Source organism: Brachyhypopomus gauderio, unplaced genomic scaffold (genome assembly GCF_052324685.1).
Source record: "Brachyhypopomus gauderio isolate BG-103 unplaced genomic scaffold, BGAUD_0.2 sc204, whole genome shotgun sequence".
Classification (NCBI taxonomy): domain Eukaryota; kingdom Metazoa; phylum Chordata; class Actinopteri; order Gymnotiformes; family Hypopomidae; genus Brachyhypopomus; species Brachyhypopomus gauderio.
The window spans coordinates 173,218-238,142 of NW_027507025.1; the positions used below are offsets into that span (position 1 = coordinate 173,218).

The 64,925-nt window shown below is 40.7% G+C and overlaps 2 protein-coding genes and 8 long non-coding RNA genes across 13 annotated transcripts; 9 read left to right on the forward strand and 1 right to left on the reverse strand.

The window, feature by feature from the left end:
- Nucleotides 1–3,768: 3,768 nt before the first annotated feature.
- On the forward strand, nt 3,769–5,262 carry LOC143502756 (uncharacterized). Its single transcript, XR_013127155.1, has 3 exons — nt 3,769–3,830; nt 3,922–4,171; nt 4,277–5,262. It is a non-coding gene; the product is annotated as an uncharacterized LOC143502756 (long non-coding RNA).
- A 6,187-nt stretch (nt 5,263–11,449) lies between these two features.
- LOC143502732 (uncharacterized) lies at nt 11,450–12,943 on the forward strand. Its single transcript, XR_013127135.1, has 3 exons — nt 11,450–11,511; nt 11,603–11,852; nt 11,958–12,943. It is a non-coding gene; the product is annotated as an uncharacterized LOC143502732 (long non-coding RNA).
- Nucleotides 12,944–19,304: 6,361 nt separating this feature from the next.
- LOC143502755 (uncharacterized) lies at nt 19,305–20,798 on the forward strand. The gene is made up of 3 exons (XR_013127154.1): nt 19,305–19,366; nt 19,458–19,707; nt 19,813–20,798. It is a non-coding gene; the product is annotated as an uncharacterized LOC143502755 (long non-coding RNA).
- A 7,158-nt stretch (nt 20,799–27,956) lies between these two features.
- Nucleotides 27,957–35,861, forward strand: LOC143502754 (uncharacterized). Its single transcript, XR_013127153.1, has 5 exons — nt 27,957–29,271; nt 29,939–30,325; nt 32,332–32,417; nt 32,628–33,188; nt 35,721–35,861. It is a non-coding gene; the product is annotated as an uncharacterized LOC143502754 (long non-coding RNA).
- Nucleotides 35,862–37,267: 1,406 nt separating this feature from the next.
- On the forward strand, nt 37,268–41,094 carry LOC143502753 (uncharacterized). Its single transcript, XM_076995440.1, has 9 exons — nt 37,268–37,647; nt 37,830–37,897; nt 38,146–38,235; nt 38,348–38,446; nt 38,538–38,585; nt 38,672–38,752; nt 38,849–39,276; nt 39,407–40,214; nt 40,663–41,094. The coding sequence occupies exons 1-7, from the start codon at nt 37,497–37,499 to the stop codon at nt 39,017–39,019; spliced, it is 708 nt and encodes a 235-aa protein (XP_076851555.1). The 5' UTR covers nt 37,268–37,496; the 3' UTR covers nt 39,020–39,276; nt 39,407–40,214; nt 40,663–41,094.
- Nucleotides 41,095–44,894: 3,800 nt separating this feature from the next.
- Nucleotides 44,895–45,990, forward strand: LOC143502750 (uncharacterized). Of its 3 annotated transcripts, none has more exons than XR_013127149.1 (3): nt 44,895–45,347; nt 45,651–45,817; nt 45,936–45,990. It is a non-coding gene; the product is annotated as an uncharacterized LOC143502750 (long non-coding RNA). The 3 variants fall into 3 exon arrangements; XR_013127148.1 differs by having other exon boundaries at nt 44,895–45,030; XR_013127147.1 differs by lacking the exon at nt 44,895–45,347 and adding an exon at nt 45,358–45,469.
- Nucleotides 45,991–47,211, forward strand: LOC143502744 (ubiquitin carboxyl-terminal hydrolase 37-like). The gene is made up of 5 exons (XM_076995432.1): nt 45,991–46,114; nt 46,304–46,468; nt 46,710–46,841; nt 46,963–47,089; nt 47,206–47,211. Exons 1-5 carry the CDS (start codon nt 46,107–46,109, stop codon nt 47,209–47,211), a joined length of 438 nt encoding a protein of 145 aa, XP_076851547.1. The 5' UTR covers nt 45,991–46,106.
- Nucleotides 47,212–47,940: 729 nt separating this feature from the next.
- LOC143502746 (uncharacterized) lies at nt 47,941–50,556 on the forward strand. Of its 2 annotated transcripts, none has more exons than XR_013127142.1 (5): nt 47,941–48,067; nt 48,171–48,639; nt 48,716–48,854; nt 48,947–49,050; nt 49,766–50,556. It is a non-coding gene; the product is annotated as an uncharacterized LOC143502746 (long non-coding RNA). The 2 variants fall into 2 exon arrangements; XR_013127143.1 differs by having other exon boundaries at nt 48,171–48,636.
- Nucleotides 50,557–51,874: 1,318 nt separating this feature from the next.
- LOC143502727 (uncharacterized) lies at nt 51,875–52,473 on the forward strand. Its single transcript, XR_013127130.1, has 3 exons — nt 51,875–51,944; nt 52,085–52,322; nt 52,408–52,473. It is a non-coding gene; the product is annotated as an uncharacterized LOC143502727 (long non-coding RNA).
- Nucleotides 52,474–58,381: 5,908 nt separating this feature from the next.
- On the reverse strand, nt 58,382–60,501 carry LOC143502748 (uncharacterized). The gene is made up of 3 exons (XR_013127146.1): nt 59,680–60,501; nt 59,521–59,597; nt 58,382–59,363 (listed from the first exon to the last, which is right to left on the reverse strand). It is a non-coding gene; the product is annotated as an uncharacterized LOC143502748 (long non-coding RNA).
- Nucleotides 60,502–64,925: the final 4,424 nt, after the last annotated feature.

Below are 64,925 nucleotides of genomic sequence, written 5' to 3' on the forward strand. Positions count from 1 at the left end.
ATCACTTTGCAGACTTTCTTTAAATCTTTATAACAACTCATATCAGATCATATTTTTTCAACAAAGGATGAGAAATTTAAAACATCATGGCAATCTTTTTCATAGCAATCTTTTGTAAATATTGACTTCCTTACCAACTGTGCCCTATTATTCTGTGACCGCGGTCTTCATCCATGTGAAATTTCAAACCCTCTAAAATATTCAAGGACCGTCAAGGACGGCTGTCTTTTATGCCTGTTTTCAAAAACTTTCCAGGGCCTTGAACTTATTTTTTCAGATTCACAAACTTTCAAGGATTTCAAGGACCCGTGGGAACCCTGTAATAAGGAAGCTATAATAGATTTTAATCCATACTTCCCTTGTCCATACAGTGCGCACAGAGTTAGTAGTGATGTAAAAAAAATATGGGTCTGTACTGAAAGCATGATTTGATAAGGAAAGCATTATTTGATGTATGATATCAGCCTATCGAGATATGCTCACCATGTAAAATATTAATAAGGAAGCTATAATAGATTTTAATCCACGCTTCCCTTGTCCATACAGTGCGCACAGAGTTAGTAGTGATGTAAAAAAAATATGGGTCTGTACTGAAAGCATGATTTGATAAGGAAAGCATTATTTGATGTATGATATCAGCCTATCGAGATATGCTCACCATGTAAAATATAAATAAGGAAGCTATAATTGATTTTAATCCATACTTCCCTTGTCCATACAGTGCGCACAGAGTTAGTAGTGATGTAAAAAAAATATGGGTCTGTACTGAAAGCATGATTTGATAAGGAAAGCATTATTTGATGTATGATATCAGCCTATCGAGATATGCTCACCATGTAAAATATTAATAAGGAAGCTATAATAGATTTTAATCCACGCTTCCCTTGTCCATACAGTGCGCACAGAGTTAGTAGTGATGTAACAAAAATATGGGTCTGTACTGAAAGCATGATTTGATAAGGAAAACATTATTTGATGTATGATATCAGCCTATCGAGATGTGCTCACTATGTAAAATATTAATAAGGAAGCTATAATAGATTTTAATCCACGCTTCCCTTGTCCATACAGTGCGCACAGAGTTAGTATTGATGTAAAAAATATATGGGTCTGTACTGAAAGCATGATTTGATAAGGAAAGCATTATTTGATGTATGATATCAGCCTATCGAGATATGCTCACCATGTAAAATATTAATAAGGAAGCTATAATAGATTTTAATCCACACTTCCCTTGTCCATACAGTGCGCACAGAAAAAAAAATATGGGTCTGTACTGAAAGCATGATTTGATAAGGAAAGCATTATTTGATGTATGATATCAGCCTATCGAGATATGCTCACCATGTAAAATATTAATAAGCAGCACAACTCGACAGAACACCGGTCCCTATTCGACACTGAATAAAAAATAACATTTAAAACAACTGCACAGATAGCACATTAGACAGCTACATATCTAACCCTAGATAGTAGACTGTAGACACATTAGCAATATTTTCATGCTGTTGAGCTGTGTTAGCAATTCTGACCATTATAACAGGGTGAAGATATCAAGCGTTATTTTAATGCAATGCATGCCTAGAAGTTAAGATCATTGAACAACAGCCAAGTTGCAGCTTCAACATACGAATCCACTTGTCAACAGGACAAACTAGCACAGCTAACACTAATGTAGTTATCCTTGCTAGCATTAACTAACTAGATTATTTCATGGGCCAACCTAAAATATGAGATAAAATTTCCTTACCTTCGTATTTGTGTATGTATGACGAGGCATACATTTTTTGCTTTAGATCCAGGTTCTGAACCGATCGCAAATACAGGCCATCTAATGTGTATTTTTCCTATACTGAAACAAACTGCGTGCGCTACATAAGCAATGTCTTTGGTTTCATTCATGCTTTTCTCCCCCCCAGAGTTGTAAGGAAAATGCTTTATTGAGTTTGGTTTGGTTTAAAATGTTGTCATTGAGTCCAAGTGCGAATATGGGAGCGGGATAGTATCACCCCGCTTTGTGCAGTATGGTGGGGAAAAAGCCAAGTTGACAAACTGCAAACGTTTGTGACGGACGAGCAGAGTAAACGTGGCGAACTCGCACAGACTCGATGAACGAGAAGTAACGGAGGCGCGTAACGGCAGAGTGCATCGCTTTAAAAAGTAGGTGAGTTGAAGGAGGCAGCACGGTGGTGTAGTGGTTAGCACTTTCGCCTCACAACAAGGCGGTCTGGGTTCGATTCTCGGTCTGGGCTGCTCTGTGTGGATTTTGCATAAATGTAAATTTGTGAAAGATTTAGTGTCCTGTGTTCAAGGGATGTGAGTGTGTAAGCGCGTAAGCATGAAGTTGAAAGGAAAGCAATTAGTATAAAATAAAAGGATGGTTTTGCAGTAGGTCTGGACCACGGCTTTTTTCAACTGCCGACGTTGGCACTGGAGTAACTTATTACGCTTATACTTTACCTGGCGGTCCGGCGTGTACACGGCAGCGTCAAGGTCAGATTACGAACCCCCCACTGAGTGGGCAATCGGTTCGTAGCGCAACATGCAATCCACTGACCTACGGGAAAACCTCTTCTTACTTAAAAAAAAAAAAAAAAAAAAAAATTTATCTTTGAAAAAAAATATATTGATAATAAAATGAAATAATAAATACCACAATAAGATTACTTTTTAATTTATACCATTAGTTTAATAAAGAATCAAATTTCGCCGTTTTGAAAGAAAAGATCATATATCAAACATTTGAAGATACAAGACGGAAGTTAGCATCGCTTACTAAGCAACAAACGTTGACCGCGTAGTGAGCATGCGCACAGTGCTGTTTAGCTAATGTAAATTGGTTGTTAAAAATGTTTGTCATTTAAAAACTCATACGATTTTTTATTATTTTATTCTTCTGTGAAAACACAAATTTCTGGGTTTTTCCCCCCTGTAAAATTATTTATCAACTTTATTAACATAACTCTCCAAGATGACTAGTAGTATTGTTGGAGAATTTTATTTGTAAAAGAATGCTAAGGTATATTTTAACCACAATGCTCAAGAATGAAAGCTCATATATTCTAATCAAACAGCTTTTTATAATCCTTATAGAATTTGACTAGCCTTAAAGTATTAACCAAATTTCTTATGTTAATCACGTTATATTTTGCTCACATTGTAGTATTTGTCACAGTACGGCGGGCCCACTGCTGGTCGCCCCCGTCTACAGCGGCAGCTGTCCTGTATCGTTGCGTTGTGTGTGTCCCTCGGGTGGGCGGAGCCCGTGATCCGTCTCACCTGAGGGTCGTTTGTTTGCCTATATATGTCTCGTCTTTTGTACCAGTTGACCGCTGGTTATTATATCCTTAATTCGGATCAAAGTCACGGGTTTTTGGTTTGCGCACTTTTCTATTAAACCTTCCATTTTCCCTGAGACTTGGCGTGATCGCTTCCATTTTATTTCGCTCACCCTGCCCGTCACAGTATTAATCAAATTGCTTATTATCAAGAGTGTCGGAGAAAATGATTGTCTGCTCTTTCCCATATTCTAAGTGCCTGCAGGATACAGGATGTTTAAAATAAGCTTCTGTAGGTCAGTTTGACAAGACCAGGAAGCGAAGACCTCGCTTCCACTCTTAGTAAGGAAACATCTGTATGTTTAACGTATGTAATCTCCTATGTATGGCTTTTGTGACACAGCAGAGGGTAGACGGCATCCTTGCACTCTGGGACAAACTGCCAGAGAGCGACAAAGGCAGTGCTGTCTGCCCGCCACGTCACAGAAATCGACTGTCCAAAAGCAGTCTTTCCTAGACGTCTGTTGTCGCTGGGACAGAGAGTCTGAAGCGGTAGGCGAACATTCAGTAATCCAGTATCCTTCGGGCTTTTCTAGTTTGGCTTGTATCCGTGTCACTGATTTCGGTATGTGTCTGTCTGCAGCTGCTTCCTCGGACAAGGCAGCGGGCCTGCTCAGTGGCCCAGGGTGAGCCGCCTCGTCGAGGCCATTTGCCCCGGCGCTTTGTCGCCTTCACCCTGGTGGGCAGACCATCGCCGGCGTCAGGGTGAACAGGTGGGCTGCCATCATGAGGGACTACGGCGTCAACAGGGGCGTAGTCCTGGGCAGCCCTGGCCTCGTGGCCCGGACCAGAATACAGCTCTTTGAGCTGAATCAGAGGACACTGACCCAGTGGTGAGTTTACCCACCTTTAAGTCTTTTTGGTTTGAAATTGATCTCATTGACACTGTGAGCTATACAGGCTGATTACTCATAGGCTGTGTTGCATTTCTGTTACAGGTACAACGCCAGGAAGAAGAAGCAGGAACAGGACGTTCTGTGCCTGAGCGTTGGCCAGTCCAGCACTCCCACGGTGGCCTCGGAACCCCTCCCTCCCGCGATGAGCTAGCTCCCGGAGCGTCCCACGCACGCCCACCAAGCCTATGACCAACATCAAGGCAGACGCTTCCGGACAGGCTTCCCAGCGCGTCTGAGGCCACCTTCCTCCGACGAGGCTCCAGCCATCCCTGTAACTCGGGTTATCTTGGACTGCACTGAGCTCAGGTGTCAGACACCATCATCACCACTCCTACAAAGTGAGATGTACTCCGCATACAAGTCTCACTGCACCATGAAGGGCCTAGTTGGCATCGCCCCACACGGTGCAGTGACATTTGTCTCCTCACTTTACGCTGGGTCAGTCAGTGACAAAGAGTTATTCAAACAATCAGGATTGGCCAAGTTGCTCACAGAAGAAATGGCAGTGATGATTGGCAAGGGCTTCCTAATTACTGATTGTGTTAAGTGCAAAGTCCACTGCCCACCATTTTTGTCAAAGCAAAGTCAGATGCCTGCATACCAGGTATCTGAAACGGAATCCATAGCCCGACTTGGTGTACGCGTAGAACGTGTAATAAGGAGAATCAAACAAAAGTTGTTTGATGGCATAATTTCCTTTTCCCCCACACAGTAAACAATAACCAGTTATTTACAGTGGCATGCCTGTTGTCAAACTATCAAAACAAAGCACTAGTTAAGTCATGGGTTAAAATAAAGCTCTTTTTATTAATCAAACAATAATTAATTACATATGAATAATTTGTAACATTTACATTTGTAACTGTAAATATTTTTTTCATAAACTTTTTTCATATTTCCAGGTTCTTTACATCAAAAACACATTGTGCTGTTTAAGAAAAGCTCAAATACTGTTAAATAAGGGAACATTTGATTTAAAAAAGATTCTGTATAGAACATGTTAACATTTCAATGACAGATATTTTGTCATATATGTGTAGAAGTAAAATAAATCTGTCTTCTCACGAATTTGTCTCTGTACATCTGCATTCATATAAACACGCTCCACAAAAAAAAATCCTCCTTAGCCCACACCACAATCACACCAGTGAAGCCCGCTGATTAGTAACTGACATTTGAATCTGCCAGTAATACGCATGTCTTTTTTTAGTTTTGAACATCCGTACTCCATATACAGATACTTACAGTCAATGTAATTCTTCACATTAGGGCATTTAATCTCGACCAAGCCAAACTGGGGGTATTCAGTGGGGTCAAATACGACACCATCAGGGGCTGCACCAAGCCAGGGAGCATCTGGGTGGATGATGAGGCCACATGGTGTGTGATTTACATTGAGTATCCTGCAATACTCAGATGCTGCTCCGGACTCCATCTCTAGACCTCTCTTCATTTCAGCCGTCCGTCTGGTACCTCTGATGATGCGTTCAGCAAGGGACTCTGCAGAGCTATGCCCTCTGACATGGCACACCTCACGAAAACGTGACGCTGTTACTCTAGGCTTGAGCCAGAGTTGACATCTCAATTCTGTGAGCCATATCAAGTGACACCTCCAAAGACTTCAGGTGAAAGAGTTCCTGTTCAGTGCACACAAAAGCACAGGTGGGTGCATCAAGGTGGTGGTCTTTTAGAGGAAGAAGTGGGGTTGATGGCACATCAGGGTGGAGAGTGATGTGTCGTGATGGTAAAACAGGCTGCTGATATGACAGACCAATGCCTTCCTGCACCATACCAAATGCACACTGCACAGCTGGCTTGTGGGATGCCATGCCTACAGTGGTCACCATGCCCCTGTAGAGTCCACTCCTACAAATTCAAGTACAGACAATATCCCAAACTATAAGCATTTAGTTTAATATTAAATTAGAATATTTAAATTAAAGTTAATTGTAACTATACATTTGTGGTAGAGCAGCTAAACTGCACAATTGCATGTCTAATTAGAAGTAATTAAGCACCATACCTAACTCCACCTTGAGATGTTCCATTCGGCACAGGTTTTGTGATCACCATGGGTCTGTACTGAAAGCATGATTTGATAAGGAAAACATTATTTGATGTATGATATCAGCCTATCGAGATGTGCTCACCATGTAAAATATTAATAAGGAAGCTATAATAGATTTTAATCCACACTTCCCTTGTCCATACAGTGAGCACAGAGTTAGTAGTGATGTAAAAAAAAATATGGGTCTGTACTGAAAGCATGATTTGATAAGGAAAGCATTATTTGATGTAAGATATCAGCCTATCGAGATATGCTCACCATGTAAAATATTAATAACAGGGTTCCCACACCTTGGTTAACATAAAATTCAAGGACCTTTCAATGACTTTCCAGGACCAACTTCCTCAAATTCAAGGACTGCACCTGCCAGCATTTACCTACTCTTACCCCTGAATATGTTATCAAAAAACGATGTTAATACAACGCAAATTCAAAAGACTGAATGTCATTTCAAGCCATGCATCCTGAAATTTTCTGTGCATGACTGGCAATTTAGCAATGCACATCTGAGATGACGACATTCACATAAAATGGCTATAGTTGTTGAAGGATCAACAACTACCTACAGGAAACACTTGCTTTCGGTGCTGAACAAACAAACAAATTTCTCTACAGGAGAATGACCAAACTTTGCCAAGTAAAAGTCAGCATAGGCCCTGTAGAATCAATGTAATTTTAAATGAACTTGTGCTGGCAAAATAATGACACGTTGACAGTAGACAAATAATAATAATAATAACAATAATACACATATGCATATACACATACAGTACATACATAAAACAGAGGAGCAAAGCCATATAATGAGATTAGAACTATAGATTTCTAGAGAAATCTGGCGTGAGATGATTCTAGCATAGTTTTTAAATCTACTTAATAAAGAATAATATTCATTCATAAAGAGAACAGCCTTTTAACCACTCCACTTATGGTAGTGAATTTATGGAATCAGAGAAATTCGAACTGAAGTATAATGGTATCAAAAGAAAGAAGTTTGAGATTAATCCAGTTTCTAGTGTCCATGCAAAAACTTTGTAAAGATTGAGATGGAAAAACAAATGCTCCTGGGATTCATCTTCTGACTTAAAAAAGGTCCATTAATCCACATCAAGTTTAACTCTTCTTTCAAGAAACATGGCTACAGGATATATCTTATTTATTATTTTGAAATGAGTCTCTTTTACTTTAGAAGACATGAGCCATTTGACAAGCCTTTGTGGTTTTATAATTTGTATTAGGATGTTTCTTGAAAGAATATCTATTATATCTTTTGTCTCATACCATCAGTGATAATCTTGTTATTACAATTGAACTCAACAGTCATTCACTTTTAACATGGGCATCGAAACAGTCAACTCTGAATATAAAATGTTAAAGGAATCACTTTGCAGACTTTCTTTAAATCTTTATAACAACTCATATCAGATCATATTTTTTCAACAAAGGATGAGAAATTTAAAACATCATGGCAATCTTTTTCATAGCAATCTTTTGTAAATATTGACTTCCTTACCAACTGTGCCCTATTATTCTGTGACCGCGGTCTTCATCCATGTGAAATTTCAAACCCTCTAAAATATTCAAGGACCGTCAAGGACGGCTGTCTTTTATGCCTGTTTTCAAAAACTTTCCAGGGCCTTGAACTTATTTTTTCAGATTCACAAACTTTCAAGGATTTCAAGGACCCGTGGGAACCCTGTAATAAGGAAGCTATAATAGATTTTAATCCATACTTCCCTTGTCCATACAGTGCGCACAGAGTTAGTAGTGATGTAAAAAAAATATGGGTCTGTACTGAAAGCATGATTTGATAAGGAAAGCATTATTTGATGTATGATATCAGCCTATCGAGATATGCTCACCATGTAAAATATTAATAAGGAAGCTATAATAGATTTTAATCCACGCTTCCCTTGTCCATACAGTGCGCACAGAGTTAGTAGTGATGTAAAAAAAATATGGGTCTGTACTGAAAGCATGATTTGATAAGGAAAGCATTATTTGATGTATGATATCAGCCTATCGAGATATGCTCACCATGTAAAATATAAATAAGGAAGCTATAATTGATTTTAATCCATACTTCCCTTGTCCATACAGTGCGCACAGAGTTAGTAGTGATGTAAAAAAAATATGGGTCTGTACTGAAAGCATGATTTGATAAGGAAAGCATTATTTGATGTATGATATCAGCCTATCGAGATATGCTCACCATGTAAAATATTAATAAGGAAGCTATAATAGATTTTAATCCACGCTTCCCTTGTCCATACAGTGCGCACAGAGTTAGTAGTGATGTAACAAAAATATGGGTCTGTACTGAAAGCATGATTTGATAAGGAAAACATTATTTGATGTATGATATCAGCCTATCGAGATGTGCTCACTATGTAAAATATTAATAAGGAAGCTATAATAGATTTTAATCCACGCTTCCCTTGTCCATACAGTGCGCACAGAGTTAGTATTGATGTAAAAAATATATGGGTCTGTACTGAAAGCATGATTTGATAAGGAAAGCATTATTTGATGTATGATATCAGCCTATCGAGATATGCTCACCATGTAAAATATTAATAAGGAAGCTATAATAGATTTTAATCCACACTTCCCTTGTCCATACAGTGCGCACAGAAAAAAAAATATGGGTCTGTACTGAAAGCATGATTTGATAAGGAAAGCATTATTTGATGTATGATATCAGCCTATCGAGATATGCTCACCATGTAAAATATTAATAAGCAGCACAACTCGACAGAACACCGGTCCCTATTCGACACTGAATAAAAAATAACATTTAAAACAACTGCACAGATAGCACATTAGACAGCTACATATCTAACCCTAGATAGTAGACTGTAGACACATTAGCAATATTTTCATGCTGTTGAGCTGTGTTAGCAATTCTGACCATTATAACAGGGTGAAGATATCAAGCGTTATTTTAATGCAATGCATGCCTAGAAGTTAAGATCATTGAACAACAGCCAAGTTGCAGCTTCAACATACGAATCCACTTGTCAACAGGACAAACTAGCACAGCTAACACTAATGTAGTTATCCTTGCTAGCATTAACTAACTAGATTATTTCATGGGCCAACCTAAAATATGAGATAAAATTTCCTTACCTTCGTATTTGTGTATGTATGACGAGGCATACATTTTTTGCTTTAGATCCAGGTTCTGAACCGATCGCAAATACAGGCCATCTAATGTGTATTTTTCCTATACTGAAACAAACTGCGTGCGCTACATAAGCAATGTCTTTGGTTTCATTCATGCTTTTCTCCCCCCCAGAGTTGTAAGGAAAATGCTTTATTGAGTTTGGTTTGGTTTAAAATGTTGTCATTGAGTCCAAGTGCGAATATGGGAGCGGGATAGTATCACCCCGCTTTGTGCAGTATGGTGGGGAAAAAGCCAAGTTGACAAACTGCAAACGTTTGTGACGGACGAGCAGAGTAAACGTGGCGAACTCGCACAGACTCGATGAACGAGAAGTAACGGAGGCGCGTAACGGCAGAGTGCATCGCTTTAAAAAGTAGGTGAGTTGAAGGAGGCAGCACGGTGGTGTAGTGGTTAGCACTTTCGCCTCACAACAAGGCGGTCTGGGTTCGATTCTCGGTCTGGGCTGCTCTGTGTGGATTTTGCATAAATGTAAATTTGTGAAAGATTTAGTGTCCTGTGTTCAAGGGATGTGAGTGTGTAAGCGCGTAAGCATGAAGTTGAAAGGAAAGCAATTAGTATAAAATAAAAGGATGGTTTTGCAGTAGGTCTGGACCACGGCTTTTTTCAACTGCCGACGTTGGCACTGGAGTAACTTATTACGCTTATACTTTACCTGGCGGTCCGGCGTGTACACGGCAGCGTCAAGGTCAGATTACGAACCCCCCACTGAGTGGGCAATCGGTTCGTAGCGCAACATGCAATCCACTGACCTACGGGAAAACCTCTTCTTACTTAAAAAAAAAAAAAAAAAAAAAAATTTATCTTTGAAAAAAAATATATTGATAATAAAATGAAATAATAAATACCACAATAAGATTACTTTTTAATTTATACCATTAGTTTAATAAAGAATCAAATTTCGCCGTTTTGAAAGAAAAGATCATATATCAAACATTTGAAGATACAAGACGGAAGTTAGCATCGCTTACTAAGCAACAAACGTTGACCGCGTAGTGAGCATGCGCACAGTGCTGTTTAGCTAATGTAAATTGGTTGTTAAAAATGTTTGTCATTTAAAAACTCATACGATTTTTTATTATTTTATTCTTCTGTGAAAACACAAATTTCTGGGTTTTTCCCCCCTGTAAAATTATTTATCAACTTTATTAACATAACTCTCCAAGATGACTAGTAGTATTGTTGGAGAATTTTATTTGTAAAAGAATGCTAAGGTATATTTTAACCACAATGCTCAAGAATGAAAGCTCATATATTCTAATCAAACAGCTTTTTATAATCCTTATAGAATTTGACTAGCCTTAAAGTATTAACCAAATTTCTTATGTTAATCACGTTATATTTTGCTCACATTGTAGTATTTGTCACAGTACGGCGGGCCCACTGCTGGTCGCCCCCGTCTACAGCGGCAGCTGTCCTGTATCGTTGCGTTGTGTGTGTCCCTCGGGTGGGCGGAGCCCGTGATCCGTCTCACCTGAGGGTCGTTTGTTTGCCTATATATGTCTCGTCTTTTGTACCAGTTGACCGCTGGTTATTATATCCTTAATTCGGATCAAAGTCACGGGTTTTTGGTTTGCGCACTTTTCTATTAAACCTTCCATTTTCCCTGAGACTTGGCGTGATCGCTTCCATTTTATTTCGCTCACCCTGCCCGTCACAGTATTAATCAAATTGCTTATTATCAAGAGTGTCGGAGAAAATGATTGTCTGCTCTTTCCCATATTCTAAGTGCCTGCAGGATACAGGATGTTTAAAATAAGCTTCTGTAGGTCAGTTTGACAAGACCAGGAAGCGAAGACCTCGCTTCCACTCTTAGTAAGGAAACATCTGTATGTTTAACGTATGTAATCTCCTATGTATGGCTTTTGTGACACAGCAGAGGGTAGACGGCATCCTTGCACTCTGGGACAAACTGCCAGAGAGCGACAAAGGCAGTGCTGTCTGCCCGCCACGTCACAGAAATCGACTGTCCAAAAGCAGTCTTTCCTAGACGTCTGTTGTCGCTGGGACAGAGAGTCTGAAGCGGTAGGCGAACATTCAGTAATCCAGTATCCTTCGGGCTTTTCTAGTTTGGCTTGTATCCGTGTCACTGATTTCGGTATGTGTCTGTCTGCAGCTGCTTCCTCGGACAAGGCAGCGGGCCTGCTCAGTGGCCCAGGGTGAGCCGCCTCGTCGAGGCCATTTGCCCCGGCGCTTTGTCGCCTTCACCCTGGTGGGCAGACCATCGCCGGCGTCAGGGTGAACAGGTGGGCTGCCATCATGAGGGACTACGGCGTCAACAGGGGCGTAGTCCTGGGCAGCCCTGGCCTCGTGGCCCGGACCAGAATACAGCTCTTTGAGCTGAATCAGAGGACACTGACCCAGTGGTGAGTTTACCCACCTTTAAGTCTTTTTGGTTTGAAATTGATCTCATTGACACTGTGAGCTATACAGGCTGATTACTCATAGGCTGTGTTGCATTTCTGTTACAGGTACAACGCCAGGAAGAAGAAGCAGGAACAGGACGTTCTGTGCCTGAGCGTTGGCCAGTCCAGCACTCCCACGGTGGCCTCGGAACCCCTCCCTCCCGCGATGAGCTAGCTCCCGGAGCGTCCCACGCACGCCCACCAAGCCTATGACCAACATCAAGGCAGACGCTTCCGGACAGGCTTCCCAGCGCGTCTGAGGCCACCTTCCTCCGACGAGGCTCCAGCCATCCCTGTAACTCGGGTTATCTTGGACTGCACTGAGCTCAGGTGTCAGACACCATCATCACCACTCCTACAAAGTGAGATGTACTCCGCATACAAGTCTCACTGCACCATGAAGGGCCTAGTTGGCATCGCCCCACACGGTGCAGTGACATTTGTCTCCTCACTTTACGCTGGGTCAGTCAGTGACAAAGAGTTATTCAAACAATCAGGATTGGCCAAGTTGCTCACAGAAGAAATGGCAGTGATGATTGGCAAGGGCTTCCTAATTACTGATTGTGTTAAGTGCAAAGTCCACTGCCCACCATTTTTGTCAAAGCAAAGTCAGATGCCTGCATACCAGGTATCTGAAACGGAATCCATAGCCCGACTTGGTGTACGCGTAGAACGTGTAATAAGGAGAATCAAACAAAAGTTGTTTGATGGCATAATTTCCTTTTCCCCCACACAGTAAACAATAACCAGTTATTTACAGTGGCATGCCTGTTGTCAAACTATCAAAACAAAGCACTAGTTAAGTCATGGGTTAAAATAAAGCTCTTTTTATTAATCAAACAATAATTAATTACATATGAATAATTTGTAACATTTACATTTGTAACTGTAAATATTTTTTTCATAAACTTTTTTCATATTTCCAGGTTCTTTACATCAAAAACACATTGTGCTGTTTAAGAAAAGCTCAAATACTGTTAAATAAGGGAACATTTGATTTAAAAAAGATTCTGTATAGAACATGTTAACATTTCAATGACAGATATTTTGTCATATATGTGTAGAAGTAAAATAAATCTGTCTTCTCACGAATTTGTCTCTGTACATCTGCATTCATATAAACACGCTCCACAAAAAAAAATCCTCCTTAGCCCACACCACAATCACACCAGTGAAGCCCGCTGATTAGTAACTGACATTTGAATCTGCCAGTAATACGCATGTCTTTTTTTAGTTTTGAACATCCGTACTCCATATACAGATACTTACAGTCAATGTAATTCTTCACATTAGGGCATTTAATCTCGACCAAGCCAAACTGGGGGTATTCAGTGGGGTCAAATACGACACCATCAGGGGCTGCACCAAGCCAGGGAGCATCTGGGTGGATGATGAGGCCACATGGTGTGTGATTTACATTGAGTATCCTGCAATACTCAGATGCTGCTCCGGACTCCATCTCTAGACCTCTCTTCATTTCAGCCGTCCGTCTGGTACCTCTGATGATGCGTTCAGCAAGGGACTCTGCAGAGCTATGCCCTCTGACATGGCACACCTCACGAAAACGTGACGCTGTTACTCTAGGCTTGAGCCAGAGTTGACATCTCAATTCTGTGAGCCATATCAAGTGACACCTCCAAAGACTTCAGGTGAAAGAGTTCCTGTTCAGTGCACACAAAAGCACAGGTGGGTGCATCAAGGTGGTGGTCTTTTAGAGGAAGAAGTGGGGTTGATGGCACATCAGGGTGGAGAGTGATGTGTCGTGATGGTAAAACAGGCTGCTGATATGACAGACCAATGCCTTCCTGCACCATACCAAATGCACACTGCACAGCTGGCTTGTGGGATGCCATGCCTACAGTGGTCACCATGCCCCTGTAGAGTCCACTCCTACAAATTCAAGTACAGACAATATCCCAAACTATAAGCATTTAGTTTAATATTAAATTAGAATATTTAAATTAAAGTTAATTGTAACTATACATTTGTGGTAGAGCAGCTAAACTGCACAATTGCATGTCTAATTAGAAGTAATTAAGCACCATACCTAACTCCACCTTGAGATGTTCCATTCGGCACAGGTTTTGTGATCACCATGGGTCTGTACTGAAAGCATGATTTGATAAGGAAAACATTATTTGATGTATGATATCAGCCTATCGAGATGTGCTCACCATGTAAAATATTAATAAGGAAGCTATAATAGATTTTAATCCACACTTCCCTTGTCCATACAGTGAGCACAGAGTTAGTAGTGATGTAAAAAAAAATATGGGTCTGTACTGAAAGCATGATTTGATAAGGAAAGCATTATTTGATGTAAGATATCAGCCTATCGAGATATGCTCACCATGTAAAATATTAATAACAGGGTTCCCACACCTTGGTTAACATAAAATTCAAGGACCTTTCAATGACTTTCCAGGACCAACTTCCTCAAATTCAAGGACTGCACCTGCCAGCATTTACCTACTCTTACCCCTGAATATGTTATCAAAAAACGATGTTAATACAACGCAAATTCAAAAGACTGAATGTCATTTCAAGCCATGCATCCTGAAATTTTCTGTGCATGACTGGCAATTTAGCAATGCACATCTGAGATGACGACATTCACATAAAATGGCTATAGTTGTTGAAGGATCAACAACTACCTACAGGAAACACTTGCTTTCGGTGCTGAACAAACAAACAAATTTCTCTACAGGAGAATGACCAAACTTTGCCAAGTAAAAGTCAGCATAGGCCCTGTAGAATCAATGTAATTTTAAATGAACTTGTGCTGGCAAAATAATGACACGTTGACAGTAGACAAATAATAATAATAATAACAATAATACACATATGCATATACACATACAGTACATACATAAAACAGAGGAGCAAAGCCATATAATGAGATTAGAACTATAGATTTCTAGAGAAATCTGGCGTGAGATGATTCTAGCATAGTTTTTAAATCTACTTAATAAAGAATAATATTCATTCATAAAGAGAACAGCCTTTTAACCACTCCACTTATGGTAGTGAATTTATGGAATCAGAGAAATTCGAACTGAAGTATAATGGTATCAAAAGAAAGAAGTTTGAGATTAATCCAGTTTCTAGTGTCCATGCAAAAACTTTGTAAAGATTGAGATGGAAAAACAAATGCTCCTGGGATTCATCTTCTGACTTAAAAAAGGTCCATTAATCCACATCAAGTTTAACTCTTCTTTCAAGAAACATGGCTACAGGATATATCTTATTTATTATTTTGAAATGAGTCTCTTTTACTTTAGAAGACATGAGCCATTTGACAAGCCTTTGTGGTTTTATAATTTGTATTAGGATGTTTCTTGAAAGAATATCTATTATATCTTTTGTCTCATACCATCAGTGATAATCTTGTTATTACAATTGAACTCAACAGTCATTCACTTTTAACATGGGCATCGAAACAGTCAACTCTGAATATAAAATGTTAAAGGAATCACTTTGCAGACTTTCTTTAAATCTTTATAACAACTCATATCAGATCATATTTTTTCAACAAAGGATGAGAAATTTAAAACATCATGGCAATCTTTTTCATAGCAATCTTTTGTAAATATTGACTTCCTTACCAACTGTGCCCTATTATTCTGTGACCGCGGTCTTCATCCATGTGAAATTTCAAACCCTCTAAAATATTCAAGGACCGTCAAGGACGGCTGTCTTTTATGCCTGTTTTCAAAAACTTTCCAGGGCCTTGAACTTATTTTTTCAGATTCACAAACTTTCAAGGATTTCAAGGACCCGTGGGAACCCTGTAATAAGGAAGCTATAATAGATTTTAATCCATACTTCCCTTGTCCATACAGTGCGCACAGAGTTAGTAGTGATGTAAAAAAAATATGGGTCTGTACTGAAAGCATGATTTGATAAGGAAAGCATTATTTGATGTATGATATCAGCCTATCGAGATATGCTCACCATGTAAAATATTAATAAGGAAGCTATAATAGATTTTAATCCACGCTTCCCTTGTCCATACAGTGCGCACAGAGTTAGTAGTGATGTAAAAAAAATATGGGTCTGTACTGAAAGCATGATTTGATAAGGAAAGCATTATTTGATGTATGATATCAGCCTATCGAGATATGCTCACCATGTAAAATATAAATAAGGAAGCTATAATTGATTTTAATCCATACTTCCCTTGTCCATACAGTGCGCACAGAGTTAGTAGTGATGTAAAAAAAATATGGGTCTGTACTGAAAGCATGATTTGATAAGGAAAGCATTATTTGATGTATGATATCAGCCTATCGAGATATGCTCACCATGTAAAATATTAATAAGGAAGCTATAATAGATTTTAATCCACGCTTCCCTTGTCCATACAGTGCGCACAGAGTTAGTAGTGATGTAACAAAAATATGGGTCTGTACTGAAAGCATGATTTGATAAGGAAAACATTATTTGATGTATGATATCAGCCTATCGAGATGTGCTCACTATGTAAAATATTAATAAGGAAGCTATAATAGATTTTAATCCACGCTTCCCTTGTCCATACAGTGCGCACAGAGTTAGTAGTGATGTAACAAAAATATGGGTCTGTACTGAAAGCATGATTTGATAAGGAAAGCATTATTTGATGTAAGATATCAGCCTATCGAGATATGCTCACCATGTAAAATATTAATAAGGAAGCTATAATAGATTTTAATCCACGCTTCCCTTGTCCATACAGTGCGCACAGAGTTAGTATTGATGTAAAAAATATATGGGTCTGTACTGAAAGCATGATTTGATAAGGAAAGCATTATTTGATGTATGATATCAGCCTATCGAGATATGCTCACCATGTAAAATATTAATAAGGAAGCTATAATAGATTTTAATCCACACTTCCCTTGTCCATACAGTGCGCACAGAAAAAAAAATATGGGTCTGTACTGAAAGCATGATTTGATAAGGAAAGCATTATTTGATGTATGATATCAGCCTATCGAGATATGCTCACCATGTAAAATATTAATAAGCAGCACAACTCGACAGAACACCGGTCCCTATTCGACACTGAATAAAAAATAACATTTAAAACAACTGCACAGATAGCACATTAGACAGCTACATATCTAACCCTAGATAGTAGACTGTAGACACATTAGCAATATTTTCATGCTGTTGAGCTGTGTTAGCAATTCTGACCATTATAACAGGGTGAAGATATCAAGCGTTATTTTAATGCAATGCATGCCTAGAAGTTAAGATCATTGAACAACAGCCAAGTTGCAGCTTCAACATACGAATCCACTTGTCAACAGGACAAACTAGCACAGCTAACACTAATGTAGTTATCCTTGCTAGCATTAACTAACTAGATTATTTCATGGGCCAACCTAAAATATGAGATAAAATTTCCTTACCTTCGTATTTGTGTATGTATGACGAGGCATACATTTTTTGCTTTAGATCCAGGTTCTGAACCGATCGCAAATACAGGCCATCTAATGTGTATTTTTCCTATACTGAAACAAACTGCGTGCGCTACATAAGCAATGTCTTTGGTTTCATTCATGCTTTTCTCCCCCCCAGAGTTGTAAGGAAAATGCTTTATTGAGTTTGGTTTGGTTTAAAATGTTGTCATTGAGTCCAAGTGCGAATATGGGAGCGGGATAGTATCACCCCGCTTTGTGCAGTATGGTGGGGAAAAAGCCAAGTTGACAAACTGCAAACGTTTGTGACGGACGAGCAGAGTAAACGTGGCGAACTCGCACAGACTCGATGAACGAGAAGTAACGGAGGCGCGTAACGGCAGAGTGCATCGCTTTAAAAAGTAGGTGAGTTGAAGGAGGCAGCACGGTGGTGTAGTGGTTAGCACTTTCGCCTCACAACAAGGCGGTCTGGGTTCGATTCTCGGTCTGGGCTGCTCTGTGTGGATTTTGCATAAATGTAAATTTGTGAAAGATTTAGTGTCCTGTGTTCAAGGGATGTGAGTGTGTAAGCGCGTAAGCATGAAGTTGAAAGGAAAGCAATTAGTATAAAATAAAAGGATGGTTTTGCAGTAGGTCTGGACCACGGCTTTTTTCAACTGCCGACGTTGGCACTGGAGTAACTTATTACGCTTATACTTTACCTGGCGGTCCGGCGTGTACACGGCAGCGTCAAGGTCAGATTACGAACCCCCCACTGAGTGGGCAATCGGTTCGTAGCGCAACATGCAATCCACTGACCTACGGGAAAACCTCTTCTTACTTAAAAAAAAAAAAAAAAAAAAAATTTATCTTTGAAAAAAAATATATTGATAATAAAATGAAATAATAAATACCACAATAAGATTACTTTTTAATTTATACCATTAGTTTAATAAAGAATCAAATTTCGCCGTTTTGAAAGAAAAGATCATATATCAAACATTTGAAGATACAAGACGGAAGTTAGCATCGCTTACTAAGCAACAAACGTTGACCGCGTAGTGAGCATGCGCACAGTGCTGTTTAGCTAATGTAAATTGGTTGTTAAAAATGTTTGTCATTTAAAAACTCATACGATTTTTTATTATTTTATTCTTCTGTGAAAACACAAATTTCTGGGTTTTTCCCCCCTGTAAAATTATTTATCAACTTTATTAACATAACTCTCCAAGATGACTAGTAGTATTGTTGGAGAATTTTATTTGTAAAAGAATGCTAAGGTATATTTTAACCACAATGCTCAAGAATGAAAGCTCATATATTCTAATCAAACAGCTTTTTATAATCCTTATAGAATTTGACTAGCCTTAAAGTATTAACCAAATTTCTTATGTTAATCACGTTATATTTTGCTCACATTGTAGTATTTGTCACAGTACGGCGGGCCCACTGCTGGTCGCCCCCGTCTACAGCGGCAGCTGTCCTGTATCGTTGCGTTGTGTGTGTCCCTCGGGTGGGCGGAGCCCGTGATCCGTCTCACCTGAGGGTCGTTTGTTTGCCTATATATGTCTCGTCTTTTGTACCAGTTGACCGCTGGTTATTATATCCTTAATTCGGATCAAAGTCACGGGTTTTTGGTTTGCGCACTTTTCTATTAAACCTTCCATTTTCCCTGAGACTTGGCGTGATCGCTTCCATTTTATTTCGCTCACCCTGCCCGTCACAGTATTAATCAAATTGCTTATTATCAAGAGTGTCGGAGAAAATGATTGTCTGCTCTTTCCCATATTCTAAGTGCCTGCAGGATACAGGATGTTTAAAATAAGCTTCTGTAGGTCAGTTTGACAAGACCAGGAAGCGAAGACCTCGCTTCCACTCTTAGTAAGGAAACATCTGTATGTTTAACGTATGTAATCTCCTATGTATGGCTTTTGTGACACAGCAGAGGGTAGACGGCATCCTTGCACTCTGGGACAAACTGCCAGAGAGCGACAAAGGCAGTGCTGTCTGCCCGCCACGTCACAGAAATCGACTGTCCAAAAGCAGTCTTTCCTAGACGTCTGTTGTCGCTGGGACAGAGAGTCTGAAGCGGTAGGCGAACATTCAGTAATCCAGTATCCTTCGGGCTTTTCTAGTTTGGCTTGTATCCGTGTCACTGATTTCGGTATGTGTCTGTCTGCAGCTGCTTCCTCGGACAAGGCAGCGGGCCTGCTCAGTGGCCCAGGGTGAGCCGCCTCGTCGAGGCCATTTGCCCCGGCGCTTTGTCGCCTTCACCCTGGTGGGCAGACCATCGCCGGCGTCAGGGTGAACAGGTGGGCTGCCATCATGAGGGACTACGGCGTCAACAGGGGCGTAGTCCTGGGCAGCCCTGGCCTCGTGGCCCGGACCAGAATACAGCTCTTTGAGCTGAATCAGAGGACACTGACCCAGTGGTGAGTTTACCCACCTTTAAGTCTTTTTGGTTTGAAATTGATCTCATTGACACTGTGAGCTATACAGGCTGATTACTCATAGGCTGTGTTGCATTTCTGTTACAGGTACAACGCCAGGAAGAAGAAGCAGGAACAGGACGTTCTGTGCCTGAGCGTTGGCCAGTCCAGCACTCCCACGGTGGCCTCGGAACCCCTCCCTCCCGCGATGAGCTAGCTCCCGGAGCGTCCCACGCACGCCCACCAAGCCTATGACCAACATCAAGGCAGACGCTTCCGGACAGGCTTCCCAGCGCGTCTGAGGCCACCTTCCTCCGACGAGGCTCCAGCCATCCCTGTAACTCGGGTTATCTTGGACTGCACTGAGCTCAGGTGTCAGACACCATCATCACCACTCCTACAAAGTGAGATGTACTCCGCATACAAGTCTCACTGCACCATGAAGGGCCTAGTTGGCATCGCCCCACACGGTGCAGTGACATTTGTCTCCTCACTTTACGCTGGGTCAGTCAGTGACAAAGAGTTATTCAAACAATCAGGATTGGCCAAGTTGCTCACAGAAGAAATGGCAGTGATGATTGGCAAGGGCTTCCTAATTACTGATTGTGTTAAGTGCAAAGTCCACTGCCCACCATTTTTGTCAAAGCAAAGTCAGATGCCTGCATACCAGGTATCTGAAACGGAATCCATAGCCCGACTTGGTGTACGCGTAGAACGTGTAATAAGGAGAATCAAACAAAAGTTGTTTGATGGCATAATTTCCTTTTCCCCCACACAGTAAACAATAACCAGTTATTTACAGTGGCATGCCTGTTGTCAAACTATCAAAACAAAGCACTAGTTAAGTCATGGGTTAAAATAAAGCTCTTTTTATTAATCAAACAATAATTAATTACATATGAATAATTTGTAACATTTACATTTGTAACTGTAAATATTTTTTTCATAAACTTTTTTCATATTTCCAGGTTCTTTACATCAAAAACACATTGTGCTGTTTAAGAAAAGCTCAAATACTGTTAAATAAGGGAACATTTGATTTAAAAAAGATTCTGTATAGAACATGTTAACATTTCAATGACAGATATTTTGTCATATATGTGTAGAAGTAAAATAAATCTGTCTTCTCACGAATTTGTCTCTGTACATCTGCATTCATATAAACACGCTCCACAAAAAAAAATCCTCCTTAGCCCACACCACAATCACACCAGTGAAGCCCGCTGATTAGTAACTGACATTTGAATCTGCCAGTAATACGCATGTCTTTTTTTAGTTTTGAACATCCGTACTCCATATACAGATACTTACAGTCAATGTAATTCTTCACATTAGGGCATTTAATCTCGACCAAGCCAAACTGGGGGTATTCAGTGGGGTCAAATACGACACCATCAGGGGCTGCACCAAGCCAGGGAGCATCTGGGTGGATGATGAGGCCACATGGTGTGTGATTTACATTGAGTATCCTGCAATACTCAGATGCTGCTCCGGACTCCATCTCTAGACCTCTCTTCATTTCAGCCGTCCGTCTGGTACCTCTGATGATGCGTTCAGCAAGGGACTCTGCAGAGCTATGCCCTCTGACATGGCACACCTCACGAAAACGTGACGCTGTTACTCTAGGCTTGAGCCAGAGTTGACATCTCAATTCTGTGAGCCATATCAAGTGACACCTCCAAAGACTTCAGGTGAAAGAGTTCCTGTTCAGTGCACACAAAAGCACAGGTGGGTGCATCAAGGTGGTGGTCTTTTAGAGGAAGAAGTGGGGTTGATGGCACATCAGGGTGGAGAGTGATGTGTCGTGATGGTAAAACAGGCTGCTGATATGACAGACCAATGCCTTCCTGCACCATACCAAATGCACACTGCACAGCTGGCTTGTGGGATGCCATGCCTACAGTGGTCACCATGCCCCTGTAGAGTCCACTCCTACAAATTCAAGTACAGACAATATCCCAAACTATAAGCATTTAGTTTAATATTAAATTAGAATATTTAAATTAAAGTTAATTGTAACTATACATTTGTGGTAGAGCAGCTAAACTGCACAATTGCATGTCTAATTAGAAGTAATTAAGCACCATACCTAACTCCACCTTGAGATGTTCCATTCGGCACAGGTTTTGTGATCACCATGTTGTTGATTGCTCCTGGCTTTACACCCTAATAATATGGACAAAAGTTGCTGTAATTTAATTCAGGCAGTGCATTAAATTAGATAACCTAGCCACTAGGGTGCACACACCAGTGTATTTTAGTGCCGGTCCTAAGCCTGGATAAATAGGGAGGGTTGCGTCAGGAAGGGCATCCGGTGTAAAAACTGCGCCAAATCAAATGATGCGGATCAAAAACAGAAATTCCATACCGGGTCGGTCGAGGCAGGGCATTAGCGGAAATTGGACTACTGTTGGGACGAGGAGGAGAGGGGGGAAGAGGGTTCTGAAGCTGAAGGAGAGGAGGCAGAGCAGGAAAGTGGAGGTTAGAGTTGGTACGTTGAATGTGGGCTCTATGACAGGTAAAGGGAGAGAGCTAGCTGATGCGATGGACAGAAGGAAGATAGATATACTGTGTGTACAGGAGACCAAGTGGAAGGGGAGCAAGGCCAGGAGCATTGGTGGTGGCTTCAAACTCTTCTATCATGGTGTAGACAGGAAGAGAAATGGAGTAGGGGTAATCCTGAAGGATGAATTTAGTAAGACTGTAGTGGAGGTAAAGCGAGTAAGTGACAGGGTGATCTGTGTAAAGTTGGAGATTGATGGGGTGATGATGAATGTCATCAGTACTTATGCTCCTCAGGTAGGTTGTGATGTGGAGGAGAAAGAAGAATTCTGGAGAGAGTTAGATGAAGTTGTTTTGCAGGTTCCTAATGAAGAGAGTGGTTATTGGAGCAGATTCAAATGGACATGTTGGTGGAGGGAACAGTGATGATGAGGAGGTGTTGGGTAGATATGGTGTTAATGTAAGGAATATGGAAGGACAAATGGTGGTAGATTTTGCTAAAAGGATGGCTGTAGTTAACACTTACTTTAAGATAAAGGAAGAGCACAGGGTAACATAAGAGTGGTGGAAGATGCACACAGGTCGACTATATCCTCTGTAGGAGACGAAACCTGAAAGAGGTTAGTGATTGCAAGGTGTTACCCGGGGAGAGCGTAGCTAAACAGCATAGGATGGTGATATGTAGGAGGATGTTGGAGGTGAAGAAGAGGAAGAGAGTGAGAGCGGAACCTAAGATCAGGTGGTGGAAGTTAAAGGATGAGGACTGTGGTGTAAAATTCAGGGATGAGGTGAGGCAGGTACTGGGTAATGGTGGTGGTGTTCTGGATACCTGGGATGAAACTTCAAATGCAGTGAGGGATGTGGCTAGGAAGGTACTTGACCTCAGGACAGAGGAAGATAGACAAGGAGTCGTGGTGGTGGAATGAGGAAGTTCAGGAAAGTTTGAGAGGAAAGCGGTTGGCTAAAAAGAATTGGGATTTTCAGCGAGATGAAGAAAGTAGACAGAGGTACAAGGAGATGTGTCGCAAGGCAAAGAGAGCAGTGGCAGAAGCTAAAGAGAAGGCATATAGCAAGCTGTATGAGAAGTTGGACACTAAGGAAGGGGAAAAGGATCTGTACAGATTGGCCAGACAGAGAAACTGTGATGGGCAGGATGTGCAGCAGGTTAGGATGATAAAGGATAAAGATGGAAATGTGTTGTCTGGTGAGGAGAGTGTCTTGGGAAGGTGAAAGGAGTATTTTGAGGAGCTGATGAATCAAGAGAATGAAAGGGAAAGAAGGTTAGAAGAGGTAGAGGTTGTGAATCAGGAAGTGCCTCAGGTGAGCAAGGAGGAAGTAAGGGCTGCAATTCAGAGAATGAAGTGTGGTAAGGCAGTTGGACCTGATGATATTCCAGTGGAGGCATGGAAATGTTTGGGAGAGACAGCAGTGGAGTTCTTGACCTAAGAGGAGGTTTATGGATGCAGTGGTAGAGGATATCAGAGTGGCTGGGGTGTCAGTGGAGGACACTCAGGACAGGGCCAGATGGAGGAGTTTGATCCGCTGTGGTGACCCCTGAAAGAGAATAGCCGAAAGAAGAAGTGCATTAAATTAGATCATTCATCTAGTGTGATTATTATAAACTTACGATTGTCCAAGGTTTGTGCCAGCACTGTTCAGTTTCAGTACAGCTGTGCACAGGGGGAACAACTGGCACACTGAGCTGAGAAAAATGTGCAGTTTGAAAAAGCAAAGCCACTATACGTTTGCATAGGGCAGTGTCTGCGACATGTGAACAGCATGCGTGTCTCAGCACAACAGGAGTTGAATCAGAAAGTCCAATCTGTAAGAGGGTAAGCAAAATTAGTAATGACTTTGTTTAATTCAGGGGTTCCGTATACCAGTCCTGGGGATCCTATATCACACGTTGTGTTTTACCTTTTCTAAAACCTGATTGACCTATTTAGCAAATTAAGATCAATGTGGGTGGGGCCGAGTAAAAAAAGTGTTTTAAAATGGAGAAAAAAAATGTGCATGGCATAAGAACCCCAAGAATGGAACCTGGACCCGTTTGCTTATTTTATGACAATAGATTTTGCATACAGAACATGGATAGGCTATCACTGACATTAAAATAATGCTCAAGTTATACATAATCCTGAGACATGTATATCTGTCTAACCCAGGGATGTCAAAGTCAAATACACAGAGGGCCAAAAAACCAAATTTGCTACAAGCAGAGGGCCGGACTGGTTCAATGTTTATTAAAACATATTGAAATGATTGCACATAGCCTATTGAACCAAGACCTAACACAGTGTATATTATTTAATGCTTAAATGAATAAAGCAATATTTTCTTATGGATCTGTCAGTAATTTCAAGTGAAAACATTTTTCAGCAAGCAAACAGATAAAAACAAACTTCCTTCAAAGAAAACATGTCCTGTACATTAAATGAATAAAGTCAGGGGTGCAATTACTTACTTTCTGAGGTGTATGCAAACATACTATCGGAACGAACGAAAGTTGTTGACGGGGGGGAGGGGGGGGGGGGGTGGCGAACGTAAGATGGACACAAATTAAGTATTATATCTCATCGATTTGGCGCCCCCTCTAGTGCAGCGCCCCTATGCGTCGCATACGCTGCATGCCCCCTTTTTGCGCCACTGAATAAAGTAATAAAGGTTTGAAAAGTGCTGGAATTTAGGCTAAGTACTTGAAAATGCTTGAAATTGTAACTACTTCGTTTCACAACAAATATCTGTCTGACTGAACAGGAGTGAGTTTCCCAAAACGTTCTTAGCACTAAGTACTTCTTAACCTCGTACATAAGAACGAGGTTACGAAGTACTTAGTGCTAAGAACGTTTTGGGAAACTCACCCCAGTTCTCTTGTATTGCGTTAACAAATACGAGCCTCTTGTAATTCCAGGACGAAACATGAGAGAACGTGAAGACGTTAAGATTGGGCGTTTTGAAAATAAACAACCATTAAATAATGTGAATAAACAACGAATCATTTCGAATATATGTATAAATATTTAACTTAATTAAGTTTAATGTGCTGGTGCGCGCAAAGTTGCAAAATTCGAGAGGTGCACGACCTCACGAATCGACAGAGCGCACAGGTGAAGCCACTGCGATTACGTCATTTTCGCTGCGCGGACCCTCGCCGCTTGTGTGCGCTACAGTGACTTTGCGGGCTACCGTTGCATTGTGGGGAATGTAGTGTTTGTGCGTGCAAAACACCATCGGGTGGCTGTGTCTTGCGGGCCGGTTCTAATAGTAATTAAATATCATCCAGGGGGCCATAGATAATCAATTCACGGGCCGGATCTGGCCCGCGGGCCTTGACTTTGACATATGTGGTCTAACCTGTCAACAAACCCCTTAACTTTTGTTAGTCAAAAACAGTGAACATCTGAACTTAACGACAAACAGAGACTCCAACCCAGTCACTGAGACCCCATGTCATGCATATTTTAGTGCTTTTCCTCATTTATAATACCAGATTCAGCTCATTAACTAAGTAAAAAACTGTCATATTGGAGGAACACAAAAAAACTGCAAAGTATAGTGTTGACAGGACTGACTCTGGGGACTCTGTTTTGCCAATATATTCATTCCTAGAGCAGTGTCTCTTAATCCTACTTGTGGTAATTCACATAGCTCAACACACATAATCCACTTCACTAGTGACTTAATAAACCGTTTGTTTGATAAGCAGTTGGAGCTAGATCATGTACATTCAATACTTTGTGTGTTGAATCGTGGAATATTTAAAACTGTGTGGAGCAGTTAGGAACAGGACTGAGAAACACTGCCATAGAGTTTCAAGCTCAGCTCCAGGATACCAACAGCTCAATGTTATTCCACTTTTCTAGAATGTTCAGAATGGTCAGCGCAAAATTTAAGAGATTTCTTTCCATGCTCTCTACTTCACTGTAATCCATGCCTTAAAAACAAACAAAAGATAAGATATATAGCACATTATACTCAGTACTCTATATATAATAGAGATGTACTATGAAATGTACCATTTTACATCCAAATAAAATTATAAAAGTTATCCCATCTCTTCTCTCTCCCTATCCATATATAGCTATGGAGAACAGGTGGGATGAGGTATTCAACTTCCTCTCTCAGGGATCATACCCATCTGGGTATAATAACTCCCAAAAATTACATTTGAGGAGGTATGCTTCCAAATTTACTGAAAAGGGTGAGCATTTATTTGTTTAAATGTAGCCAGTGTCTTGGTAAGGTAGCTCTTTAATTATTATACGACTTTAATGAATGTTAATGAATATTCAATGCAGAAGGACAGCTTTTCTTTAAAAGTAGAAAAGCCATAAAATCCAAAGAAGAGGCAAGAAAGCTTTCAGGAATTTCACGCCTCTCCGATTGGAGGACATTCAGGCATCCTGAAAACTCGAGCTGCAGTGTGCTCCAGATTTTACTGGCTTGGCATGACCATTGATCTTGACAACTGGGTATGTGTTGAAGTGCGTTCTTGTGTGTTTTGAGCTGTTGATAAATCTGCATAAATATTAACAGTGACTTTCTTAAAGGTCTTGGAATGTGATCAGTGCCAGCGAACTGGAAAACCTTTGACTGGTGCCCAGCCATTGGAGTGTATAAAAGTAAATGTCCAGTGGTATCTCTATAATATACAACAGCTTTTAAGAAAAATGTTGAAATGTAAAATAAAACATGTATGTTTTACATTTATAGGTATCTGCTGTCTGGGAGCTCATTGGCATTGATTGGACAGGACCGCTTCCAAAAACTGCCGATGGCTTCCAGTATATCCTGACAGCCACAGATTACTTTTCCAAATGGGTTGAAGCTTTCCCAATAAAGACAAAATCAGCAGCTGAAGTGGGACGAAATATTTGCTCAATTTTATATAGACATGGTTGTCCAAATAGAATACTCTCTGATCAGGGAAGAGAATTTGTGAATGAAGTATGTCTAATTTTTTTTATAAATGAATGAATGTTTCAATTTATATAGTGCCTTTTCACGATACCCAAGGCGCTTTACAATTGTTAAGACAGCTACCTCTCAGACAACCAATCACACACCGGTGAGAAGCGGCAGCCAATTGCGCACAGCAACTTGTTTTTATTGAACAGAGAGAGACACAGATATACACTATGGGCATTTTTGCTGTTTAAGCATGGTTACATAAATGTGTCTCTAAACATACTTAATTATAGCATTTTACCCACATGTCTCATATCAAAATGTTCAGAACAATCTCAGCTCTCTTCCTAATGAGGTTACATTGACTTAGAGTATTGCATAAATAAATAATATGGTCCTAAACCTGGAAATATGAGGCATATTTTCAAAAATTTTCATATTTTATATGAAATTACACATTTACTAAAAGATCAATAATATTGTTGCTTGAAATATGTTTGCTCAAGGGTTTGCTTCACAAAAATAGTGAAACATGTAATATATATAGTAGTATACAAGTACAAAAATGTGTACACCAAACTACGAAACTCCCATCAAACTCCTGAACTACAGGCTAAATCAGCATAGCCAAAACCATATCCACTCATCTAGATTATTATATACTATACTTTCACATCTACAAAGCAAGCATATAGGCAAAAGACAAATACGAAATAATAAAAAAATAAGTAAAAATAATTTTATAAAGAATAAATTACGAATTTTGCACAGAAGCAGTTTCTAGCTAGACAGCCAGCTAGCCAGGAGGCTAGCTAGACAGCTAGTAACACATCGCGAGCCGATCTGCGATCGTCCGCTATTATAGTGAGCAATATTGCAAAATAACATTCATTTAGCCTTCGATCTGTTATACTTTTCATAAAACCCTTCAGGAAATCAACATAGGTTCATAACCGCTATGTAGTAGTAGTAAGGGCTAGTAGTAGTAGTAGTAAACTACTGAGCAAAACCGGTTTGTTTACCTCAGGCGTCAAAAAGCGGCCAAAACTTCCGCAAAGGGCGATATGTTTCCTGAGGTCGTAGGTCATCGGTCACGAGTCTCTCCTCAGGCCTACAATATGGGGGTCATCAGTAGACGCTAGCTAGCTAGATGCTACATAGAACTACAAACAGGACTACAGTACACCATCGCGAAATTCGCGACCCTATCTGTGATCGCCCGCTATTATAGTGATCGATATTGCATTTAGTCATCGATCGTTTATATTTTTCATAAACCCCTCAGGAAATCAACACAGGTTCATCAGTAGACGCTAGCTAGCCAGATGCTAGCTAGCTGCTAGCTAGCGAACTAACTACACGGGACCATCGCGAAATTCGCGACCCTATCTGTGATCGCCCGCTATTATAGTGATCAATATTGCAAAATAACATTCTATTAGTCATCGATCATCAACATACCTTCACCATCGCCATGTAGGTGAGTAGACGCTAGCTCGCTAGCTAGCGGCCGTCAAAGTGTATTTCCGTGTTTGTCCGAGGTGAAACGGATCTAATGCCGTCCTAAAACCCTCCTACATCCGTAAAGGGCGATGTGAGTGATGTCAGCGGTCATGTAATGACTGACACTTGAATCCGCCAGTCACAGCAGTCACAGGCAGGAGCAATAACCCCCCCCCCCTTGTGCAAGCCATAAAAGGATTAGCCATATACGGGCGTGCTTCAACTCGGTCATGTATTGCCATCTTGTGGCCAGTCTGCTCAAGCATGAATTAACATTTTTTTGAAAACAGTTTCCAGTTTTCAAACACGTTCTAACCGTGTGCCTGCGATGTTGTATCGCTGAGATATTAATAACATTAATGTATATACTCGCACGGTGGCCATCTTTGACGCATGGGTGCGTCAGTAGACCTGGGTGTCAACCACATCAAGCCATACAGAAGAAGCCAAAATGATGACAGGCAAGTCACCACTCAAGAATCTCACAAGATCCTCAAAGAGAATGAGACCAGCACATGTTCTGATGGCCCCAACTCTTTGACCATGGGAGGAGATTTGGAAAGACTAACTGAAGACATTTACCTGCCACAGAGACCATCAGTTATCCACTTTGCCCCTAAAAAACACACTCAAGTCTGTGATGCAACAACAGAGGTAAATTGAGGCCTACATAGGTCTTGAATATATTGTTTCTTGTTTAGTGTTTATTTGATCCATTCCTTATTATTCAATGAGTCTTTATACAGACATTTTTTCAATTACACAATCATTAGAGTATGATGAGTTTGCCTTTCACAGCTTTCTGTATACCAGTCAACAGTGTATGTGACAATTACCACTGTTGACTGTTGAAGCATCCCCCAGGTTCATCAGCCATACAGGAAAGCATACAAGAAAGAGGTTGTTAATGAGTTCTGTGTTCAAGTTTGACCTGTTGGTCATTTGTTCAGCCTACCCTTGTTTATAGTTTGCATGAAAGGGATTTGGCCTGTTCAAACTATACATGTTGGCCCGTTGGCCATTTAGACCTGTTGGACGTTTGTCAGATGCACTATGTTGCCAAAAGTATGTGCATACCTCTTCTAATGAACTGATCTGGCCAGGCATGGTCATTGTATGGGAGGGAAATCTTAATTCTACATCATGCAATGGCATAGGGAATTGTGTATAGATGGCCCTGGGTTTGAAAGGCCCTGGCGTTAAACTAGGGCAAATGAGAATGGTGTTCATGTATTCACATGCTTTTGGCCATGTAACTGTAATAGTACAGGGATTAGAAAAAACAAATATCTATGCTTTGACATTCATGCTGTGCTTTCAGTTCGAATGTTGTGGGCTGCAGAAGACTGTGGTCGGGTGGAGGCAGTTGTTGGACCATATAAACTGTTTGATTCGTCTTTCCGTACACTGCATGGGACCGAGTGGCTGGCTGATGATGTAAGAGACCAAATCACTGTCAAAATGTATTACAAGAGGAAGTATAACAATCTTTAATGGTTGTTTATTTTACAATGCAGGTTATTGATGCGTACTTGCACACACTCATTGAAAAACAGCAGGTAAGTGGCAATTATATTTATGTAGCTGTGTTAGGTATTTCTTGCAACATAATTAAAATTTCAGTTGTTCTTAACAGAAAGCTGTTCACCAGCTCTGTGGCGTTATTGCAACATCGTTGTTTTCTGGACAATTCCAGAGGCTCAAAAAGGTACTTTCATCACTTTTACAGTCTAGCAGTAATGATTATCAGTAACAATAATGACAACTTTGTATTCAACACATTCTTTAGATGACGTTTCCACTGGAGGAAATCTGGATGTGCCCTGTAAACACTGGGGCTCACTGGGTTTTAGTGGTTTGTTTACCTTTCCTTATTTTTCAGAGCAGGTTTGTTTACACTACAAGTCAAATGTTTGGTCACACCTACTTTGTTTATTTTTATTATTTTTGACATAAAAAAACTGGAAAGATGCTAAAGCAATGAACGAATGCTGTGCTCTATTTATGCTCTAATAAACAAATATTAGATTCTTTGAAGTAACTGTCCTGTTCATGAAGCAGCACCTATGATGCTTTAACATCAGTCCTGAACACATTCTCACATGCAGAGACCTTGTAGAGAACTAAAGTTCTGAAATAAAGGGTGCATTTAAAATGAAGTATGTTGAGAATTAATTAATATATACAACAACCTTCCCAAATTGTCTTATAAACAAATTAAGGCATAATCCTTTAGATTAAAATGTCTTTTTTTTTGTGTTCAAACATTTGACTGGTAGTGTACATCAGTCATTATTTGCATGAATCGTACAGAGATATTCTAATTGTGCTATGATGCAGCAGAATGTTATAATATGACGAGAGAATAACATGAATGAACTAATTTATTTTAGATTGTCAACATGTCTGACAAGGTCCTTGTGTTGATCGATCCCCTGGCAAATGAAAGTGCACTCGAGCGCAAGCTGCTACGTAACTGGCGGTAATAACATTTTAACATTGCTATTTTACAGTGCTAATTTTGGAGCTTTTTTCTGAAAAGAACTGGTGTGATGTTAAACTGTGTTCTTCTATCATTTTTTTAAAACAATAATTAGGAACTTCTTAAGGATGACAGGCCATGGAGACCAGGAGCCTAAATGGACAGTACAAACAATGCTGCACAACAAGCAGCAGGATTCCAGCAGCTGTGGGATTTTAGTGTTGAGGGTAAACCTTTTGAAAATAATGTGATGGGCATTTATAAGTAACTGATATTACTCTTACCATGTAAAATGCCACTTTGCAGTTTGCAGAAGATTATTTCCAGAGGAGAAACATCAGCGCTGTCCAGACATCCCCACAAGATGTTACCAAGGCACGACTTGAAGTAGCCTGTGCACTGCTGCAGTGTAAAGTTCAGTGGTATCAAACACTGCATGAAAGCAGTGCCATAAAGTTTTCTTTAGTGAAAACCCATATAAATCCATATTCCATCATCTGACTCAAAGGTAACGAAACTATCAATCTGTGTCCTGTACCATAAAGCTACTGCAGAGACTCTTTACTACATGATTATTTCTAGAGAATGAGTGCTACAGTTTAAAACCATACTAAAATCATTTTTTCTAGGGAATGCAGATGATTACTGTGTGGTGTGCTCCTTGCTGGAATCTGATGCAGACAAGAGCATGATTGAAATGGTAATGTATAACATAAGCATACTTTGTATTATTAGACAACTGGAGTAGTATTAGTACTAATATGTACCTAATGGCTTTTTTTGGGGGGTAGGTGCAGTGTGATTTCTGCAGTAGGTGGGCACATGTTGAATGTGCCGAATACAACAAAGACACTAGTCTTACATATGTGTGCAAAAAATGTTACTGTTGTAAAAAGTTAGTGTTGTGCTTGGTTTATATACAAGTTCTAATAAAGAAGTTCTAATAAACTGCATATCCATGTTTCCCTTGTCCATACAGTGCACACAGAGTTAGTAGCGATGTAAAAAAAAAAACGTACGTCTAGACGTAGACAACATAAACACACGGCTGAAAGCTGAAACACATGTACTGAAACACATGTACATAAACACATGTACTGAAAGCATGATTTGATAAGGAAAGCATTATTTGATGTATGATATCAGCCTATCGAGATATGCTTACCATGTAAAATATTAATAAGGAAGCTATAATAGATTTTAATCCACGCTTCCCTTGTCCATACTGTCAGGGTTGGACCCAGGACCGTTCCTCCGGTCGCCACAAGGAGGAGCCCGCGAGCTAGACCTGGGGGCAATCAGGCACAATAGGCTGCAGGTGTTTGCAGCCTACTTACGGCGAGCAACTTCAGCAGTCCTTTGCTGAAGTTGTTAGTTGTATTCACGCTCGCAGCCTAATTAGTCCCTAAATGCACATGTAATGTAATGAAAACCAAAGGAATGATTGTTGAATGTTGGTTCAGGCCTAAAGAGCTTGTTCTTATCAAATTTAGATAACACTACACTAATCAATATTTTTTTTCCTTAGGTGACAATTCCACATCCTGTCAGTTGAGATCCAATAATTCAGAGACAGTTGACAAAATGTATTTCCCAACCTGGGAATAAGGGTAGTGCGCTGTCCACACCAATCTGTGGTGGGGAGTTTGACATCTTCAATGGGACTGTGTGTCTACTGGAGAAGAAAAAGAAGACCAGGAGCAAGAAACGGCAGTTCTTTACCCAGATTTTCCGAGGCAGTTCGCTTAAAGCCTGGAAGAGAGAACGGACCAAGATGTTTGCATCTGGTGATGGTCCAGATGGAGGTTTCTGTGGGTGCTGTTAAGAAGCAGAATGAGGAGGAAAGACAGGTTGCTGCTGAGCCCACAACCATCACTCTCAGTCCACTTTCAGTTACAAGCTGCACGTCAACATCCGTTACATGTGATGTGGTATCGGACCACTGCATTTGAGCCTGAAAGGCAGGATCAGCTGTTTGTACGTGTCTTTCTCCTTTGAGGGTCATGATATCAGCTACCCAGCCAAACCTTTCCTGCTGGAAAAAAATACAGGGGCCTTTTGGACAGGAACCCTAGAAAACGTTAACCGGGTGAGTGACAAGATGCTGCATATTAATAACAACCCAGATCATCAATGACCTCAAGAACAGGGTAGATAATTAATTTACATTTATGTTTTATAGTATGGTTCATTTATTTAGTATGTCAGGGTTAGTTTTTTATTTAGTAAAAAATAAATTAAATAAAAACAATACCACAACTTAGTCAAGGGATCCATTTGAGAGACCAAACTTCCCAATCAGTGTGGCCAAGGGACTCTGTAAACATTGTTCTGTAGGAGTGAATAGAGCTGGAAAAATTGCTGTATGTCTCATTATCCCATGAGCAACGCACACATGAATCATCTTAACTTTTATTTATATGATGCTTGCTTGTTCTAGGTATTTCCAGGTCTTAAAGGGAACGCCGGCTGATAACATATGTAAGCCTTAATATCGTGTAATTACTCTAAATTATTAAGACACGTTGTAAAAATTCACAAAAAGTAGCAGATTTATTAGATTTTCTGTAAAATCCCTCTGCACGTAGGTCTCCATTTTTATAACTGCTGACGGGCACAGCAGGTAGTGACGTCAAATGGTTGCAGTGACTGGCCGTCGCGCTTGAGCACAGCTAGCTACACCTGGCTACCCAAATTTTTCTCCTCTTTTTATCTTTGGGAAAACTGTGAAGACTAATATCAGTCTTCCACTGCCTTTCGACTGGAAATAACATCCAACGGCAACACAGTGTGGCATGGTTTTTTTTAAGGTAGCTCAGCTAACTAACATTAACTCTAGTGATGTGTCGGTCGCGAACGATCCGGCTCTAAGAGCCGGCGCTTTGAAGTGAACGATTGGAACCGGCTCCACAATGGGAGCCATTTTAGGATCCTATTTGGAAGCCGCTTTTTCCTTCAGTATTGCGCTTGTGCTCTGCAAGTGCCACAGTTTTTTTCCAACATCGTTTTTATTTGTCCTCCGGTGCCTCGCTGTCTCTCCCTCTCCTTGCACGTATTGCTCTGCTTCTGCCAGTGGTAGAGAGCGGAGAGTTTATTTCCTCAGTCGGTGCTTAAGCTAAGTTGATACCAGCGCGAGGGTCCGTGCGCCGTGCGTGAGGACCCCCGTGCGAAGTGAGGTCGTGCACCTCTTCAGCGCAATGAACAAAGTTATGTATGCCGGGTTCATACACCTTTACAAGGTGGAATTCAAGCACTTGTACGTCACTTTTCAATATTGAAAAAGGCCATTTTCAATATTTCCCAGCACCTTAAACTTAAATATTTATACATATACTCGAAATTATTCGAAATAATTTGCTTGTTTATCACATCGATTCAGTCAGACAGCTATTTGTTGTGAAACAAAATACAGTTACATTTTCAAGTACTTTAGCCTACTTTGGCACTTTTCAAACCTGGAACACAATGCAACATTAATTTTTGTCAGGTAAATGTTCCTTCCCCTGTTTTTAAAGGGTGTTTCTTTATACTACCACATATCGTTTCGGACAACACTGCAAAGAATGTCTCCACGGCCCGCATGTCAAGCGTGTGCTCCACACATCTGACCAATCACACGCAGCTTTCAGTTAATAATGTGGTGGTAAAACACTGAAAAAAAGTTAGCTCGACTTTTTTTGTGGAAACAGCAGGCAATTGGCCAAGCTGTATTGCGTTCTATTTTGGTGCTATTTTGTGATAATTTAATAATTGGTTATAATAAAAGTTTTATTTATAAAGCCTTGTTATGCAGCATTTTTACTCATCACAAGTGCTTAACAATGTCAATAATGAAACAAAATGTTATAAAATTAGGTTTAAGCTATTAATTAATAATGTAAAAAATATATATGGGGAGCCGTTTGGGAGCCGACAAGAGCCGGCTCTCCACAGTAAGAAGAACCATTAGAGCCGCATCTCAAAATAGAGCCGAAAATCCCATCACTAATTAACTCCTTCCAACCGCAGTCAAGTTTAGCGCGCTGCAACCATTTGACGTCATCTACCCAGCAGGCATTGCGCGTCAGAAAACATGGCTGCGCCCATATGTCAAATATTTCGAATAAAAGTGTTGATTTGTAAATAAATTTGCTGCTTTTGTGATTTTTTTTTATTTTTTACAACATGTCTTAATAATTTAGATTAATTACATCATATTAAGGCTTACAAGTGTTACCAGCCGGGGTTCCCTTTAACATTCTTTAATGCCCGTGTACTGCTGCAAAGTTTAGAATATACACTTATACCTCTTGAACTCTTAGGAGTTTAGTCTGTACACGCTTCAACCTCACACTGAACACCGTTAATTAACTAAATGTCAGTAGTTATGCTATAGCTATGATGATCCTGTGGAGGACCCATGCCACTGTGGAGATCTCGTCCCAACTCCTTTGATCTAATCATAGTACAGATCCTCGCCCATGCCCATCTCATGCATTCCCTCAAACACCTATTAGTCAGCAGTTGGCAAATATAGAGTGATACATTTTTAAAGACTTTGGTAAGCTTAGGTAATTAAAGCAGTTTTTAATAAATGATAAGGAAAGAAGGTAATGTTAATGTCTACCTTCTCCACCTGCAGTCCTGCGTTCCTTGTGCACAGCAAACAAACTGTACTGGCTCTGCTTGCTTCAGGGATGCTGTGTGGGAAGCGGCCGCATGCACCATTCTGGCCACTAGTGAGCTTCATCCCCTGAATACTGTTGGTCTCCATGGATACTCCTCTCATTCACCTGTGTTCCAACAGCCTCATCACCACACTATATAACACTTCCAGTGTCTCCCAGTACATGTGAAGTACTGCCATCACTTCCTGGTCTGCATATCAAGTCTATGTTACATTATGAAAACATTTTGTCTGACATGACATAAAAACGGAATAATATGACATTTATCAAAATGTATGATTATGTTCATTATGTTGTAGTCTCTACATGCAGACCACCTTATTATTTTGGAGACATACACCATCAGAATGGCACTTCCAGATGTGTGTACACCTGTGTGGAGAATTCCTTCATGGTGTGACGCATGTACAGAGGTGGCAGGAGGCAGAGGCTGCAAACTGAAAGCTTCATTATCCATGGTAAAAAGAAACACCAAGACTCAGGCCAAACGGCAGTAATAATGTAGATAGCAGCACTTTCATGAAAAGGAACATTTCAGACCTTAGTATTGCAAAAAGTATTTGTATTCACAATTATTGTATTAATGTTGAGGACATCTGATTAATATGAAAATATTGATTTCTTCAGAAATGCATTTTATGATCATATTCAGAGAGCTGCCACTGTGTACGTAATGGGGTTGAAGAAAAACATTGCCCAGATCTTGAAAAAATGACCAATAATTATAAAGAGCTAATGCTTGAAATGAGAAAATATGATTTTGTGATTGATAAAAATATCCTTAATGCTGTGATGTACACAGAGAAATGATACATTTAAGCAAAAAATTTGAAAATGTCAAAGTCCAATTTAAATCATTATAGTGGACCCATGTGGGTTGGAGTCCTGCCAAGCACTGAACGATTCGGTGAACAAATCTTTTGAACGAATATTTTTAGTGAACTGATTCTAATGATTCAGTTCATCTAAAAGAACTGCTGTGCCCATCACTAACAAATAATGTTACTCACGATCAATGGACACACAATTAATTAGAAAAACAGCCACGTCGTGCCGCTGCCTCTATGTACTCCATATGTGCGAGCTATAAACTGGTGCATTACGGTTGCCACCTAACGGCAGAAATAAGAACTGCAGGCAATACGCTAATCTTCAAATAAAACGAACTTTAAGACTGACAAGTAAATAACATTCGTTTGTAGACAATTATCCGTCCAATGAGTAGAGATGTCACGTTTTGTGGTTAACTCTGACAAGCATACATTACTGCTAATTTAATTCATGTGGCAGAATATTTATTTGACAGCAGTTAAATAAAACGACAAGGTATTATGGGTCATTTAGTCCAATACTCCGCAAAAGGTAATTATTTTGCTAGCGTTTGCTTTCCCCCTTTTACGTTGCTAAGTGTTTCTGCATATCGGAGTCATGGAGAAAAACATGTTTTGATATGAAGGTAAATCGCCAAGGTGAAACTCCAAACAAAATATCTAAAATCCCTCAGTCGTTTACCGACCCCCAAAGAGACAAGACACTTTTGCATTTGCTGTGGAAAAAAATCAACAAATATCTCCAAATATCTACAAATTAATATCTTCAAACAATTAATATCTCAATTTAATATCTTCAACGTATTAATATATTGAATTAATATATTTACCGAATTAATATCTCGAATTAACATATTCAACGAGTTAATATCTCGAATTAATTTGTTTAACCTGTTTAAAATGTTTTCCCTGCCTTTCACTGGGCTGCGACCAGTGCTCCTTTGTGCCACTGGAGTTTCGGCCGTTGTTTGGTCTTTTCTCGTTTACAGGCGGCGGGTCCGAGATCAACAGACGGAAGTCGAAGCTGCAGCTCATACCGACACCTGCGACGGTAAATTAGGGAGCTAGCGACGAACACACCCTTATATTCGCAAGCTGGTTTGCTACATTAAACTAGCTACTTATCACTATGTTACTTAGCCTAACTAAATTGGCTACCCTTTAACGGCAAATTTAAACTAGGTTGCATCAAAGTTTTTAATATTTCAGTGTTTTTTTAAACATCTTCCTTAGGACATGATCGGGAGCCTTTTGCATTGGACGAAGGCATCTTTGAGACGCTCCATACCCCGATCCGAGAGGTAGTTGGCTATTATTGGTGAAATCTTTCTTAGCCAGCTTCATTCTGTTTAAATCAAATCAAATCAAATATATTTGTATAGCGCTTTTCACAACACGTTGTCACAACATGTACAGGATTTAGGGAAGTTTCTGTGCAGAACTGTAGCATGCATTGTTTATTTGCATGCTGGTCACAATAATTGTAAAATGCAGGTCTTGCACATACTTGTCTAGTCGCAAAGTAACACTTATTTGGTTTTCTCCATAGTTGAGGCTTATACAGACTCGCCAAGGATTGGACAGAGCACATAGGATGTTTGCCTTCACCTTCTCACGAATGGGTTCTTCAGCTACACAGGTTCCCTTAAGTTTTTAATGTGTATCACAGGCACAAAAATATTTTGTTACCTGAGGGTTTATAAGGGGTTTGTCCATTTCAGTGGTAAAGTTATTTTTCTGCTTGACTGCAGGTGGTGGAGGTGAAGCTCCAGCACAAGTCCATCTACAGTGGGCTGGAGAGTGAGCACTGGTGGGTGCTCAACAATGAATTCTACTGGATAGGTGCAGAGGTGAGTCATGGGAACAGGTTCACAATTTCAGTAAGAATGGACATGCTACTGTAAATGTCCCTTCAACCTAATCTTTTCCTTGTATTTGTAGCTTACCCTCCACCACTTTGCCAGCGCTAGTGCCGTGGCCTGCATCAAGGTAACAAAGAGTCTTGACTATAAGCATCTTTCACTAGCTTGTCCCATTCTGAATTACACTCATCAGCATGTCCTCTGTTAATTCAGCGGAGGGGATCCAGCATCACAGACGCCACCATCTACCTGCGCACCTGTTCAACAACAACGTCGGTGCAGAATATTTTTCTGGTTAGTGCTTCCTCCTTTCTGATTGCATTTAGAATTATTTGTGGTGAGGTTTTTAGAAAATGATATCTAAAGGCATTTTTATTGTGTGTTTTGTAGCAAACGGTGGTGTCCACTTGGTTTAAGGGTGTCTCCATTGGTTCGGATGACATTTTCAGGTCATCCGAATCTAGTCACACCCAGACCCTGGAGACACCGAACCCAGCTGTTTTTTCCAGCAGTCCATCCCCACCGAGAGCACCCCCTCAACGACCACCTCCAGGCTTTTAAACACCTACACATGAATTGAATTCTTATATAAATTCATAATTTCACTGTGTGGCATGCGTTTTATTTTTCTACGTAATTTAATATTTTTCCTTGCATGTGTGTTTTTCAGATGCTGAAGGTTTTCTCATAACCACATGAGGACTAGATGTTGGTCTTTTGGGACACAGAAGTAGAACATCACATGGACTGATCACCCACCTGGAGCGTTTTACATCTGCCCCTTCTCTTTCCCCCAACACTCTGTTTCATCTTTTGAGGTTTGTGTAACCCTAACTCATCTTCCAGATTTCTCATGAAAACATAAAGCTGTGTGTAGTCTTTATTCTGCTTTTCTGTCTCTTTCGTTCTGTCCATCATGTGGGTCTCCTGTGCTTCTTCCTGGATTAGAGACTACCGACAGCTGTGCAACCTGAATTTCACGCAGGCTCCCAGGACAAGAGGACTACTGCAGTTTGTGGACCAGGACAGAATAATAAGCCTTGACAAGATGTGCATCAAGATAATGAGACTTTATGATCCACGCCAGAGAACAGAGACAAGACCAGAGGACTGAACGGCATCAAGAACCGATCGTCGGGATTATTAGAACAATCACCATCGTCAGTGTGCAAGGAACTGTGAGGAAAGCCCGAAAGAATCACCATTCGTGGACTATTCATCATCACCGTGGACAACCATCAGGATTACAGATTCGACCATTATGGGATTTTTGGTTATCAACAGCAGATTATCAGTGCTCCTGTCATCCTCATCAGACCTCTACAACTAACTCAGAATGCTGCAGCACGACTGGTCTTCAATCTCCCTAAGTTCTCACATGTGACTCCTCTGCTACGCTCTCTTCACTGGCTTCCAGTAGCGGCACGCATCAGATATAAAACATTGATGCTTGCTTACAAAGCCAAAAATGGACTGGCCCCTCCCTACATGATGTCCATGGTCAAAAGCCAATCCGTACAGCGAACACTCAGAAACTCAAGCTTGCCTCGACTCGAAACTCCATGCTTAAAGTCTCATGGAAGACAAAGCTCCAAACTATTCTCCGTCCTGGCTCCAAGATGGTGGAACGATCTTCCATTAGCTGCTAGGACTGCAGAGTCTATTGCTATCTTCAAGCGTAGACTGAAGACCCACCTGTTTGTTGAGTTCTTACCAGAGCACTCAGCTGATACCACTTGCCGTGGTTCTTTAAATGGTATGTCTGTCTGTGGTTATTTGTGCTTCTTGGCAAATGTCTAACTTGCAAAAACACTAGGTAATGACATTGACTCCTGTGGTTTAGTAGTAGTCTGACTCAATGGTATCTTGAATTCTGGCCTATTCGTACTATTTCCTAGGATGAATTCTGTGATTGAATGCAAAGCACTTTGTAAGTCGCTCTGGATAAGAGCGTCTGCTAAATGCCGTAAATGTAAATGATTTTGTAAATTGTTAGTGAAATATGTATTATTGTTTTATAAATATTTATCAGTAATGTGATTGTGTTTTAATTGCAAAGGAGTCATACTGTCTTGTATTTTACCTTTGGTGTTACTCATGTAATCATCAGTATGCTTAGTCTGATTGTGTGGTTTGTGTGTGACTTGTGTATTAGTCTGTATAATTAGATTTTGTGTTTTTGTGTGATTTGTGTATTTAACCAGGCCACCCGAAGGGGACTGGTCCCTGCTGGATACACGCACCTATCCGGATACAAGCACCTGCCTGTGGATGTACTGATGCCAGGGTTGGACGTGCCATTGCCACAAGAGGTCGTGCGGATGCTAGTTCCTATCAGAGGCTCACCATCTACACTGAAGGGACTGTGACTACTTGGCCGGGGAACGAGAACTGTGACGACTACTACTGTAGAACCACCCTGCGCACCACGGACTTGTGCTAACGGGCCGCCCAATGGAGGATGGGTTCCCTTTTGAGTCTTGGTCCTCCCGAGGTTTCTTCCTATTCCCCTCCATCATAGGGAGTTTTTCCTCGCCACTGTTGCCATTGGCTTGCTCATTAGGGATTTGGACCCATAAGATTGTTAATCTTGTAAAGATTGTGAAAAGCACTATACAAATAAACTTGACTTGACTTAATCATTAGTGAGTTATAGGCTAATTATGTTTTAGGTTGAATGTATCCAGTTATGATATTTGAGTGATTCACTATTTTCCCAGCTAGCAACACTAACCATGCGATACCTGAATTTAGTAAACTATAGTGAGAGAGGAATATTACACTGGAAACACACAGCCTAAATTATTACAAATAAATAAAATGTAGCTTCAAGAGAGGGGAAACAAAAGAAAGTAGAAATAGTTTCTTATAGACAGTTTGCATTGGTGCTTACTAAAATTTCCCTGGTGGAAATTTTCATTTTTTAAAATAAACATTTTAAATGACTAGCTTTTAAATAGTACAAGTGTGCTACAAATGCACAACATAAAATAAAATATAAGTACAAATGTAACGCAGGCACCTCCTCAGCTAGGAGGCAGACAAACGCTGAGGAGAGTGAGATTTATTAGAAGGAATTCCATAATCATAGTCGTAACAACAGGCAGGGGTCGTAACAGGTGAGCCATCCAGGTTTGACAAGTTGATCGGCATAATCAGACACACAAAGAGAACGAACAGGGCAATGGGGAGAACACTAAAAGGAATGAACAATGGAACAGGAACAATACTCACGAAATCAAATAACAAGGATCGCGGAGCACATTGGCAAATACCGACAGAGCAAATGAACAGAACAACCGAAAACGGGCTAGGGAGACACAGGGATATAAATACACAGAACTAGACTAGACACAGGTGAAGACAATGACAACATGGGCATGGCAGACAGAGGGAAACTATGGTAACAGACAAGCAAGGCGGGATTAACAAGCAAGGAACAACAAAGACACGAAGAGCAGGACACCGGAGTGACAGCTAGGAGAGGGGGGAGTAGCCCTACGTGACAATAAAATGTAGCTGGGAAAATTATATTACTATATTACAAGTGTGCTGTAAATGCACATCAATGCATAATACATAAACTGTAGCTGGGTAAATTATAGTAGTGTGTCGTTAACAGTGGTGAACGGGATTCTTCAAGCCACCAGATTTAATCCGTCACCATATCCAGTCACGAAAATCCATGAGAAATTTGGTGGAGACACTACACATTACTGAATTGTTTACTAAAACTATTAAGGGAAGGAGAATTGCAGGTGTTCATACACATGTTGACTCGCTAGCCAGCAGATGTGTCAATTCCAGGTTCCGAAAGTAAAAGTCCTCACCAGGATTTTACTCAAGCTTGCTAGATTTTCTAATTAGTGCAATCCAGGTAAAATTAGTGGAATCAACACAATCCAGGAAGCCTGAGCAAAATCCTGGTGAGGACTTTTACTTTCTGAACCTGGAATTGACTCCTCTGCTAGCCAGGTAAAATGAAATGAAATGTGTGCTCATTTCACATTGCACATTTCATTTCATTTTAAAATACCTGGCTAGCTAGTCAAGGTGTGTATTGAGAACACCTGCAGTTTCCCTTCCCGCCTCCAGAACGCCACTCTGCAGTGTCTACTGAGTCTCTCCTGCTTCTGGAGCCCCATCAGAGCTCAGTGCTCCAGCTGGACGGATCCATCCAGCTGCCAGATGCTCAGGTAGCCAATCAGGAACAGAGGATTCACTTGTCTAAATGAACTGTTCAAATATGATGGCTTAGGGAGGTGTTGTGATGCTGAGAGAAATAAACCACTTTGGTCTCCCTGTTACCTTGCGTAGATGTTTTGCAGATTTGCAGCAAGGCAGGCTCACTAGTCGTAGCTCTTCACAGAAGAAGAAGCTCCTGAGAGCCCTGAATGCCTGTATTTCAGTCAGATGCCCTGCGTTTGGAGAGGACTACGAACAGGTTCAGCTAAACAACCCTCTGAGCCATTTAGAACACATCAGAACCACATGCAGTAGTCTGCAGGAACTGCACACAACCTTCTTTGTTTTCTCACTCTGTTGCTGCTGAAGTCCAGGAGTAATGCCCTTCTGATGTACTGTCTTCCACAGGATGCCCATGAGTTCCTGATGATGTGTTTGCTTCAGCTGAAGGAGGAGGGAGAGACACTCAGGGTTTCCTCCTTCTCTTACATCTGCCCTGTGGCAAATTTTGAGTTTCACCTCAAATCTGTGCGCACCTGCAGCAGGTAATTCTTTGCTATATCACCACATCTCCTTCTTGTAAATCAACTGCTCTTAACATGTGTTTCTTCAGAGTGTGCATTGTCACAAAGTATGCACACACTTGGTATGGGATAATGTGGGTTATTTCTGTGTGAATGTTGTAACCTCTCTGTTGATTTCTGTTGTTTGAAAGCTGTGGACTGCAGAGCTCCAGAGTGGAGGACTTCAACCACCTCTCTGTTAACCTGAGCTCTACCTTGACTGACAGCCTACACAATTACTTCAAGGTCTGTCACCACACACACCCCTACTGGACAACACTTTTTTGCCAGTTTGTTAAGTTAGGGAGCCATCCTAACCATTGTCACTCTCAATCAAAACTTTTTTTCAGTCAACGGTTTTGGAGTTCAAATGTGAATGTCAAGGTCAAGGCACCGAGGCATGTGAAGTGGTGGAGTTCTTCACACTCCCACGGTGAGTCTCGCATTATGTGAATTACCACAAACAATGAGTTTTAAAGCAGTCATCTCACACTCTTCCAGTTCTTACATCATTTTTCCTTTTGGAACAGAGTTCTGATCCACTCCCATCAGACCCTCCCATCAGACACTTCCATCAGACACTTCCATCAGACACTTCCTTACGTAACAGAAGTGGCTTTATCCAAGTTAGATGTCGTGCTGTTGACACCTGATTAAAAAATCTTCATCGTATAGAAATCTGGCAAATCTCTTTTGTGTGTGTGTGTGTGTGTGTGTGTGTGTGTGTGTGTGTGTGTTTTGTTTTTGCTTGTTTTTTGTTAATGACAATTGGATGGATTTTATTCCTCTCTCTACAGCTACAATTTGAATCTGAATTTTGTATATTTATTTAATGAAAATGCAGTTTTACTTTTTCTGTCAAGTTGTAATTTGATCAAATTAAATTTGTACTCCATGACTTGAATTTCTATGCATGTTTTGGAAACATATATCCTTTATAATGTTGTCAAACTACATTCAGTGTAAATGCAGGAAAGGCAATCTATAGATTCAGTCAGGCAATCAGCTGTGAAGAAACAGTTTATAAGCAATCAGGAAATATTTTAGGACAACCTGAAATATTGTTGGACAGTTATAAATTAGAGGGGACTTTAAAATGCAAAAAGAGTAGCTGATACTGTACATGTGAAATATAATTGAACCGCACTTTTCATAAAAGCTCAAAGCCCTGCAAGGTGCCCAAGCTGTGTGTGTAATTGTGCAGATTTCTTTCACTAATCAGTATCTTACATTCTAGTATGTGGATTTTTCTAGTATAATAATGTATAAGATGAATCACTAAACCTTAGCACTAAAGGGTGAAGGGATTTCATGATCCATGAACCATGACCATGAACTTGGTCGTCCCCTGCGGAGTATATTGCAGAGTCACTGAAAGGTTGCAAAGGAAAGATTGGGCAAACAAAAACAAAAAAACACACAAAACCCTCACAACATCGGGCATCATCATGACAGTCAAGAGATGATTTAGCCCCAAAACCTCATCTAGATGAGATTCTTAACCCAACTGTGGGCCGCGAACGCCACCTTGAGGGCCTCAAAAGAACAACAGTTTTAAACTTTGGGCCGCAGAGGGCCGCCGGACCGCATTGATTTTGAATAAAATGCAGTACACTTTCTCACCACTAGTAGCGGTAGTGCGTCACTTAGATATTTAAACAACGTATTTAATATAAGTTAAACTTATATAGCGCCTTTCTAGTACCCAAGGACACTTTACAAAAATCCTATGGGAAAAAAAAACAAATAAAAATTAAATTAATAAATATAATTAATTAAACCATACTATGACTATGTGGAAGGGAGAAAATACTGAGAGAAAAGGTGAGTTTTAAGCTGAGTTTTGAAGGAGGAAAAGGATGAACAGAGGCGGAGATGTTGCGGGAGGCCATTCCACAGTTTTGGGGCCATTACACAGAATGAGCGCCCACCAGCAGTAACAAGCTTGTATTTTGGAATCACCAGAAGACCTGTGTCTGAGGACCTAAGTGTTTGGTTTGGGATTTAGGGTATAGAAGTTGTGCTAAATAGTCTGGAGCTTACAGCTTCACACTTAACGACAACAGAACGCAGCACTATTACGTCGATATAGCTACTGACGTTAACAACGAGGCCGTGACAGCGCTGCACAATAGAACCAGGTCAATATATCGCGAACATCACATTTAATGTACCTGCAAACCCGACGCGACGACGTTTACATTAATTCTGTTAGGAAGTAGCGTATATCGGACAAATGGGTTGCATTTACTCGTGTATGAAGGTAGCTATCTAACGTTTTTATACGTTGTGGTCTAAAAAGGAGTAACCGGCATTTTTATACCGGTTATTCTCCGATTCTCCGATATTTTCTCCGATATTTTTTCGATTTAAGATGTGATGCTTTTTAGGGTGTACTGAGGTTTCCCATACCCATGATTTGACAAACCAATGCTTTCCTACAGAAAAAGAACAAAGAGGGTGTGAATAGTGAAGTTAAAAAGAAGAAAAAGCAAAGATGGTGGAAACATATAGAGTCATCCTCCCTGACACAAGTAACTGACACTCAGTCCTTGAATGTCAGCTCCTCCTCCATCTCTTGCTCCTCTTCCTCTGAGGGACACTTAACCAGGTATGAAAACCGTCCCAGCCTTATGAATTGTGTAGTCACATGCACATGTGTAGTCACATGCACATTTGGTTATTATTTATTCTGTCTATGATTTTTCCCTGGAATTATTTGCCCCCAGGTCCAACAACAAACTCCCTACTGAACCCAAGAACACGGAAGGGATTGTTCCTGGTCAGAGCTCAGAATCTTTTATGATTTTGTCCCTATAGTATGTTTTAGTCAAAGACACTTACTCCAAGGTTTTGTTCTCTCCATAGGGGCTGCTGATAAAGATGTGTGCTCCGTGCCCATGGATAGGTGGGTACATTATTAAAGTCATCTTCATGGCACAGTAAAGTATGGACAATCTATAATGGTTATATATTGACATTGTGGCATAAATCAAGAGAAACTGAAAAATATTAAAAACAACATTTGTATGTATGTGAACATTTTGTGCACTACACAAACTCCATATTCATCTGTCACTTCTACTCTCTCTTTCAGATTTCCGGCTGTTGTGGTAGAGGGAGACTTTCGTGTGCAGAATTTGCAGCACCTGTTACCGCACATCGTCAGTAGTGAAAGGGTGACTGAGAGTGGCCAGGGTGAGGGCCAAGGACACGCCCCCACTGTTTCTGCTGGCAGAGACACAGAGATCCGACAGCTCGGGTAAAGACTGAACACGTTGTGTTTTAGCACACAACCATTACGTGATTTTGCAGTGTACACAGATGTAATGTACACAGTCTTTATCTCTGAACCAAAATAAAGGCACGTAGCAATTAAAGGAGCAATAAGTATTTTTGCAGTTCTTCTTCAAATTCTGAAATTATGTGACATTGACACCTAGTGGCCTGGAAGTTTTACTGATTATGTATTAAATCTATTCTAAACATTAATGTCCTGTTAGGTTTCCCAACATTGGGAATACATGTTATATGAACGCCACTCTGCAGTGTCTTCTGAGTCTCTCCTGCTTCTGGAGCCCCATCAGAGCTCAGTGCTCCAGCTGGACGGATCCATCCAGCTGCCAGATGCTCAGGTAGCCAATCAGGAACAGAGGATTCACATGTCTAAATGAACTGTTCAATTATGAGTGCTTAGAGAGGTGTTGTGATGCTGAGAGTTATAAACCACATTGGTCTCCCTGTTACTGTGCGTAGATGTTTTGCAGATCTACAGCAAGGCAGGCTCACTAGTCGTAGCTCTTCAAAGAAGAAGAAGCTCCTGAGAGCCCTGAATGCCTGTATTTCAGTCAGATGCCCTGCGTTTGGAGAGGACTACGAACAGGTTCGGCTAAACAACCCTCTGAGCCATTCAGAACACATCAGAACCACATGCAGTAGTCTGCAGGAACTGCACACAACCTTCTTTGTTTTCTCAACTCTGTTGCTGCTGAAGTCCAGGAGTAATGCCGTTCCGATGTACTGTCTTCCACAGGATGCCCATGAGTTCCTGATGATGTGTTTGCTTCAGCTGAAGGAGGAGGGAGAGACACTCAGGGTTTCCTCCTTCTCTTACATCTGCCCTGTGGCAAATTTTGAGTTTCACCTCAAATCTGTGCGCACCTGCAGCAGGTAATTCTGTGCTATATCACCACATCTCCTTCTTGTAAATCAACTGTTCTTAACATGTGTTTCTTCAGAGTGTGCATTGTCACAAAGTATGCACACACTTGGTATGGGATAATGTGGGTTATTTCTGTGTGAATGTTGTAACCTCTCTGTTGATTTCTGTTGTTTGAAAGCTGTGGACTGCAGAGCTCCAGAGTGGAGGACTTCAACCACCTCTCTGTTAACCTGAGCTCTACCTTGACTGACAGCCTACACAATTACTTCAAGGTCTGTCACCTCACACACCCCTACTGGACAACACTTTTTTTGCCAGTTTGTTAAGTTAGGGAGCCATCCTAACCATTGTCACTCTCAATCAAAACTTTTTTTCAGTCAACGGTTTTGGAGTTCAAATGTGAATGTGGTCAAGGCACCGAGGCATGTGAAGTGGTGGAGTTCTTCACACTCCCACGGTGAGTCTCGCATTATGTGAATTACCACAAACAATGAGTTTTACCACAAAACAATGGTTTTAAAGCAGTCATCTCACACTCTTCCAATTCTTACATCATTTTTCCTTTTGGAACAGAGTTCTGATCCTCCACATTAAGAGGTTTGACATGCTGGGCAAGAAACTAACAACCCTAATGGACATCCCCTCAGAGCTGGACCTCTCTGTCCTCCCTGGAGTGGCTTCACTCGGGCAACCGTTAAGGTCAGCTTGTACAACGGCCTGAGCATACGCTCTCTCACCTCTGTCCACCCTTTCACAATTAGCAATGAGACGCTAACTGAATGGCTTTGTGATGTGTCCACAGTGGACCAGCATACACCCAGGACAAAGGACATGAGGAGGATAATCTGGAGAAAAGCTCTGTGCCAGAACAAGGTAAACATCAGCCATTTTCCTACAGTGATCAATTAAATTTTGGATTTACAACCTGTCTACGTTTATACGTACCTGCCATAATGATGTAGTTCTCTCAACCCATTAGTAGTAAATGAGAGCAGAGAAGGACAGGGAGAGAAAGTACAGCACGTCAGCCCACTGGTGAGGAAATAGAGAGAGAGATGAAAAAGAAGATTGAAAGATGCTGAGAGAGACTGAGAAAGACAGGCTGAGAGAGATAGATAGATATGAGAGAGACCCATATCAACGATCTAAGATGCATTCTTACTTAATCATATGAAAAAACCGATGTACTTGTTGTTTGCAGGAAACTGTTCACACAGACATCTACAGACTCCACGCTGTGGTGTCTCATTTGGGTGGCAGCATGGACAGTGGTGAGCAGTCTGATAATATCCACAAACATGCAGTAGAAACTATAAAGTGACTAATGACATCTTGCTTCCCTGACAGGGCACTACATCAGCGACGTAGCTGAGGAGAAAGGAGAGTGCTGGTTAAAATTCAACGATTCAAAGGTTTCAAAAAAGACAGAGCCAGCCGTCCTTAAGAGCAGGGCAAAAACAGCCTACCTGCTTTTCTACATGCAAAGGTAGTAGCTCACCTTCTAACTCAGGTACATCTGCTGAAACACATAGAGAACTGGCTGAATTCCAGCTGCTCCTGTTTTGCTGTTGTCTCCAGTGGGGCTGGAGAGAAGAATGTGGTCCCGTGGATGGTGGACCAGGGAGAAGCAGCAGTATCCCCCTAAACCCAACTCCATGCCATGACTAAGTCAGGATACACATGTAAGCACCTACATCCACACTTAACAAGACAGGCTACACATCTGCTCAGTTCAGTTCAGGTCTATTTCTGTCTGTTCCTGTCGTCCAATCGTAGGAGATAATTCATTAAGAACGGCTTCTGCCTTTCAGATTTGGGAACATAGATACCTCTGTCCATGGGGACAGATACAAATTCCATAAGATTTTACATGTTGGCAGAAACCTAACCTTTACCCTGCCCTTACAATCAAAATTATAAGGCTAGACACAATTAGAAACTTCCTTCCTAAATTACCGCTCACACTGGTATGTGTGGTATATTACATCTTTTTATATTACTGGTAATATTCAAGTGAGTTATTATTTGCTCAACATTAACACTCCTCCCCCCTTGTGTGATAAGGCTACAGACTACCATTTTAAAATGATTAATGCTTAGATGGTATTTTCATTACAATTAATTAGTTAAATATGATTCAGACCAGCAGACTACAGGCAACTGCTAAACAACAAGCTGTAAAGGTGATCATCACTTCAATGCTATATCCGTTATATCTGTTAATGGGTTGCGTTTCTATGGGAATTGTGTAAATAGCCCCTTGCTTTTCTTCCAAATCTTAGTAGATAAAAGGCTTTCTAATAAAAAATGACTATTTATGAATGACGTCACTTTAGACAGCATGTAGCCTAGATGACCTGTCAACGCTTGATTTTCTCCACCATTCATGTGTTAAAGGCCAGAAAAGGCGTGACACAGGCGGACACTGCTCCCGACTCTGGCAAGTACGCAACAAAGCGGAAAGACTTCCGTTGTTTGAAGGGTGAACCGAGTGAACCAAGCGGTGTCTGTTTTGTCCGACTGATCTGAGAAGTTGGGACGTGCCGGAGTAAATACAGCTGAGCTGCTGGTGGAAGCGAGAACGTGAGAGACTCTGCTGCTGGTGCTGTCTGTGCACGAGAAGCGCACTGATTAAAAGGAAGGGTGAGGACGCTCACCTTTCCCAAAGCTAAGTGCAACCCCCTACCTTTTTAGAAGAATTTTAACCTTCTGCCATCCACCAGTCGTAGTTTTAGGGCAGTACATTTTAATCGTTTTAGTTTGTTGGAGTCCGTTGCTATAAATACTGAAGTTGCTTTCTATTAGGCTGGGTACTGCTATAGGTTTATTTCATTATTTGATTTTTGGTTGTGTAAGGGATTTGGATTTGTTTGGTTTGATTTATTTTGGGGTTTATAATTTGGAGGGTTTGCTGTGGTGTTTTAAGTAGTTTTTTTCCAGTGCTAGCCTATTGGGGAACATTTTGTTTGGCTAAAATATTCTATATTCTTTGGGCTCCATTTTTGTGTTGCGTCTTTGTGGGTTTTTGTTTCTTTGTTACAATTTCAGTTATTTTGAGTGGTGACTGCGTTTTGTTTTTGTTCTGTCCTTTGTCTGCAGCATTGCTATCCAGAACACTAAGTGGACTGTTGCGTGTCCCTCCTTGAACTGGCTGCCGAGGTTCTGGACTGGGACTGGGTGCACTTGGAGTTGATTCTTTTTTTTTTTTTTTTTAAATATAAAATTCTTTTGTTGAATAAATATATTGTGCAAATTCCCGTCTTCTCTCTGCATTTGTCAACTTGTGACTCCCCAAGGTGTAGTGGTTGGGATTGGGCTAAGGGAAATATAAAATGTTGCCCTTTGTCGGGAAAGGCCGTGACATTAGTAGTAAATAGTTCTTGGTTCTTTTCTCTGGCTGTTTGCCTAAAGTCGCTCCTCAGTCATTTTGGACTCCTCAGTTTTTACATTCTATTTGATAATTGCCAGTGTTTGCTTTGAAAGTGAGTGTGCTGGTTGTGTTCTCCAGAGATCTGCACAATGCATTTATCACACTGTTCACGCTGCTCACCATGACTCACTGGTGTGTCCTGCTGTCAGAAGTACAAAGGGTTCCAGAGCTGGACAGCATCACCTGCAGCATTTACATTGTTCTGTGGATTTGTATTCGCTCCTTCATATTCCTGAACATTGTAATTGGCATTTTTGGTAGCTTACACTACAAGTCATTAGTTGTGCTGAATGAAATATGCAGATGGTAAAGTAGTGCAAGGGCAGAAGAATTCATTCATTGTCATTTAATGAACAATATTAATAAGCCAAATCCATGTTGCATACCCACACATGAAAATACATTCGGTTCTGTAAGGAGCGAACTCTCAAGTGCAACAACAAATTGAAATGCAGGTGAGTAGTTCTTTCATGCTGTAGTTTTTTTACTTAAACAATTTGCTCAGACAATCTTTATGCATGCAAATAGACAAATTAATAGCCAAGTTTTGTTTGTTTTTTGTTCTGATTTTAGCAGATTAAGCCAGTCTCTAGTTAGTGGGTAAGTAATGGTCCCACATAGATGGGAAGCAAAACCTGTAACATTTGTGACTGTAATATGTGCTGGAAAAACCACAAAAGGATCTAAATGCAGCGTAGTGCTTCTTTATTCTCCAGACACAATCTACTGTAGCTAGCAGCACAAGACACACACAACACGCAGCACAAAAAGAAGCGAACACAGGGCAGCAGGGTCAGGGCAGCATGGTCCATACAGTCCAGAGTCCATTACAAATCCAGGGGTCGGGCTGAGAATGAGGTGTAAGGGAGAAGCAAAGGTCACAACACCGGTAGGCAAAAACGAGCAAGGAACGCTCACTATGCAACGTCAGAGGCAAAACTTCACAATGTAAAGTGGTGAGTGAGTAGTGTAAGAAAGGTGGAGGAGGGTGGGGACACACAGGGACAGGTGGAGGTCATTAGTATTCAGGAGATTGAACATGCATGTTTCGAGAAGTTGAGACCCTGGCGCTGTGACTTCAGAAGAGCAGGGGGCTTGTGTAGCTTCACTCCTTCCTTACAGTCACTTGTGTAGAATAAATGAAGGGTGTGTGCAGATGTGTGTGGGCGTCTCCCTTGGGCTACAGGGCTGGCATACCATGACAAGCCCTAGTCCAAAATACAATGTACAACTTTTTGGTTACTATATAGGTATTTTTTGGTTACTGCATTTTGCTCTTTGTCCAGACTTCCTACTACACTTGAGGAGGATGAGGAGTCTATTTCCACCCAGGAGGCTCCACTGTATATGAAGAAGATATTTTAGACTGGGAGACGTATGTGGAGGAGAACATGCAGGCGATGCAGCTCCAGATGGAGGATGAGAAGGTGCTGTGGCCCAAGGAGCTTCTCCTACGTTACTTTGTGCTGATGAACAGACTCCAGGACATCCTGGATACCAGGATGCATCTGCAGAACCTACCAGGTAAACCTATTAGGTGGTTTACAGCACTGAAGGTGAAAGCTAGTGTTTGAGTGAGTGAATGACCTTTTTGTCTCTTGTCTTCCAGCTCAGCTGTTGCTTAACCTCCAAGATTCCAGTTACACTCCAGAGTCACTCCAGTCTCCAGTTAAAGCAGAATGAATAAAATATGCTTACATTATGTTGCATTGTGTTATCTTACTGGTCCAGTATGGTGACAAACTCCATTTACACTTAATTCACTGTATGTGGTTTATGGACTGTGTGGTGAGGCTGGCATTCAGACTACCATATGATCTGACTTACACAAATGATAATTCATGAGGATTCCTAGAAGCTGACTGCAGCCACCATCCAAGTTATTTTAAAGGCTGTTAATTGTACTAAAGATGGTCTGTTTGCCTGTTGAGTGGGCATGTGATTCTGACTTCATGTGCATCTGTCGGAATAAGTTAATTTAACATGGATTACAGAAATTAGAACCTCAAAAAAGAGCTTATGATGGCTCTAGCACTTGTATGAATACAGAAACATACCACTGGAGAATTATCTAAAGTTTAAAAGAAAAAAAGATTTATTAGCATTGTGCTCCACACACCTTGTACCTTCTGAAGACATTTCCATGGTACCAGATCTAGACTTTTTTTAGCTTGATGGTTAAATTATTACAATAATTCATTTTTATTGTTAGATAATTAAAATAGATTTAAAATATTTAGAATTAAGTGATCATTTAGCCCTGCATGCCATCCATACTCCACCTAGTGGTAAATAACGGGATGGCCCCCAGTGAAACGTTACTGTCCTTGAGCTAAGGAAAATTAACAAAACATTTACAGTAGTTTTATTATTAGTGGTGGGAGTAGCATTAGTATTATGTTGAATGTATACCCATGATATTTTAAATAAATATAGCAGTTTTGGTCATAATTAAAATGTAAAAATAATAGGTATAAACCATTCATGTAATTCATTATCATTGTCGTGGAAATTTCTGAAATATACGAGGACTCAGGCGTGGTTAAAAGAGAAATTTATTAATAGACAAAATAAGCATGAAAGTTCAGTCTAGAACAGAAGCTGAGAGGAGAGAGAACCGTCCCCCTCCTTTATACCGTTTAGTAGGCGGGGTTCTTATCACATGTTTACACTACATTTGGGCACACTGAGAACACAAGGCAGAATGCACAGTAGACAGTTTTTGCCTTACATGTGCATTCTCTCCTGACAGTAGTTTTCATGTTTTAGTATAAGCAGCAGCTTATAGAAACAGCTGATGGGTCCGCGGGTCAAGGCAGATAAGAGTGTTTTCTACCTCTGCACATTCCTTTAACATAGGTCATAATACACACATACACATGAGCACATGATTTCATACTGAATCACACTTCACAATTCTCTTGTAATCAGTGTAACACAATTTCCATCACAATCATATACACTATATAATATAGTATAATATAGTATATACACTCACCGGCCACGTTATTAGGCACACCTTGCTAGCGTCAGGAATGGCAATCACGCCCGTGACCGCCAGAGGGCGCCATCGCCGGAATATTGACAAGAACACCTGACTCTAATTTACTATTCACCACACCCTACTTAAGGACTCTGTTCACAAGTCGCCAGTGCGAAGTATTGCCTCTCTGAGTGTCTTTACCAAGCTGTGATCCTGTGTATTTCTCTGATTGATGTTCTGGTTTCTGATCCTTGCTCTGTGTTTTTGATCCTCCTGCCTGTTTGGCCCTTTTGTTACCTTTGTCTGCTGCTCTTAGTCTTCTCTGGTTTTTGACTCTCCCGTTTTTGTCTTGCCCTTTTGTGCTCCTGCCTGTCTACCCTTTGGGGTCGTCCCCTTTTGGGACTTCAGTTCATTGTTTTTCTATATTAAAATTCAACATCTTTACACCTGCTAATGCAGGGTTGCCAACTCTCACGCATTGAGCGTGAGACACACGCATTTGACCGTTCTCAAACACACGCTCTCACGCCACACTTCCGATATCTCACGCCGAAAAAAAATATCCAGTTTATTTACCTCAGATCCACATATATGATTCAATACGTTACTAGTTCGCTAGCTCTGGCGCCATCCACCGGCGATATACAGGGTTCCCACACCTTGGTTAACATAAAATTCAAGGACCTTTCAATGACTTTCCAGGACCAACTTCCTCAAATTCAAGGACTGCACCTGCCAGCATTTACCTACTCTTACCCCTGAATATGTTATCAAAAAACGATGTTAATACAACGCAAATTCAAAAGACTGAATGTCATTTCAAGCCATGCATCCTGAAATTTTCTGTGCATGACTGGCAATTTAGCAATGCACATCTGAGATGACGACATTCACATAAAATGGCTATAGTTGTTGAAGGATCAACAACTACCTACAGGAAACACTTGCTTTCGGTGCTGAACAAACAAACAAATTTCTCTACAGGAGAATGACCAAACTTTGCCAAGTAAAAGTCAGCATAGGCCCTGTAGAATCAATGTAATTTTAAATGAACTTGTGCTGGCAAAATAATGACACGTTGACAGTAGACAAATAATAATAATAATAACAATAATACACATATGCATATACACATACAGTACATACATAAAACAGAGGAGCAAAGCCATATAATGAGATTAGAACTATAGATTTCTAGAGAAATCTGGCGTGAGATGATTCTAGCATAGTTTTAAATCTACTTAATAAAGAATAATATTCATTCATAAAGAGAACAGCCTTTTAACCACTCCACTTATGGTAGTGAATTTATGGAATCAGAGAAATTCGAACTGAAGTATAATGGTATCAAAAGAAAGAAGTTTGAGATTAATCCAGTTTCTAGTGTCCATGCAAAAACTTTGTAAAGATTGAGATGGAAAAACAAATGCTCCTGGGATTCATCTTCTGACTTAAAAAAGGTCCATTAATCCACATCAAGTTTAACTCTTCTTTCAAGAAACATGGCTACAGGATATATCTTATTTATTATTTTGAAATGAGTCTCTTTTACTTTAGAAGACATGAGCCATTTGACAAGCCTTTGTGGTTTTATAATTTGTATTAGGATGTTTCTTGAAAGAATATCTATTATATCTTTTGTCTCATACCATCAGTGATAATCTTGTTATTACACTTGAACTCAACAGTCATTCACTTTTAACATGGGCATCGAAACAGTCAACTCTGAATATAAAATGTTAAAGGAATCACTTTGCAGACTTTCTTTAAATCTTTATAACAACTCATATCAGATCATATTTTTTCAACAAAGGATGAGAAATTTAAAACATCATGGCAATCTTTTTCATAGCAATCTTTTGTAAATATTGACTTCCTTACCAACTGTGCCCTATTATTCTGTGACCGCGGTCTTCATCCATGTGAAATTTCAAACCCTCTAAAATATTCAAGGACCGTCAAGGACGGCTGTCTTTTATGCCTGTTTTCAAAAACTTTCCAGGGCCTTGAACTTATTTTTTCAGATTCACAAACTTTCAAGGATTTCAAGGACCCGTGGGAACCCTGGATATAACACTGAATCCACCCCCCCGCTCAACAAAATACACTCGCCACCGGCTCCAGGTTAAAATCTCACTCCAAGCGAACGGCAAAAGTTGGCAACCCTGCTAATGGATCCTTCTCTACCCTCGGGTTCACCACCCTTGCAGCTAGTACCAGGTTGGACCCCATTTTGCATTCAGAACTGCCTTAATCCTTTGTGGCATAGATTCAACAAGGTACTGGAAACATTCCTCAGAGAGTCTGGTCCATGTTGACATGATAGCATCATGTGATTGCTACGCAGTTGCTGCAGATTTGTCGGCTGCACATCAATGATGCGAATCTCCCGTTCCACCACATCCCAAAGGTGCTCTATTGGATTGAGATCTGACTATGTAGGCCACTGGAGTACAGGGAACTCATTGTTGTGTTCGATAAATCTGTCTGAGATGATTCATGAATTATAACATGGCGAGTTATCCTGCTGGAAGTAGCCATCAGAAGAAGGGTACACTGTGGTCATAAAGTCAAAGTCAAATTTATTTATATAGCGCTTTTTACAACACATGTTGTCACAAAGCAGCCTTACAATCGTATGGCTCCAGATCCCTAATGAGCAAGCCAAAGGCAACAGTGGCGAGGAAAAACCCCCGATGATGGTGGGGATTAGGAAGTGAGGGAGAGACAGCCTCCCTCACATGCACCTGTTTTAATTAACTTTGTAATTTTATTTGTTGGCTGTAACTGTATTGCTGTTGTTGCATCTTGGCCAGGGCTCCCTTGAAAAAGAGGTTCTTAATGGGATTTTTCCCTGGTAAAATAAAGTTTAAATAAATAAATAAAAAATTAGGAAGAAAACCTCGGGAGGACCAAGACTGAAAAGGGAACCCATCCTCCATTGGGCAGCCTGTTGGCACAAGTCCGTATTTGTGGACAAAAGGTGGTTCTACATTTATGGTTCTAGTTCCCACAGTCCCTTCGGTGTAGATGTTGGGCCTCAGGTAGGAGCATCAGCACGTCCTCTTGCGGCAATGGCACATCCAACCCCGGCATCAGTACATCCACTGGCAAGTCAGACCATCTCCCAGGTGCTTGTAGGTGCTTGCATGCAATCGTCTTGGGTAGAAGCCTGCAAAAAGATAGACAATACAGACTGAGTGTGTGGACATCAATTTAAACCACTATTGATTTAAACATACAAAGCTCAAGTGTTGTAACGTGTGAGGAGGACTGGGTATGGATTTTGGTAGGTGAGTGTAGCAGTTGCGTGGCAGTGTTTTCCAAAAGAAACACATGATTTTCAGTTTTGAATGTTTGAATGTCTTATGTGAACAACTGTGTTTAATGTTTTGCAAAAAGTGTGTTTTAGCACACCAGGTCAACAGATAGGCTACATGGGTTACATGCACAGGGTAACATAAGAGTGGTGGAAGATGCACACAGGTCGACTATATCCTCTGTAGGAGACGAAACCTGAAAGAGGTTAGTGATTGCAAGGTGTTACCCGGGGAGAGCGTAGCTAAACAGCATAGGATGGTGATATGTAGGATGATGTTGGAGGTGAAGAAGAGGAAGAGAGTGAGAGCGGAACCTAAGATCAGGTGGTGGAAGTTAAAGGATGAGGACTGTGGTGTAAAATTCAGGGATGAGGTGAGGCAGGTACTGGGTAATGGTGGTGGTGTTCTGGATACCTGGGATGAAACTTCAAATGCAGTGAGGGATGTGGCTAGGAAGGTACTTGACCTCAGGACAGAGGAAGATAGACAAGGAGTCGTGGTGGTGGAATGAGGAAGTTCAGGAAAGTTTGAGAGGAAAGCGGTTGGCTAAAAAGAATTGGGATTTTCAGCGAGATGAAGAAAGTAGACAGAGGTACAAGGAGATGTGTCGCAAGGCAAAGAGAGCAGTGGCAGAAGCTAAAGAGAAGGCATATAGCAAGCTGTATGAGAAGTTGGACACTAAGGAAGGGGAAAAGGATCTGTACAGATTGGCCAGACAGAGAAACTGTGATGGGCAGGATGTGCAGCAGGTTAGGATGATAAAGGATAAAGATGGAAATGTGTTGTCTGGTGAGGAGAGTGTCTTGGGAAGGTGAAAGGAGTATTTTGAGGAGCTGATGAATCAAGAGAATGAAAGGGAAAGAAGGTTAGAAGAGGTAGAGGTTGTGAATCAGGAAGTGCCTCAGGTGAGCAAGGAGGAAGTAAGGGCTGCAATTCAGAGAATGAAGTGTGGTAAGGCAGTTGGACCTGATGATATTCCAGTGGAGGCATGGAAATGTTTGGGAGAGACAGCAGTGGAGTTCTTGACCTAAGAGGAGGTTTATGGATGCAGTGGTGGAGGATATCAGAGTGGCTGGGGTGTCAGTGGAGGACACTCAGGACAGGGCCAGATGGAGGAGTTTGATCCGCTGTGGTGACCCCTGAAAGAGAATAGCCGAAAGAAGAAGTGCATTAAATTAGATCATTCATCTAGTGTGATTATTATAAACTTACGATTGTCCAAGGTTTGTGCCAGCACTGTTCAGTTTCATTTGTGACTGTAAATATTTTTTTCATAAACTTTTTTCATATTTCCAGGTTCTTTACATCAAAAACACATTGTGCTGTTTAAGAAAAGCTCAAATACTGTTAAATAAGGGAACATTTGATTTAAAAAAGATTCTGTATAGAACATGTTAACATTTCAATGACTGATATTTTGTCATATATGTGTAGAAGTAAAATAAATCTGTCTTCTCACGAATTTGTCTCTGTACATCTGCATTCATATAAACACGCTCCACAAAAAAAAAAATCCTCCTTAGCCCACACCACAATCACACCAGTGAAGCCCGCTGATTAGTAACTGACATTTGAATCTGCCAGTAATACGCATGTCTTTTTTTAGTTTTGAACATCCGTACTCCATATACAGATACTTACAGTCAATGTAATTCTTCACATTAGGGCATTTAATCTCGACCAAGCCAAACTGGGGGTATTCAGTGGGGTCAAATACGACACCATCAGGGGCTGCACCAAGCCAGGGAGCATCTGGGTGGATGATGAGGCCACATGGTGTGTGATTTACATTGAGTATCCTGCAATACTCAGATGCTGCTCCGGACTCCATCTCTAGACCTCTCTTCATTTCAGCCGTCCGTCTGGTACCTCTGATGATGCGTTCAGCAAGGGACTCTGCAGAGCTATGCCCTCTGACATGGCACACCTCACGAAAACGTGACGCTGTTACTCTAGGCTTGTGCCAGAGTTGACATCTCAATTCTGTGAGCCATATCAAGTGATACCTCCAAAGACTTCAGGTGAAAGAGTTCCTGTTCAGTGCACACAAAAGCACAGGTGGGTGCATCAAGGTGGTGGTCTTTTAGAGGAAGAAGTGGGGTTGATGGCACATCAGGGTGGAGAGTGATGTGTCGTGATGGTAAAACAGGCTGCTGATATGACAGACCAATGCCTTCCTGCACCATACCAAATGCACACTGCACAGCTGGCTTGTGGGATGCCATGCCTACAGTGGTCACCATGCCCCTGTAGAGTCCACTCCTACAAATTCAAGTACAGACAATATCCCAAACTATAAGCATTTAGTTTAATATTAAATTAGAATATTTAAATTAAAGTTAATTGTAACTATACATTTGTGATAGAGCAGCTAAACTGCACAATTGCATGTCTAATTAGAAGTAATTAAGCATCATACCTAACTCCACCTTGAGATGTTCCATTTGGCACAGGTTTTGTGATCACCATGTTGTTGATTGCTCCTGGCTTTACACCCTAATAATATGGACAAAAGTTGCTGTAATTTAATTCAGGCAGTGCATTAAATTAGATAACCTAGCCACTAGGGTGCACACACCAGTGTATTTTAGTGCCGGTCCTAAGCCTGGATAAATAGGGAGGGTTGCGTCAGGAAGGGCATCCGGTGTAAAAACTGCGCCAAATCAAATGATGCGGATCAAAAACAGAAATTCCATACCGGGTCGGTCGAGGCAGGGCATTAGCGGAAATTGGACTACTGTTGGGACGAGGAGGAGAGGGGGAAGAGGGTTCTGAAGCTGAAGGAGAGGAGGCAGAGCAGGAAAGTGGAGGTTAGAGTTGGTACGTTGAATGTGGGCTCTATGACAGGTCAAGGGAGAGAGCTAGCTGATGCGATGGACAGAAGGAAGATAGATATACTGTGTGTACGGGAGACCAAGTGGAAGGGGAGCAAGGCCAGGAGCATTGGTGGTGGCTTCAAACTCTTCTATCATGGTGTAGACAGGAAGAGAAATGGAGTAGGGGTAATCCTGAAGGATGAATTTAGTAAGACTGTAGTGGAGGTAAAGCGAGTAAGTGACAGGGTGATCTGTGTAAAGTTGGAGATCGATGGGGTGATGATGAAGGTCATCAGTACTTATGCTCCTCAGGTAGGTTGTGATGTGGAGGAGAAAGAAGAATTCTGGAGAGAGTTAGATGAAGTTGTTTTGCAGGTTCCTAATGAAGAGAGTGGTTATTGGAGCAGATTCAAATGGACATGTTGGTGGAGGGAACAGTGATGATGAGGAGGTGTTGGGTAGATATGGTGTTAATGTAAGGAATATGGAAGGACAAATGGTGGTAGATTTTGCTAAAAGGATGGCTGTAGTTAACACTTACTTTAAGATAAAGGAAGAGCACAGGGTATAACAAAACACATTCTTTCATTTAAAAAAAAGGAATAAATTAAGGACTGGCTCCATTTGAAACATTAGACATAAAAAAAAAATTTTAAGAAGAAATTAAATAGAGAGCCAAACAGAATATTATTGAGCCCAAGCTTGGACAATGTTTCTAGCGTTGTAGTGAACACACGCTGTAACGCGACCGGAGAGTCCCCAAGTCTCCACAACATCATAGAGCTTGTCAGCTAAATTGTCAGCGGTGTGTCTATCCGACATGTTCGTCGTAATCAGCACTGCAGATTTTAGCTGCCAGTTCTCGTCAGTGTAGTGGCACGTCACGGTAATGTAACTTTCTGTTGTTAGAGCCGACCAACAATCTGTTGTAAGTGCTACAGCAGTAGCAGTAGATAGCTTTGTTTTTAGCTCACTCTTCTTTTTTCGTAGCGAGCTTCGAAAACGCTCGCCTTCCCAGTGTAGCTGTGATTTTAGGTTGACCAGGTGCACTGGTGATATGCAGGACAGCTGCATGCACAGTGTTCAAATGATAATTGAGTGAACTAGTGGAACTGTTGTACTTCAATACCGCATTACACAGAGAACATCTGACTTCTTTGCCTAAATTAACAATGTTGAAATGGTCCCACACCACACGTTTTTTCGCCCACTTCATTTTGTTTTCCACTCTGGTCTTTCGCGACACGTGTTCGCCTCTCGTTCTTACGCTCTGTTCAAGTTACTACAGGAGCGCTCTCTAACGATTAATCGTGATTAATACATTTTGATCGAGTAACCTCTTGATCGACAATTAATCGAAAGTCGATTAATCATTTGCATCCCTAATGAGGACTGTGGTGTAAAATTCAGGGATGAGGTGAGGCAGGTACTGGGTAATGGTGGTGGTGTTCTGGATACCTGGGATGAAACTTCAAATGCAGTGAGGGATGTGGCTAGGAAGGTACTTGACCTCAGGACAGAGGAAGATAGACAAGGAGTCGTGGTGGTGGAATGAGGAAGTTCAGGAAAGTTTGAGAGGAAAGCGGTTGGCTAAAAAGAATTGGGATTTTCAGCGAGATGAAGAAAGTAGACAGAGGTACAAGGAGATGTGTCGCAAGGCAAAGAGAGCAGTGGCAGAAGCTAAAGAGAAGGCATATAGCAAGCTGTATGAGAAGTTGGACACTAAGGAAGGGGAAAAGGATCTGTACAGATTGGCCAGACAGAGAAACTGTGATGGGCAGGATGTGCAGCAGGTTAGGATGATAAAGGATAAAGATGGAAATGTGTTGTCTGGTGAGGAGAGTGTCTTGGGAAGGTGAAAGGAGTATTTTGAGGAGCTGATGAATCAAGAGAATGAAAGGGAAAGAAGGTTAGAAGAGGTAGAGGTTGTGAATCAGGAAGTGCCTCAGGTGAGCAAGGAGGAAGTAAGGGCTGCAATTCAGAGAATGAAGTGTGGTAAGGCAGTTGGACCTGATGATATTCCAGTGGAGGCATGGAAATGTTTGGGAGAGACAGCAGTGGAGTTCTTGACCTAAGAGGAGGTTTATGGATGCAGTGGTAGAGGATATCAGAGTGGCTGGGGTGTCAGTGGAGGACACTCAGGACAGGGCCAGATGGAGGAGTTTGATCCGCTGTGGTGACCCCTGAAAGAGAATAGCCGAAAGAAGAAGTGCATTAAATTAGATCATTCATCTAGTGTGATTATTATAAACTTACGATTGTCCAAGGTTTGTGCCAGCACTGTTCAGTTTCAGTACAGCTGTGCACAGGGGGAACAACTGGCACACTGAGCTGAGAAAAATGTGCAGTTTGAAAAAGCAAAGCAACTATACGTTTGCATAGGGCAGTGTCTGCGACATGTGAACATCATGCGTGTCTCAGCACAACAGGAGTTGAATCAGAAAGTCCAATCTGTAAGAGGGTAAGCAAAATTAGTAATGACTTTGTTTAATTCAGGGGTTCCGTATACCAGTCCTGGGGATCCTATATCACACGTTGTGTTTTACCTTTTCTAAAACCTGATTGACCTATTTAGCTAATTAAGATCAATGTGGGTGGGGCTGAGTAAAAAAAGTGTTTTAAAATGGAGAAAAAAAATGTGCATGGCATAAGAACCCCAAGAATGGAACCTGGACCCGTTTGCTTATTTTATGACAATAGATTTTGCATACAGAACATGGATAGGCTATCACTGACATTAAAATAATGCTCAAGTTATACATAATCCTGAGACATGTATCTGTCTAACCTGTCAACAAACCCCTTAACTTTTGTTAGTCAAAAACAGTGAACATCTGAACTTAACGACAAACAGAGACTCCAACCCAGTCACTGAGACCCCATGTCATGCATATTTTAGTGCTTTTCCTCATTTATAATACCAGATTCAGTTCATTAAAACACACGTAAATAATTGAAAAGTAATATATATATATATATATATATATATATATATATATATATATATATATATATATATATATATATATATATATATATATACGAATTGGCTTGTTATTTATATATATATATATATATATATATATATATATATATATATATATATATATATATATATATATATATATATATACGAATTGGCTTGTTATTTTGACATTTGTGCGCCTAAACGTTACGTTTTGTGTGCGATCCGGTGACATTGTTGACCTCAGTGACCCCTTGTCTCATGCCGCTGTTTGCGTTCCGGCATTGTTTGATTTACAAATTAAGCACTGTATAGCTAATAAGTGTAATGGCAGATTTTGCAGACCGGCCTCAGGGAGGACTTCAGCACAACACTAAGTGCTTGTGGGTTGTATTGAACATTTGTTCTTGCTTTTTGTGTTTGTTTTTGGGACTTTTGTGAGGGAAATTAAATGACAGTAATATTAGCTAAAGCATTTAAATCAACTCCAAACACTCAAATAATAAGAGAGATTTCCCACATCCTGTGTGTGTGCCCGCTAATGACACTATATGCAAGAGGACGTGCTGATGCTCCTACCTGAGGCTCACCATCTACACCAAAAAGACTGTGACTACTTGGCCGGGGAACAAGGACCTTAAACATTATCTGTAGAACCATCCTGCACACCACGGACTTGTGCTAACGGGCCGCCCAATGGAGGATGGGTTCCCTTTTGAGTCTTGGTCCTCCCAAGGTTTTCTTCCTAATCCCCACCACCATAGGGAGTTTTTCCTTGCCACTGTCGCCTTGGCTTGCTCGTTAGGGACCCATACGATTGTAAAGCTGCTTTGTGACATGTACTGTGAAAGCTATATAAATAAATTTGACTTTGACTATACAACAAAAATAACTTCTATGTTTAATTTACAGTAGAACTATAATCCACATACTTCTTTGAATGGTGTATTTTTAGGCACACTGAAACAGCATATATAATTTACTATAGCTATAAATTATTATACATCTAAGCATTCCTGCTTTTAACCTAGTAATGGTGATTATGTGTATAATTTTATGCAATGTATGATTTTTTAAAAATAGTTTGTCACTTGTACTACATCCCTGTCCCACTAGTGGGCAGTATTTGACAGTGAGCTGTGTTGAGACCAGAGTGAGACCGTATGTACTCTCAGAGGGCCTAAAAATATTCTTAAAACATAAATATATATAATATAATTTATCCAAATTTATTTGATCTACTTACAGTTTGGCAATCGACATCTAAACAATGACAAAAATATAAGGAAATACATTATTCAACCGTGTCTATTCAATCTGTGTTGGAAGGTGAGGGGTTAAGTGGAAGCCTGTGAGCCTGTGTCTCCCCCTATCAGGACTGTCATGCCCGCTGTTCGTTTACAGACAGCAAAATTGACCAATCATGTCTTCCCTCTTAGTGGGCGGGCTTAACTGTATGATAATTTCCACCCGCTGTTGCGACGCTAGCTGTCGTTAGCGTACCACCGCTAGCTAGTTTCAATTCATTCCTTTGATGTATATATATAATATATACGGTCTCTGGTATGAACCCTTTGGGTACAAGCCAGGCGGCATCAGGTTATTGTAGCAGTCTGGCTGATTTGGTGTTTTGGTTAGAAAAACTGGAAATTGTGATATCACGTGCTACTCAACTTTGGAATGTTTGGTTTAGAATGTTTGGTTGGGAAGGTGGAATGTTTGGATTCAGTTTTGATGCTGAAAAGCTCAGAACAAGTCGCAAGACATTTTGCTCTGTTAATTACAATACATACAAATCTAACAAATCTTTCTATTTCTTCTATATCTTTCTGTCTTTCTATTCTTTGTATTTTTCAGGTGGAGAATGAGTTTTTTCCCCAGGAGAACCGACCAGCCTAGGCCTAGGCAGGAACAGAACCACTTCATATACACACCAGGTTTTACCACTCATGGTGAGAAAAATACATTTTCATATATACTGTACATAATTTTATACTTCTATGTAAGACAGTATATTAATTCTTATGAGTATGGATTTCCATA

What these genes read in the sequence shown, in the direction of transcription:
- LOC143502753 (XM_076995440.1), top strand. Translation starts at nt 37,497, where the DNA reads ATGTTTTCCCTGCCTTTCACTGGGCTGCGACCAGTGCTCCTTTGTGCC. An exon ending in TCATACCGACACCTGCGACG is followed by an intron (nt 37,648 to 37,829) that starts GTAAATTAGGGA and finishes CATCTTCCTTAG; the next exon opens with GACATGATCGGGAGCCTTTT. An exon ending in CGGTGCAGAATATTTTTCTG is followed by an intron (nt 38,753 to 38,848) that starts GTTAGTGCTTCC and finishes TGTGTTTTGTAG; the next exon opens with CAAACGGTGGTGTCCACTTG.
- LOC143502744 (XM_076995432.1), top strand. An exon ending in ACAGAGATCCGACAGCTCGG is followed by an intron (nt 46,469 to 46,709) that starts GTAAAGACTGAA and finishes ATGTCCTGTTAG; the next exon opens with GTTTCCCAACATTGGGAATA. An exon ending in TCCAGCTGCCAGATGCTCAG is followed by an intron (nt 46,842 to 46,962) that starts GTAGCCAATCAG and finishes TACTGTGCGTAG; the next exon opens with ATGTTTTGCAGATCTACAGC.